The sequence below is a fragment of the Rhagoletis pomonella genome, unplaced genomic scaffold (genome assembly GCF_013731165.1).
Source record: "Rhagoletis pomonella isolate Grant_MI unplaced genomic scaffold, Rhpom_1.0 Rhpom_scaffold_00953, whole genome shotgun sequence".
NCBI lineage: Eukaryota > Metazoa > Arthropoda > Insecta > Diptera > Tephritidae > Rhagoletis > Rhagoletis pomonella.
Genome location: NW_023459507.1, coordinates 1 through 55,594, shown reverse-complemented (window position 1 = coordinate 55,594; position 55,594 = coordinate 1). Strand labels below are relative to the sequence as shown.

The following is a 55,594-nucleotide window of genomic DNA, read 5'->3' as shown; positions in this document are numbered from 1 at the left end:
TTTTACAAAGGTTTTTTTACGCAATACGTTAATTCTTTTGTTTAAAAGCCCGAAGCATGAATGGTTAACCAATACTGTAAACAATATTATACTGCCAATTCGTGTAGCTAAAAACCCTGTACTTGCAAGAAATCTCATTTTAATAATGAACAAAGATTTGGTAGTTTGTAAACTGATTTGGTAGGCGTTTTGGTACCTAAAAATAAACTGCAGTGGCAACACTGTTGATGCCATATCAGAAAAAGCCATGAAGCAAAAGAAAAATACAAAAAGAGCAATCTAAATGTAAGAACTAATAAAAAAAAACTACGGCCATATATATTTGTGAAAATAATACATGCGCAAGCTGAAAACGCTGTCTTTACTTGATCAACTGAAATGTGTACGTTGAACATGCTGGTAACACTACGAAATTCGGCCATCTTGGGAAATTTATCGATGTGTTTCTTTTAAAAGATTTCAGTTGAGCGCAGGTAGTTTTTAGATATTTATTTGTTATTGCTTTAAAATATATATATATATGAACGATGTTTAAAAATCATAAAAGGTGTAGTTTATATGCATGCGTTATTTAACGCCATGAACGCCAAATACTTCAAACCCTTCAAACTATTGCTTTTTATCCAAGCGTGTAAAAATGCTACACCAAATTCATAGCAATAAAATTGTAATAGATTTTTGAGAGCATGGTGGGCGCTTGTAGCTTTTATAATTTTTAAACAAAACTAAGTTTCAATTTGTTGGCTAAAACTTACACCTAAAAAAATAAAACTTTATATATGTATGTATGTATATTCTACGATTGTGTTAAAGTCTGATTATGCATACTTCACATAACTTTGCATAACTATTTGTACCACTGCAACTGAAATATAACTTAGTAAGCTTTTACAGTTTCTGCTAATTTCTGGGCAATGCAGTACATACAAAATACAGTGACTCAAACAAATGACCACGTGTTTTTTTTTTTTTTTTTAATATTCGTAATATTTTTCCAGCATTTCTTTTTATTAGTTTTATATAAAAATATCGTCTAAGCTTTGGCCAAAACCGTGTAAATCACAGTTTCAAACTTTATACAAAATTTAAGGAAAATTCACCAAATTTTCATCTTTTTATTATGAATTCTTGAGAATTTCTGTTTTGAGGCTACTTTTTCGGCTTTTTTAATGTAACTTCCGCATTTTATTTCATAAGGAATTAATTCTTATATGAAAAAAATGCAAAAATCCGTCACAAAAAAATATCTCAAAAATCCACGCGTTTTTTTAGCCGTTTGAAACTTGCACTTCATTAGACTAAAATTATATGGGCTATAAAACTGCATACCCAAAAATTTTCTAAAAATTCAGAACAAAAAAATTGCAATTTTAATGAAAATTTGTTGAATTTTTCCAAATTTTGTATTAAGTTTGAAACTGTGATTTACATGGTTTTGGTTCAAGCTTAGACGATATTTTTATATAAAAATAACATAACTTTAGCTGGAAAATCATTACGAATATTAGAAGAAAATCAACACGTTTTTGAGTCACGTCAGTGCTGGACCCTTCCTTAGGGTTTACATCGGAGAATATTGTCAAGACAATTATGTCAAAATGATGTGTTTGTTGTAATATGAATTCGCCGTGTTTACAACAAACACATCATTTTGACATAATTGTCTTGACAATATTGTCTGGTGTAAACCCTAAGTTACTCTATAGTTCGAATCGATAGTATATTTGTTCGAATTCAAACGATTGGTACTATAAGAGCGGAAGGCGTTCGAATATAAATTCTTTTCGATTCGCAACAATTGATTTTTCTTCAAACATATTTCAAACCGCCCCATACACTACACAACAGGTTGGAACTAATAGCAGTAGAGCAAACACAACCCTGCCATGCATTTTGTTGTCAAGAATGTCAAATCCGAAAGAAGTGTAAACACGTTCGACCAATCAAAAGCAAGCAAAAAAGATGCTAATGTATGTGTATATGAATGTAGCAAAGTTTGACAGCTCAGATTTTTTACGAAATAGAAAAAAATCAATACTGCAGCCCTGCTGCTTGCTACTACTTGCTTAATGTGCCTTGGTTTGAACTAAAAGGAAATTTCGTCATGTTTAGCAAACCGCTTGTGTGGTGTATTTGGCTCTTAAGAACTCTGTACAACTTAACATAGAGATGCCCGTTTTTAAATCGAATATCGATTAATCGAGCCCTTCCGATTCGATTTTTGGTCGATTTTTTAGTTCCGGTTCGATTCATAATGAAATGGAGACTCGAAATTTGATTTTTTCTCAACTGATGCTTATGACATTGCGTTATAAAATCTAGAAAATTTTAATCGAATTTGAATTTGAGGCTAGTAAAAAAAATGAAAGGGCTTTGATATTGCATCTAGCTATAATTAAGAGTATTTGCACTATTTTATTTAACAAAAAATATCCAAAGCGCAAATTGGAGCGAAATGATATCGAAAAAATAAAAGCATTTCAAAGCATACAAGTGAGCGGCAATGTATGAGTTAATAATATTTTATAGAAAAATTTCGGAGATGCAGTTTTCTAGCCCATTCAATTTTAATATAATAAAGTGTAAGCTTCAACTGGGTGCAAAATATCGTTTTTTTTTGGCAATATGTTTTTGTTGTCGGTGCTAGGCATTCTATTCATATGAAAATTTTGTCGGGCATACTTTGTATGGAAGAAAATGCGCTACAAAACAAAAAAAATTAGGGCCGGTTACTCAATGTCTGGCTAACACTAATCTCCGGCTAAACATTGTTATCGACGTATTCGACTCCATTCATAAAACAGGGAGTCGGTGATAAAAAAACAAACAAAAATTCTAAAAAAATTTCCTAAGTAGGGCTAAGAATTTATGAAGTTTCTCTTGAATGTTCACATTGTTGTCTTAATATAGAAAAACCTGCGTCGTCACGCAAGCGAGATTTTCCAGCACGTGAAGACCGCCGGTTACACTGCAAGTAAACATTTCTTGTTTGCAGTGCAGCGACAGTTGTAGAGGCACTGCATTATCAGCTGGGCGCTTGATGATAGAATAACGCCGTTTGCCTTAATTATTTCGCCATTTAGGGCCGGTTGCTCAAAGCCTGGTTGACACTAATCCCCGGTTACCCATCGTTATCAACGTTACCGACACCATGTTATTTGCATGGAGCCGAAAACGTCGATAACGATGTTAATCGGTGATTAGTGTCAATCAGGCTTTGATCAACCGGCCCTTACCGACGCGTAACGCAAAATAGTAATAAATTGGCAACATGCGTCGACATTCTATTTTTAACCGACTTTCAAAAAAGGAGGACGTTATCAGTTCGATAGAATATTTTTTTTTTTTATGTATGTTACTGTTATGTATGGACCACGTCAACCGATCTCGATAATTTTTTTGCAACGGAAAGGTAGTGTCCCAGAGGTAGTCCCATACTAATCTAATGATATATATATATATATATTTATATGAGAATTGAGGTCGGTTTTTTTTGCTTAAAAATTATTTCTATGAAGCTTCATTTTTTCAGCGCATGGGACACGAACTCAGTTTTTTGGCTTATCATTCTCCAGTATTATATTGGTTTATCCTAAATTCTTCTCATTTTATTCTCATCTGACCGCCGACCGTAACATTTAAGATATTTAAAACAAAAATTATAATTTAACTGTTAAGGGCCGGTTGCTCAGTGTCTGGTTATCACTACCACTACACTATCGACGATTTTAACATCATGCATGTAACATGTGATCGATAAAGCAGTCATTGTATGGGATCAACCGAAAACGAACGGCGTGCATATGAAGCTAAAAGTATGTTCACATATCAATATTATCTCAATCAAAGCTCGTTTTTTAATCACCCCGTTTACACAGGCAAATCTGAGATTATTAGCCGTCAAATTTGTTGTGCTTGTGATTCTCACATCTCAAGGAAAAGTTATGTTTTTTCTCTGTGCCACCGTGATCACGTTTTTCTGCTATATTAAGCAATATAAATATATGTTAACTTAACATTTTATTAAAAATACCTTTACAACCTCTTTTCCTTGCTAGCGTCCATTTTTGTTTACTTTTACATTTGGCATTTCTCCTCTTTTTGGCAAAAACAATCGATAAAACTAGGACGGGCACCGAAAAGTTATCGGTTAAATCTTAGTTTATTTTATAATTACAGATTAACAAGGGACGAATTTTATATGGCTAATCTCTTGTTGTAATTACAGATTAGGATGTTAAACTCGAAAATTAGTATAATCTGCTTATATGTGAACCTAGTATAACCCAATTTCCATTTTTTGTTCTGCGTGACATTTTGATTTGACGTTTCGTTTAATGAAATCAAATGCAAACTCATGCAAGCCAATTTCAGTTGACACCTAAAAACATATTCGACCGCATGTGTACCAAAACGAAAGCCGCGAATATTAGGTTAGCCAGTAAGAAACTCAGAGTTTAATTTGACATTTTTTGTTTACTTTTTCTTATTCTCATTTAGTCTGTTCCCGTACAACAGGATTTAACACACACACATATTAGTCTAGAATACCAACCGCTTAGCTATAAAAAACAAGAAATGAGGATCGATTGAACTTTTTACGCTGATTTCAAACATACGAAATTTATTTAGTACAAATAAAAACAAAGCCAAAAAAAGAGGTTAAAGTTCAACTTTTCTATTTCTTATGTGTATTTCGGTTATTTCTTTTCTTTTGTTTTTTTTTAACTCCGTGAAATGAACTGATTTTATGAATTAATACATTTATTTGTAATTTTTTATGGAATCGGCATCGGCATAGGCCGATTCCTTCCCCATAAGCCGATTAATCGGCATCGGAAACTACTTAACCGATTAAACAATTTTTGATGCTAATTTCCACATAATTTAAATAGCTTTTCTGCGACGTATATACTATAACCAGTTTTAAAACTAATTTTATATAAAGGCCATTTAAAAAAATATATTTATATTTTTTTGTGTTTTTTAGTATTTCCGGACTAAAAATATAAAAAGCTTATAAATTATATACGTACATGAAAGACAAATTAATTATCTTTATTTTGATGTCATTAGTTTTTTAAAAGGTAACGTTGTTCAGAAGATATTAATATTTAAAAAAATCAAAAATCAGCAAAAGAAGTTCTATCGAGCCACATTTTTTGTTTTTGCATCGCTAGATTCTTGGACTTTTGTGCACGGAACAAAGTCGGACTATTTTTGATAAAATCCAGCAGTACGAGAACAGACTAACTGTCGGTAAGTCAGTTGCAGGTTTAGATTATCAAAGACACAAACCGAATCGGGTCCAAAAAAGGGTCGCTTTCGCATAAACTCCAAAAAAGTGGTGTTTAAGAAGAGTTTTAAGCTATTTTTTTTGTATGGTAAAGCTGCCTTTACATGAGGCGATTTTCCAGGCGATTCAACATTGATCTGGAAAAATCGCTCGTGTAAATAGTGATTCAAAAATCGCTTGCCTCAAAGTAGAGAGCAAGTCAACTTTTGCATGCGATTATGGCCTGTCAAAAAATCGTCTCATGTAAAGGCAGCTTAAACTCCAAGTTTGAGAGTAGAGTTAAGCGTTAAACACCAAAATGGCCCATAAACTCGACTTTATGGCTCAATGAGAATGCTTTATAAAATTGGATTTTAATTTTTCCGATCAAATTTCCTACTAAAATCTGACCAAAGAAGTAAAGATCAAAATTTAACGATTATTCTTGATAAAAAAAAAAAAATTAAAATAACAGAATTACGAGTTTGCAATGATCTAAAAACTAAAATCTTGGTATTCAACATTTATTTTCGGTCACTGCATCTGATTGATTATTTCTTTACAGAAATTAGGAAAGAGCAAAAAAATGCAGCACGCAGAAAAATGTTATTCAACTCCTTTTCAGGTTTAATAGCAGTGAAGACATTTTCAAAAAAATTTGCTTCAGAACATTCCTTCCTAATCGTACAATCATTGTATTTAAAAGGAGTTAACATTTTTCAACTTTCAGTTAAATGATGTAAACTTTTGATTCAACTAACCGCCTGTGAAAGTTGAACAGTGTAAACACCCTTTAGCCTTAACCAGGGAGGTCAACTCGTGGGGAATTCCCCGATTTGCGGGGAAAGAACCGTTTTTTTTTGTGGGAAGTTTCAGTTTACGTGGGGAATCGGAGGATGAACTATTTTTTTTTGTGAGGAATTAGATGTTAACTAATTTTTTCATAACTTCATAATGAGTAAAAAAAAAGTTGCATAAGAAATGAACTGCAACTAAAAGTACTGATTAGGCAACCTTGCAAATTATGTAAATTACCGTTGATTTTATAGAAATTTCTTTGTCGCATTTCCTTTCATATAACGAATAAACAAAGTTTTTTTTTTATGTACACCGCCTTCGGGAAACATATTCTAAAACGAAAAATTTAAGCCACTCGAAACTTGCACTTTACTATACTAGAAATGAGTGGGCTACAAAACTTTTAAAAATCATTCTAGAAAATCAAATTAAAGAGCTCGAAATTTTTACGAAATTTTTTGAATTTATATGAGTTTTGTTAATGAATGAACTATATTAAAAAAATAACTCAAAATAAATAATTGTGAAAACTGGTCAAAATTTCGGTATACTAAATTTTTTTCGACCACTCTATGTATGTAAATATTATACATATGTACTATGTACATTTTTTATTCTTTATTAGTTAACTAACTTTATCAACGTTTGGTTTGGTTTATAATACATAAATGAATTACATTTAAAAATAAAATAAACAGAAAGACAATAAATATATCAAAATACATATACATTTTTTTGTAAATAAGGAGATATCTGTGGGTGGGGAAATTGACGAAATTTCGGGCAAAATCGGGGAATTTCTTTGTCGAAATCGGGGAATACTCAAAAATGAGTTGGCTACCCTGCCCTTAACCAATAATATTTAATATGTCTTTCCCACGCCACCCCAATTACGTAGTTCGCTCTCTCATTCATAATTCGCACTCCAATTACCCTTCGAATTAAGTAATTCGCCATACTAAATTTTGTGAGCGAATTACCTCATTTGTTGCTAATTCAGATCCAATTACCATGCGAATTACGAGAAAATCGCTGCCGTCTCTAATTTTGATCAAAACTGGCACTTTTTCTGATAACGTAAAGTAAAGTTTATATTTGTGTACATCACCAATTTAATAATATAAATTTGCATAAATTTTGTTGCGAAGAAAAAAAAAACAAAGCACAGAGGTAGAGAAAATCTAATTAAGAAAGTGCCTGTGGGAAAGGGGTAATTCGTGATCGTAATTGGCGGATCAAACAAAGTAATTCACGGTGCCGTAGGAAAGCCGTATTACCTTTTACATCACTGAAAGACTAGCTAGCATATGTCATTTCGTTTGCCAGATATGTATGTATGTATAAGTTTTATCAGTGGCAATATATGTATGTGTGTGGGGATTTTTTATCTTGATAAAAGAATTTGGAGCACAAATATGCTAAAAAAATTTAGAAAATGTGCTATTTCACATCCAAGTACATAATCAAAAATAACACAGGTCCAGCGGCGGATCCAGACTTTTTTTCGGGGATCTTTTCCGGGAAATTCTCCACTTATTCTTATTACTGTAGACGACTAATTCTTGTATATATATAATCAATTTTTTTTTTCGACATCGTTCCTAGCAGATTCGGATTCTACATAAAATTCTAAGAAAAAAAGCCCTTTAGACCATAGCACTAAAATCAATTTCGAGCCTGCGCAATTTTAAAAGAAATTATTTTTAATTAATACTAAGTCTATAATCAGATTATTATTTACTAAAGTGTTAGGAATGTTTTTTTTTGTAATAAAGAATTGTGTTCGGGAGTTTTGTGATATGAAAAATTCATTTCTGATATCTATTTTTTATTTAAAGAACCGCAAGATGGCGCTTCAAAGCAAATCTACTATATATTTGGGGAAGTATGTATGTATGTATGTACCAGGTTGCAGCCTGAACGGATGTATAGAATCGAATAAAATTTTGCCAAAGTATTGCCATGACTCCTGGACCTATAATAGGGCAAAAAAATTGAAACTCGCCAAGGGGGGGGAGGGGATGAGGGATACCTCCCATAGTGAAAATTTTTAATCAGCTCTAACTTCGGAATTATAGTCACATGAGCTCGAAATTTGAAATGCACACATACCTATGTTAGGTGCTTATGGAAAGATATATGTATATAAATGAGTTTGTAAAAAGGGGCGTGGCACATCTTATAGGTGTGGAATCTTTTATCAGCTATAACAGCAGGCAGTATTAGTGATCTCATTGTATTGGATTTTGAAGATTTGTTATAATTGATCAAAGTTAAATTCAAATAAATTATAGATGATATGAAGTTTACCTGGTCATCTTCTAGTCTTTAATATATACTCAGTTAATATACGGATTAATATTTACTAAAGTGTTACGAACGTTATTTTTTTTAAAACAATAAGAAAAAAATAACTATAATTTAAAGGAATGACACACAATGGCTAGAGTCGTCGCATGAGTGTATTCTTTCATATACATATATATATGGGCCGTTCTTACGGTTTATATATTTTTCATCCACTCGCTTATTCCTTACCGAAAATTTTAAATAAAAATTTAACAAGTTTTAACCGCTGATACAGTACAGGTAGCAGCTTAAAATGGGTAACTGGGTAAACTTTATAAAGAAAACAAATTCTCTGCCTAAATTAATAAGCCTGCCCGGATAACATAAAATCCCAAGCTTGATAAACATTTGGTGTTATAAAAGTTTTATAAAGCTCTACTTGTAATTAGGAAAAATGCCAAAAAAAATTATAAAATTGATTCATTGATTGATTGATTGATAAAAATAGAGAGTGAATTATGGCTATGACAATAGAAACTAGAAAAAAGATACCACGTGTTGAAAGCAAAAAGGATCTAAAACCAAAAAAAAAGATAAATACATTGTTAATCATAAAAAAATTTATGATTCGAAAAATAATTTTAAAATATTGTAAATTTTTTTTGGTTTTTTAAAGTTAAGGGTGTAAATAAACCCTTAAACTTACAGTAACGAACAAAAGTATTGGCACAGTAAATTTTACGCAATATAGGCAAAGTATTTTTTAGAAAAATTCCAAGTATGCAGTTTAATAATCCATTCAATTTTAGTTTATCAAAGTACAGGTTTGAAGTTGCTTGAAAATCTGAATATAGAATTGCAAATTAGTATGCAGATTTATTGAATTTTCCTGAGTTTTTCACAAAGTTTACACATTTGATTTTTATGTGTTTTAATGTAGTATGAACTATGTTTTTATAAAAAATTATCGGAAAAAAATTAAAAATTTTGCATATATGTAATGCGAAAATTTACTGTGCCAAAACTTTTGTTCGACACTGTACATATAAAAAAATACATACAGTAACTTCTCCCGTTACAATAGTAAAAAATATGTAATTTGCTTTGTAGTGCAATCTTGCGGTTCTTTAAATAAAAAATAGATATCAGAAATTAATTTTTCGTATCAATAAGCTCCCAAGCACAGGTTTGTATTAAAAAAATATATCCGTAACACTTTATTAAATATTAATCTGCATATTTTATCAATTCGTCGGAATATATTTTTATGTATGTTACCGCGTAACTTTGGACTACGTTATCCGTTTTCTATAATTCTTTTTGAAAGGAAAGGTGGTTCCTCAGAGGTAGTCTCCTACTAATTGAGTGTAGATCCGATAATTGGGCCATGAAGAAAATAACGGTACTTTTAAATTTGTATATGAGAATTGAAGTCGGTTTTGTTTTTTTGTTTAAATTTTACTCCAGTGTCCACAGCTTCTATAAAAGAGTCGTAGGCCATATTTTTTTGTTAGTTCAATAGTGGAACATTTGTATGAACTGCTTCGGCTAATACTTCGGCTTTTGTTCTCTTTTTATATCGAGGCTGAGTGCATTGTTCGATGGGGTGATATCATTGCCAAACATGATAGTACTTTGTTTGCCATCAATAAACACTATCTTGACGGAGTTACAGTATTCCACATTGATGCGAGCCTCAAAAGTTTTGAACAATATTTGCGAGTATGGCTTTCAGTTTTTACCGCTCAGGTAGGTGGCAGGCCTATAGAAAATATTTCTTAATCAATAATTTTTCAAATACTTTTCGCTCGACACCTATATTATAATACATACTTTATCTTATTAACTTAATTGAATTAAATTTTCGAAATTGGTGGCAACTCGACTCAAAAAATATTTTCAGTAGTAAGCCTTCTTAAACCCTTTTAATTTGATACCCATAATGCAATATTTAATTTATCTTATCAATTTTATTTAACTAAATTTTGAAACAGGTGGCAACCCCCCTCAAAAATATTTTTGCCTGTATGCCTTCATAACCTCTTTCTTTTGACACTCATATTGCAATATCTAATTTTTGTAATTAATTTACTTATATTGGGATTTTTAAACAGGTGGCAACTCTCTATTTTTTCTGGTTTTAACAATCCGGATATTATAAAAAACAAACCAAAAAAATAAAAATATTCAAATCGGTCAAGCTGTTTTCAAGTCTTAGCGAGGCTAACGGACAGCAATCCAATTTTATATATAAGATATCTTCTTTTAAAAATGCGCAGGCTCGAAATTGATTTTAGAGCTACGGTCTGGAGGAATTTTTTTCTTAGAATTTTATGAAGAATCCGAATATGCTAGGAACAATGTCGAAAAAAATCGATCCATACAAATTGACCCGCCCTAATATATATATATATATATATATATATCAGGGAGAAGGAAATTCTCCAATTTGGAAAAATTTTTATTTCAATTTTAAAAGGTGTTAGTCGGCATTTGAAATTTTCTATGTAAAAAAATGTAAAATAAATTGTTTTCATTCAAAATGCTATTGATTTTGACCCGTTAAAAAAAGTTATAAAAAAGCGATACAGGTTTTCTCTAAGCATACTCTTGCAGGGCAGAGAGTTTAATCTCTAAATAATGACCGTTAAATTGGTTGTCTTAGAGACGGTTAAAAGTATTAAATATGTTAATGATAGTGCTGAACGAGATATAGCGTTGATACAAGATTATAATCGAGCTTTGACGAAAGACGAAGAACGAAAACAAGTAATTTTTAAACAAAAATCACAACCGACTTGAATTCTCTTATACAAATTTAGGTGTTCCGTTATTTTTCTCATGATCCAATGATCGGACTTAAATTAATTTAGTATGGGATGACATGTGTGTCACTAACTTTCTGGTAGAAAAATAACTCTCGAAATCGGTTGACGTGGTCCAAAGTTATGCGGTAACATACATAAAAAAAAATATTCCGACGAGTTGATAACGTTTTAATTTTTCTCTTATCTTATAATTATGCAACGCAGTGTACTATTAACTTGTGTTTGGAGAAGCTTTGAATTTGTAATTTATTCGTTATTATGACGTGATTAATTTTGTCATATTTGTTATAAACATAAAATTTATTATAAAGCTCCTTAGACCTGGGTGTTTTTATAACCAATAGCTTTTAAGGATTAAGTGCCGTTATATGGAGTTTGCACGTATTTACTTTGGATAGTCAGTTTATTTGCTTGCTATACTGGCTGCCCTAGGCCTGGGCCTCAGGGCAAATCCGCCCCCTCCCGCCAACTATACCACTGCGAGTGAGAAAAATGGTACGCAAAAAATTTAAAACACGACAGGATTTTTTTTTTTCAAACAACGCATTTTATTCAAATATTTCATTCAAAATTCAAATAGTTGTATGTACGTTGGTAATGATTTTGTTATATGTATGTATGTATATAATTATAATAGTAATCATAATAATAATTATAATTTTAATAATATTCTTCACTTTGCTTCTGCTTTTATTTATATTTTTTATTTCTTTTGTTTTACTTATTTCTTTTTGGTTTTCATTAAGTATATAATATGAAGTGACTAATTTTCAACAATTTTTTTGTATGCAATTCTGTTGCTTTCTTCTGATTTTTTTGTTACCTTTTCTTTATATAGTAAATGTTATGCTTTTTTGGTGTATTATTTTTTATTTTTATTTTTTAATGTAACTTGTTTTTTCATTTTAAAACTCTATAACCATAACAACTTTTTCGCTAATACGTATGCCACTCTACCTACATATGTATGTATGTATGTATGTATGTCTATGTGTGTAAATCGTCTCTTGTTTTCTATTATAATTTTCAAGCTTTTTTCCCCGCTGTTTCAATATTTTGCGCAACGCATGATCGATCAGGCATAGTCAAATAGAGATTCGATTTTAAGATTAGAATCTAGTAACATTTTTGTATTTTTTTTTGATATTCCATTTCAGATTTTATTCTAACTACCGTTATGGTTGGTGCCTTACAGTTGCAGGTTTTTTTTTGCGTCAGTGTGAGTAGAGAACGTCTCTAGAGGAAGAGAAGTTGAACGCTTGTGCTGCCCCTATTTAACACAAACCTCCAACGAAATTGGAACTTAAATAACTAAAAACGCAAAAACAACTAACTGCGTGCAATCTTTTGTTGATTTTGCACTCTAAAATCTCAGAATGGTTATACATAAAAAAAAATTTGAGATTTTACAGTAAAATGTAAACTAAATTGTCAAAAAAGTCAAATCAGCAGCTCTAGTGCTGCTACCTGTTCAATACCCTTGACCCAATTGAATTAATTAAATAATGAAATAGTAAGTGTGCTTTTACACAGTTCAAGTATTGAATTCAATTCTGCTCGGACATGGAAGAGAGGGGGTGAGAAGAAAAGGGACGAGTACACATGCGTCTGTACCGTCAAGTCGTTTCAACTTTCTTGCTTTGCTTTTGGCATTTTCGTTGCTTCCCATTTAAAGAACCAAAGACTTGAATTCAACAGAATTGAAACGTGTAAAAGCAAATAAAAAACACAAAAGAGAATGAGCAAGAATTGCTTTCAAGTACTTGAATCATGTAAATCAGGTGTAAGCACTGGTTGATTGTGAAATATTTTTCACAGTTCGTACCACAGTCGGGTCTACGTAACCGGGACGACCCAGTTTCATACCTGACAGTTCTTATCACTCCAGCATCATTCCCCCCCAAAAAAAACTCTTTGGGTAATTTGTATGCTGTTTCAACAACAACAAGGATATTCCAAATTGAAAGAAAAACTCTTACTACTCGAGGGTATTTGAATATTGACGTAAGTTTATGTATGGTCCAGCCAGGCTTAAGGTTAGGTTGAAAAGGCTGGATGTATAAAAAGAGAGCCGCATACTTAGGCACAGAGAGTTCGTTGTGATAGCAATTGAGAGCTCGTATTCGATGCCGTCCGTCTGTCTAGGAGTAGAATCAGTTGGTTAGGTTAATAAAGCGGGGGAATTTATGACTGTCTGCTTCGCTAAGGTCCGCTAGACATATAACGAGGTGGCGGTGAAATTAGTGTCTTCTCGCTCACGATAGGCCAGGGCTGTGACAGTGGTAGTGTTTCACACTCTCAATTTCTTTCTCGTCGCGACAGCTTTGGCACAAGTCTCTGGCCGGCAAGTCCATTCTCTCAGCATGCCTTCCCATCAAGCAGTGACCCGTTATAATACCGGTAACCTGCCTTAATAGAGGCCATTCTAACTGAATGAGTGCGTTCGATCAATTCTTGTCGAAGCTGGGCGAGATTTGTTAAATCGTCCAACATGTAGGTTCTTCCGACCATTTTTTAAGCCGTGTCTTGAAAGGTGCATAGCGGTATGCTTGCATTGTGAGAAGAGTTGACGTCAGACAAGGTGATTACCTTCCTCGCAAGCTCATCTGCTGTGCAGATACCTTGTACGTATCTGTGACCTGCTGTCTTTGAAGCTAACTCGCTGAGGACTTTAGTAGCAGTCACAAAATCATTTCCCCGTTCTTTGTTTTCATTACCTATATAACTGCCCGTTAATTCAACTTCTTCTGTATTTTATAACTTTTTGTTAGTTACTTACTGGGCAATTCTAGAAACTGTCTTTCAACAAATTTTTTTTGTTTGTTTTACGAAATACTAAATAAAAGATTTGCTAACTGTTTGTCTTTTAGCGAAGCCTTTTCTAATAATTAAATGAAATAAAAAAATAATACTTTTTAAAATAATAAAAACTAAATATTAAAAGAAAATCAAATTTAAAAATGAAAAAAGAATAAAAATAATAAAGCTTCTAAAAATTAAATTAAAGTATGCTTATTTTTAAAATAATAAAATTTGGAAAATAACGCAGTTTGTGGTTCTTTAAAAAGAAAATTAAATTAAAGAGAAAAAAATAAATAAATTGTGTCCCTAAGAATTAAATGAAATTAAAAAAAATATATATTTTTTTCATAAATATAATCTTAAAATTAAACGAAAATAAAATACAGTTCCGTAAATTAAAAAAAAAAATATATATATTTTTTAAACATAATACAATTCAAAACTTAAAAGAAAATTTAATCAAAGAAAAAAAAGAAAACGATGTATTTAAAAAAGAAAAAGAAAATGTAAGTTTATGAAAATTAAATGAAAGCAAAAAAATATTTTTCTATGCAAAATTATAAAATCTAGAAATTAAATTCCACCAAATATAGTAAAATAGGTAAATAAGTTTCTAATAATTGAATGAAATGAAAACATATACAAATGTACCTATTTACATATATATATTTTTCTTATTAAACATAAAATCTACAAATTAACGATAATTAAATTAAAAGATGACAAATTTAATCAATAAAAAGTAGAGAAAAAACAATTTCTAAAAACGAAATGAAACAAAAAAAAATCATTTAGAAGGAACTTAAATACTATAAATTAAAATAAGTTCCTAAAAATTTACTAAAAAACTTTTTCGTTAAAAAAATTAAAAGAAAATTTAATTGAAAAAAGGAAAAAATTTAATGCAAAAAGAAGAGAAAAATTAAACGAAATAAAAAAAAAATGTTTTTGTTTTTAAAACAATTTAATTTAAAAATTACGTTGAAAAATAAAAAAGTAAAACAAGTTTCTAAAAATTAAGAAGATTAAAAAATATATATTGTTTTCCTTTGAAAACAATGCTAACAACGAATTAAAAGAAAATTAAATAAAAAAACAAATTCCGCTAGCCAAGGACTCGACCTCGGAATTCGCGATTTGCATGCCAGGATATACATAAAAGTGCTTTTTGTCAAAAGAGCTTTTCACCATGAAAGTTGGCAAGCTTTTTTTGTAAGACTTTCAAGACAGAATAAACAAAATCTTTCAAACTATCTTGTCTACAGTTTTTCCACTGCCTTACAAAAGGCGTTCAACTATCTTCGACAGAATTGTCCCGTTAATTCGTTCACGTTCGTGCTGTTCGTTCACGCTCATCTTATTTCGTTCGTGTTCGTATTGTTTCGTTCACGTTCGTCTTATTTCGTTCAAGTTCGTGTTCTGTCGTTCACGCTCGTCTTATTTCGTTCACGTTAGAGTTTTTCCGTTTCGTCGTCTTCGTTAATTTTTTATATGTAGTTTTTGTTGTTTCAATGATATACGAGTGAATATTTTCGTTCGGTCTCTTAGATTGGTTTTTAATTAGTGTAAATAGCGTATGAGTGAGTGATAAGATATGTTTAATATGTACAGTGGCGATCAAAAGTGAGTGCATTGTGCTTTTTCTTAAATATTTGTCACGTTTTTCAAGTCAAAATGTTTTTGTTATTTTTTTTATAGAAATATGGTTTATGCTTTAATCACAACCACATGAGTCAAACTTTCAAACGACAAATTTTCATCTAAATTTTGAACTTTTTAATCTGAATTTTTAAAAAAAATTTGGCTACGCAGATAAATCGGTTTTATTTTTAAATCTGTTAAAAAAGTGCAAATTTTAAACGGCTATAAAATCGCATTGATTTTTAATGATTTTTTATCGCTGACCGCTTTTTGCACTTTTTACCATAAAAAAAGGAATTTCTTAAAGAATAAAGTGCGCAAGACAGTTTGCAAACAAAATTACGCATAAAACCGCAAATACCGCCAGAAAAAAAAATAATTAAAAATCAACGCGATTTTTAGCTGGTTAAAATTTTCATTTGTTTAACTAGAATTACATAACCGCATCCACAATTTTTCTATAAATTCAGTATAAAAATTTCAAAATTTAGATGAAAATTTTCTGTATAAACTTTATACGTTCTGTATAAAGTTTGAAAGTTTAACTTATGTATATGGTTTGGAATAAAGCGTAAAACATTGCAAATGTCATACCAAAAAAAAAAAAAAAAAAACAGACACTCACTTTTGATTGCCAGTGTATGTGTGTGTGTGTGTTTTTATTAGTTCTTTTATAAACATTTGAAATTAGTTTTTTTCTTTTAGTATTTAGGTATGCATTTTCGCTTATATTTCTTCTACTAAGTTTGCTTTGGTAAATGTATGGAAGATTATTCATTTTTTGAATTCGAATTTGATTTTTTTGTAATTTTTTGTTTTAATAGGTTTTAATAGTAAATTTAGTACCTTAATTCAGTTAACAAAATTAAAATGTGAACAGAATGAAATATTCGCGATTTTTATAATTGTTTATTAGAATTGAAGAGTTTTTAGTTTTGTTTTTGTTTTTTCTTCTTTTGCTTGGACTTCATATTAAGGTAAAATGAGTTGCTATGCCTTCTTTATATTACTTAAATAGTCTATGTTTATAAAGTGTAATACGTATTTGCTGTCTCAAATAGATTTTGTTTCATTTTGTTTTTGTTTTTTTTTTTTTGTTTTTTGATACAATACTTTATGTTACTCGTGTTCATTTGCTTTATTGAAATTTTCGAAAATTAAACAAATTTTTCAGTTAGTTTTTGAGTTAAAACATTTTTTTTTTTTTGTTAGTTTACAGCTTGTTACATTAGATCTAGTGTAGTTTAGTTAGTTTAGCGCCACTTTATAAATTATTGCTTTCTTATAAGCTATCCGCTAAAGAGAGTTTATTTATCCTTACTGCCATCGCATGTTGCTTGCTTTTTTTCGTACTGCGTTTCTTTGCTTGCTTTTGCAACATTTGTAGCGAGTTAGATTAGTGGCTGTTTCCTCATTTATTAAGTCATAAATGCCTATAGATTTTTTAATAGATTAATTACTAACTGCTTGCACTGTTGCAGAGAAATTTAACAGGTTTTTACTAATTTGCTTTATTTATTTATTTATTTTTTTTTTTATTTCACTTTGTACAAATTATCTTCTATGCATCTGTTACAAATTTTCTAACTTTCTAAATTGTTAACAATTAATTCTGCCTGTCTGCAAAATTTTATATTTACTAGTTATTTTTTTGTTTTTATGTTTTTTTGTTTTATTTTGGTAGCGCAAAAGTGTGAACTGCTTTTGAAACGAGTATTGAAAAAACAAAATATTTATGTAGGTTTTATTAATATGTGCGTTCTCGTTTTCGGAGCGAGAGCTTGGAATTTGCGCTTGAATTCAAGCGAATGCGGAATAGGAGCGCTAACAAAACTAAAGTTTTTATCGCAGTGATTGTAAGAAGGTCCGTATGACGAGTTTTTTCTTTTGTAAGCAGTAAAATATTAAATAAGTGCTGTTAACTGTACAATACATGTAACGCCAACTAACTAATTTTTAAGCATATATGCAAAGGGTTAAAAGTTATAGTTTATAGTACTAACAGCTGAATGAGTAACGATCTTTTAGTAGGGCTTTTCATTTTGAAAGCAGTATAAGCTGCCTTCTTCTCCTTCTTCCTTTCGTATATAGATTTTCTTTGGTTTAGTTAGCTTTTGTTAACCGATTTGGCTTAGCAAATTAGTAGCACGTTTATGAAAAATAATTTATGAGCTTACTAGCTTTTCGTTCAATTCAATTTAGGTAGTAAAGTTTTGAAAATTTTCGAGCATAATTTCTATTTGTATGCAACAAAAAAAAGCTTGAACGCATTTAAATAAGTGCTGGCCACCGAAAGCTTTTGTTTTGTACCAGAATTTAAAAGCTCTGGCACGCGTGCCTATGATGTGGCCAGCTGTGATTTAAAACAAATATTTTTGCAAATGTTTATGATGGGTTTGATTCTAAAAAAAAGATCTAAAGCTAAAGTTGCGCTGTCGCTTCATCAGTTGCCAATTTAGAGTCATAAATAATATAGTGTCTGAGCATCAGTTTTTTTACGAATTCAGTAAAGTCACTTACAAAACATGTCTTGTGGTAAAAGCTTTTTAAAGCTTTCATTAAGTTGTTCATGGACGCTGTTAGAGTAAAAGCTCTCTCTGATCGTCACAGATTTAGAAGACTAGACACTGAATTAAGAACTATAATACAAAAGTTGACCAATTGTCAGTGAGGCTTAAAAAGTTTCCCGCTTCTTTAAGTAGCGCTTTTTTGTGTAGCTAAGCACTTGCGCACACAGCTGAAAGCTTACACTGCACTTTGTTTTGAAGTTGAAGCTTTGAATTGCGCAAAGCTATTATAAAAATCACAAGCCTTTTTTTCATGTTGCAGCTTTCGAAGCTGTGAAAGCATTTTTTTCGTGTATGTGTGTGTGTAAATCGGTGATGTGCACTACCTTGCCAGCGGGCAAAGCTCTTTTAAGGTTTTCCATAGATTTTGTATAGGAGCGTGCAGGGTAAAAGCTCTCTCTACCCATCGCTGGTGTAAATTAAGTAAGCAACCTCCAGTGTGGTAGTAGTGGTACGAGTACAATATAATTGCCGAACTGACGATTTTTCCAGCATATCTTCTAAGTGCTGCCATCAACATGCGTGAAAGTTCATTTGCTGTAAATTAATTAGGTTAAACACGCTTATATATACATACATATGCATGTTGTATACATACGCCAGTGTAGGTACTAATTCATACAAGTTTTTTTCAAAATTAAATTAAAAAAAAAAATTCAACACTTCAAAATACTGCCTATAAAAATTTAATAAATATTTTTTTACATTTTGTTACATATTTCAGAGAGAATAGAGGAAAGCGCATGAAAAAGACGAAATTTAACAATTACATTTTATTATATGTATGCATATATGTATTTATTAAGCTATAGCTTGTGAAAGTATTTAAGAGTTACATTTTTTGCTATATAATAAATATTTGTTTGGAAATAACGCTTAGTCTAAAATTTTATGCACTTGTATGTATATATGTACTTGTTTTTGTATTTATGCATGTGTGAAAGCTGATTGGCAACTTCAAATCTTCATTTGCCCGACTGCTTCCTCGCTTTTTTTTTGGAATTTTTAATTTAACTTAATATTTAATTCGTTTTAGCTATAATTATAATTTGTTATAATATTTTTCTAATATCTAAAGTTTTTTTTCTGAAATATTATTAACAATTTTATTATTTCCTTATTTAGTTCATATAATTTTTTTCATTTATTTTACTTAAAAATATTTTAATCAATCACCTATTATTTTCTACATTATTTTGGTCGCAATTATTTTTTAATTAATTTATTGTTTATTACATATTACATTTTCCTATTTTGCTATTTTATTTTTATTTTTCTTAAATTTTTTATTTTGTATTTTATTTTTTAAATTTTTATTTCTTCATTTACTTGTCACCTTTTACACTGGACATGTTAGTGTATCATATTCGAACATTAACGAAACAGCAACAAAAACGAAATATAACAAAAACATTGTAAAACCTAAACCCCTATTCATTTTCCAACGGAAGCAGGCAATCGACATTACGACAAAGATCAACATCATAAAAAGTATCGTTATGGAACAGACCATGCCCACGGAGTTAACCTCGACAGGTGCATCGTAGATGATGCCATAGATTAGCCATGGTATAGGTAAACTGGAAATAGAAGATATGAAAGAAAAAGATTAGCAAAAAATATACAAAAGTTAAATTATAGTTATGTTGAGCTATAATCATAGGATACATTAGTTGCCCTCACCCGCTACGTTGAATGTAAGAAATTTTTTCGAGTTACATTAGGTGTAATTTATTTCAATAAAACATGAGAGATTTTTAAATACTTTTTCAACCCACTTTAAAATATTTTCAAACTACAACCAAACCCCTTTCGTCTGACCGCAATATTTATTTTAATTATCTAATTCTGTTACATAATTAAAGTTGAATTTGATCCTTTAAACAGGTGGCAACCCAGAAATGTTTTAAAAGTCTAAACTAAGGATTTCTTTCGTTTAACATCCGCATTTGTTTTCCGAAAACTTGTGTATAATTGAATTTAATTTAAATTTTCAAATCGGTTCCAATTATTTTCAACTACAGTACAATTTTCGTAAAGTCCTTTCGTCAGACAGCTTTGTTGTAATAACTATTCCAATTATCTAATTCAATTAATTCTCGTTTGAACTTTATTCATCAAACAGGTGGCAACCCTTCTGCATATGGTTAAGAAATAAAGCCGTTTTGAAAACCATTTCGATTTATATCAATATTATAAAATTGAAATAATTTGAATTTAATATATTTTTTAACTAGGTGGCAGCCCTATTAGAATACCTAAGAAATATTTTAAATGTCAAATCTGAAGATTTTTTTTTTAACATTTTTATTTAACACACGTTTTTTCATAAAACTTGTGTATAATTGAATTTGATTCGAATTTTCCAACAGGTGTCAACCCTCTACAATATATTTTTAAACTACAACCTTCTTAAACTCCTTTCGTCTGATAGCCGTATTGTGATCTATTTCAATTAACCGATTCCCTTAATTCAAATTAAATTTGAATCTTCAAACAGGCGGCAACCCTCCTACGTACAGTTAAGAAATATAGCCTTTTTAAAACCATTTCCACTAATATCCATATTGTAATAATGTGTATAACTTATTGAATAATTTAAAGTTAATTTAATTTTGTACCAGCTGAAAACCCTCTAAAACAAATATTTTAAAATTCTAAACTAAAAATTTCTTAACACTTTTACGTTTAACAACCGAATTATGTTTCATATAACTTGTGGATAATTGAACTTAATTCGAATTTGTAAACAGGTGGCAACCCCCTACAAAAATATTTTCAAACTACAACCTTCTTAAATCCCTTTCGGTTTACAGCCATATTGTGATATATATTTCAATTACCTAGCACCCTTAATTCAAGTTGAATTTGATTCTTCAAACAGGCGGCAACCCTCCTACGTACAGTTAAGAAACAAAGCCCTTTCTATTGATACCCATATTGTAATAATTAATTTAACTTCACTGAACTTAATTTTTTAATAGATTCTTCACTGTTAATTATTTTTGAGTTTATGAAGGATTTTCTTTAGTAAAATTTTGCAGCCAGTTTGTATGAAATACGGCTAAATGTGATAAATTTTTTTACTAACTTAGCGTTCCTTTTTACTCAATATCTTCGAAAAATGTTGATTAGCTCAGTATGACCACCACTTAGTAGTCACCAAATTACCGGTACAATTTTAGTGAATATCTCCGAAACTAAAGGAGATATCCAAAAACTGATAGCACCAACCGAAAGATCTTATTTTAAAATATATAACTAAAAGTCATAAAATTGGCGCTTACGATAATCGGTGAACCCGGTGCACCCGGTCCACCGACATCAAAGCCAACTGTTCATTGCAGCAAGGTAATGCTCTGCATTTGGCGGGACTTGTACTTAAATCGAATCGTACCGGATGGGAAATACTAACCGATCCACATTATAGCCCCGGCCATGCACCAACAGATTACCATTTGTTCCAGTCGATGCAGTGCACCCTTACAAGAGTATGCTTCACTTTAGTTGAAGGTATCAAAAATTGGCTTGATACTTTCTTAGTCTTCAAAAGCGAGCAATTTTATTGCATATATATTTAATTTTATCGGAAGCCATGCACTGCTAGAGATGACACCAATTTTGCACAATAAAATTTCCTTTAAAACTTACTTCTATACCCAATATAGACATACATATGTATGTATGTATTAGATAACATTATGCAAACTTCTTTTCCTTTATATGTAAATATGTACATATATAAATTAGGATGGGTAGTTGTTTTACTATATCGTATGGTATTTTCTGATTCCGCATTTAATCCTCAAAATAGTAGAATAAACCATGGGTCCGAAATGAGTTTCGAGCCGGCGCGCTTTTAAATGAAAAAATTACCTTTTCACGATTTTAATTTTTTCATATTTTCTTACAACTTTGGCATATAAAATGTGTGTATTTTAGTTTTTTTTACATTTGTTTTATTTATAATAGATAAATAAATTCACAAATGTTTATACTTACCGATGTTATTTTGTGAACAAGTAAATTTCTATTATAAATCCGTAGGCTATAAACTCATTTCCGATTTATAGTTTCTTCTACATTTGCTCTTAGAATAATCTATAGAAACCGACAATGCCCTGCGATTTGTCGAAAAACCTTCTTCCGAACAATTTGACCCATCCTAATGTACATCCCATCGTGTTTGAAGCGAATGCATATGAATAATTACTCATACGCCAGGGTGTCTTCAGAGATAAGCCGCATTCATAGGTTTTTATGTGTTACTATATTATAGTATATATATATATCTGTGTGTTCAGTCTGCTACTTAACGTAAGACAGACGCCATTGAAATTAAGTTTACCAAAGCTGAGAAAACCTGCGCCTTTGGGCATTGCCTTCAACTACTATCCCAAGCGGACAGTCACAGAAGAGTGAGTAGAAATGGCCTAGGAGATATTAGATGAAAAAGTTGACTACATTTGTGCATAGCTTTCAGCCTTCATATATGTAAAATGTATGTACTATGAGTACTTTCTTTTTGTTTCGCTCTTCTTTATAACTTTTTCGTGAATAGTGGCAGGTGTGAAACTTGTAAACATATAGAAAAAACCGCCTCCTTTTTATAACATCAAGGTCTACATAGCTTTTCAGTTTAGCAACATGTCGTTGGCGCTTCTCTGTATGCGATAACATGAAATACTTACATGCAGCTCCCACACACTCTTCTTTGCGCCGCACTTTCTTTTCACACTTTTAAAATCGTCTACATCTCCATATGTATATGTATGTATATGTATGTACGTTTGTACGTTGTTTGTGGTGTCGTTGTGTTGCCATCAGCACAATTCAAGGCCATTACTTGGCACTTACCGCACGCACTTGCAATAAATAGATGCATGCATGCGTAACGTAACACACACCTGCGTAGTCTTTTCTCTGTATATATGTACATATATATGTATGCAGATGCAAAGGGTTTGAATTTTGTTGTGATGAATTGCATTTTGTTTACGAAAAGATACACTTTATAACACAGATATGATATTTAAGTGTATAAATAAGTAGATGGGTTTTATAGTAACTAGTAGGTAGGTAGGGAGTGCAATGGGGTATAGTCGTTGCGCTGGGTATGCAGTTACAGTTGCATGGCTATACTCAATCCCGACTCTTGCGTCCTCGTTCTCGCACTCTGGGCAACGTGAGCAACCCTTGTGCGAGATGCGGTAACCAATCCGAGTGGAGCCTTGGGTCACGGCAGAAAGAGAGGGAGCTTCTGTGGGGCCACTCCGACTTATTCGGTTTAAGGACTCACTGAAGTCTGCAGCGTCTGTTCACCAGTAGGTGCGGCTGCAAGCGGGTATCTGCTTGGAGCAAGCGGCTCGCTATATAAACGTGTATTTGGTTGCGAAACCACCCCCGTCTCAGCAATGGGTTGTGCGCTGGGCTTGGGATCCGCCACGTAAAAACCACGGCCAGTGAAGAAGCAAGGCAAATCCTCGGATGAGACCCCCCCTTATGATGACGACCACGGCAAACGTTTAAAGGACTACGATTTGAGGGCATGCACCTGGAATGTCCGGACCCTTAATGGGGAAGGTGCCTCTGCCCGGCTGGTTGATGTCCTCGTAAGGACAAAAGCTGACATCACCGCCATCCAAGAAATGCGTTGGACGGGGCAAGGCAAACAATGTCTGGGGCCTTGCGACGTCTACTACAGCTGCCATGTAAAGGAGCGCAAATTCGGAGTTGGATTTGTGGTGGGAGAGAGACTCCGTCGCCGAGTACTGTCGTTCACCCCGGTGGACGAGCGTCTAGCCACAATCCGCATCAAAGCGAGATTCTTCAACATCTCGCTCATCTGCGCCCATGCCCGACGGAAGAGAAGGATGACGCATCCAAAGATCTCTTCTGTGAGCGCTTGGAGCGCACGTACGAGCGCGGCCCCCGTCATGATATCAAAATCGTGCTTGGCGACTTCAATGCCAGAGTGGGCAAGGAAGGGGTCTTTGGAACCACCGTCGGAAAATTCAGCCTCCACGACGAAACGTCCGACAACGGATTGAGGCTGATCGACTTCGCCTGGGCCCGAAACATGGTAGTATGCAGTACTAGGTTCAAGCATAAAAATATCGATCAAGCTACGTGGCTGTCTCCGGATCGAAAAACGAGAAACCAAATCGATCATGTGGTGATAGACGGAAGGCACGCTTCCAGTGTTTTAGACGTACGCACACTCCGAGGCCCAAACATCGACTCGAACCACTATCTTGTTGCAGCCAAGATACGCACTCGCCTCTGTGCAGCAAAAAATGTGCGCCCAAATATGCAAGGAAAGCTTAACGTCGAAAAGCTGCAATCACGACAGACAGCCAGCGCTTTCGCTACTCGACTCTCACACCTGCTCTCAGAGAGCACTCTTCAACAAACCGACATATGCGAGCAGTGGAACCACATTTCCCACTCATTAAGTACCGCCGCCGAAGAAGTAGTCGGATTTCAGCGAGCCCGAAAGAACAACTGGTACGATGAGGAGTGTCAGGAAGCTGCAGAGAAAAAAGATGCCGCCTACAGGGCCACGCTGCGATCGGGCGCAACGCGAGCCATGTGGGACCGTTATAGGGAACTGAAGAAGGAAGCGAGACGTATTTGCCGCAATAAGAAGAGAGAGGCCGAAATACGTGAGTGCGAAGAGCTTGAGATGCTGGCCGACAGGAAGAACGCCCGAAAATTCTACCAGAGGGTTAGGCGACTTACGGAAGGTTTAAAGACCGGGGCGCACTCCTGTAAGAACAATAATGGCGACCTAGTAACTGATGTCCAGAGCGTACTTAAATTATGGAGGGAACACTTTTCCGCCCTACAAAATGGTAGCAGCGCTGAAACTAGTGAGGAAGACGAACCCGAGTCCCCAGTCGATGATGATGGAGTAGCTGTCCCACCGCCTGACTATGACGAGGTACGAATAGCAATAACGCGGCTGAAAAACAACAAAGCCGCTGGAGCTGACAGCCTGCCAGCTGAGCTATTCAAGTACGGCGGCGAGGAGTTGATAAAGTGCATGCATCAACTCTTGTGCAGAATATGGTCAGATGAACGCATGCCCGACGACTGGAATTTAAGTGTGCTCTGCCCAATCCACAAGAAAGGTGACCCCGCCATACGCGCCAACTACCGCGGGATCAGCCTTCTAAGCATAGGTTACAAGGCCAAATCGGCAAGTACATATCGTCCCCCGCATACCAGAAACATGAATGTGTAAAGATGAAAATTTTTGGGATTTTTTTATATGTGTTGATAAATTAAACTCTTAATTTTGCCCGCATAAGCTTTTTCACATACATACATACAATATAGTACATACGTACATATGTATATAAATATGTACATATGAGCGATGTATGTAGCTTAAACTCTTTGCCAAGATATGCCGCTGTGAATCCTCTGACAGCGTTCACTTTTCACTTAAATTTTAGTCGGTTTTTTACTACCCACACATTTGCTAAAAACATGTGCATTTATATCGAATATTTGGTTGAGTTAGCGGTAGAGCTTTTTCTAAATTTCACAAGTAATACTCGCACAAATGCACAAGTACATATGTACGTAGAAATGTAGTATGCACATTAGGGCGAGGCAATTTTTTTTTAACTATGCGCGCATATATACCATAGGATGATTCTACGTGTAATTCTAAGCAAATTTGCCGAAGAGGCCATGGGTCTAAAATCCATTGGTAGTTTGCCAAATTATAAAACATGTCTCGAAGTAAATGTGAAAATTTGCACTGTTGCGCTCTCTGGTGGAAGTTTATAGAAGAAGATCAATGCAGAAATAGTTTCCAAAATACCACAAAAACCCTTATACCTTAATTTTGTACAAAATTTAAGCAGCTCTTTACGACAGTACAGCAAAATGCTAAGAAACATATTATCGCAATTTGGCAAACTCCAAACTGATTTTAAACCCATGGTTTCTTCGGCAAGTTTGCTTAGAATTACACGTAGCAGCCTTCTGTGCTATGAGCACATAGTCGAAAAAAGCTCCCATACAAGCTGACCCGCCCTAAGGTACATATGTATGCATATATATAAATATATGTTAAAACCAGAATTCCTTGCACGCAGCCCACTTCGACGAACCATTTTTGGTACAGTGAAAAATGTGTTTAAATGAAAAATACCACAAAACGAAATTACAAAACAAAAAATCAAAGAAATCTACGGGTAACATGGCATAGACGAAAATGTTGTGAAAAAATAAAAATAGAGCGTAGAAAATATTTGCAGTTTGTAGACTAACTACATATGTGGATATGTGAAAAAGGTATGAAGAAGTGAACATATGTGTGGCAGCTTTAAGCGACTGCAGGAAAGGAAATTTATGTGTAATGAAACTCACCCACTATGAAGCTTACTATGTACAACTGTTAGTATGTATGTATGTATGTATGTATGTATGTACAGTGCATATGCATTTCAAGCTAGGTAATTGAGTATGTATGTCTCTATGTGTATTAGACCGTACCACATTACAATTAAACAAAAAAGGTTCGCCCCGATTCTAAAGTATTTTTGCAAGGCAATTTCGAATTATTTTTTTTTGGCCGAACATTTTGATATTTTATATTTTCAGTTGAGATAGGGCGTTCTTCAACCAAGTGTTGAGATAGAGCGGTTTTGAACCAAATCTTGAGATAGGGCGTTCTTCAACAAAATTCTGAAGTCGGGCGTTCTTGAAATGCTTTCTGAGCAAGGGCGTTTTCGAACCGAGATATGTCGATCTTCCTCTCAGCCGTGTATATGTCCAAAATACATCTAAAGTAAAATATACTTCGTCTACTTAGAAACGTAAAGTATGGTGTCAGCACCGCTTTCGGCAAGAGGAACAATTTTTGAAGGTGCCCGGACCTGTTTTTTGGATCACCTTAACCTACATATTTATGTATATTCGGCAATAACAATACGATTTTTTTTTTAAATAGTTGTACTGGAATGATCAAAATACTTACTTCCTTTGCAAAAGTTTATTGATTTTTGGTGAGCTTTAATTTATTGATATTAGGGTGGAGCGTTTGGGTTATAAGAAATGAGATCCGGTGGTTTAGTACTAGAGCGGAGTACTTAAGGACAATGAACTTTGGCAAAAAAAAAAAATTGTCACCTCGAGAGAAGAAGCATCCATATGTCACACTTAAAGATCGAACTGTAAGTGCTGTATATACATATGACTAAAAGTATAAAAGGCGGAACCTTATGTTCTGGCAAAAAAAAAAGTTCGAATTCAGCTTCGAGTGCAAATTCTTCCTTAACAAAAGTACACCGATTTTTGGCGAGCTGCAATTTAATGATATTAGGGTGGTACGTTTGGGTAATAAGATCTGAGATCAAGTGGGTAAGTATTGAAGTATTAAAAAAAAAAAAAAAAAAAAAATTGTCCCCTCGAGAAAAAAAAATCGCCATAACATACTTTTAGATATGTTGGTAAATGCCGAAGATTTGGCGAAAAATGTACAAATGCCATGCCTACGTTCGGCAAATGAAATTTTTTTCCAAATTGCCTTCCCAAAATAGTTCCGATCCGAAGGCGTACGGCGATATTTTTTTCCTGGTACGGTCTTATGTGCATACACTATTGTTTTAGTTTTTATTTTTTTTATTTTGTGGTTGAGTTTCCGCTTGATTTGTTCTATGCACGAAAATTTTCAACTGCATTGTCAGTGTGATTTATTTAGTGTTTTGCATTTTACACAACATACCTACAGGCGTAGCTGCGGCAATGTACACAGATGCATACATCCATACATACATACCTGAAGTGATATGTTTTGTTTTTTTTTTCTCTCGGCCTTGGCTCTACTACTCCTAACTGATTTCTAGTTCACTAAACTCTCGTGGAAAGTCCATTTCCTTTTCGTGTGAATTTTTCGTTTTTTGCTTGTGGAATTTCAATTTAAACATGACATGCGAAAAATGTGTGCTTTCTGCACATTTAAGAGATTTCACATTTCAGTAAGTTAGCTTTGCGACTTAGGGCGCTTGCGTACATACATTCGGTGATTTAGCGCTGTCAGTCACACACGATTTTTTGTTGAAAAGTTTTGTTGTGTTTTATTTATAAAATAAAATCTCCGGTCATATTTAATCACCCTGTATCTGTACTTAGTATAAAGGAGAGTCGTGAATTTTTGAACACGCTAATCTTGAAAACTAATGAATGAATTTGGACGAGATTTTCTCTAATACATTCTGACTTTTGGTATAGGGTTTCCACCTGTCTAAAAAATTATAATATCTGCACCGTTCATTGGAATACAAAAAAAGGATTGGCCTCTACCTAAATAAGCATTAATATCTTATTTTTTTGAGTAGGATTGCCATCTGTTAAGAAGCGAAGTTCTGCACCGTCACTGTCCAATGAAAATACTTAGCCTCTAGATGTTCAATAATGTTTTATTTTTTGAATAGGGTTGCCATCTGTTTAAAAATTAAAGATCTTGAACGTTCGTTGGATAACAAAATGATATACCAAATGGCATTCGCATGTACAAAAACTTGTATTTTTTTGAGTAGGGCTGCCACCTATTTAAAAATTACTAAATATTTTATCCTTACATAGTAGAAGCAAAGTCGAGATTTTTTGACCTCGCTAATCTCGAAAATTACTGAACGGATTTGGACGAGATTTTGTTTAGTATAATCTGTATCGATAGGGGTATTATCTTTAATACAGTAATGTGTTATTTTTTGAGTAGGATTGCCACATTTTTAAAAATTATATTCGTTGAACTAAAAAACTAGGTATGCACCAAGTGAAAGAATATGGTCTCCAGACGTCAATAAAATTTTATTTCTTTAGTGGGGTTGCCACTTTTATAAAAATTACTACCTTACATATAATATGTGAAGGCATTTTTTTTTTAATGACATCAGATTTACACAGTTCATTCAATTATGAAAAAACGAAGTGTGCAATGAAGGAGCTTGGCCTTCAGATGTGCAATAAAGTTTTATTTTTTCGAAAATTATAAGATGTGGGCTGTTCGTTGGACTAAAAAGTGAGTTGTCGAATGAAATGATTTGGCCTCCAGATGTGCAATAAGGTTTTATTTTTTCGAAGAGGGTTGCCGGCCGTCTAAAAATTATAAGATCTACACCGTTCGTTGCATTTATAGCATAAGATGTCAATGAAAAGGCTTGGCCGTTAGGTCTGCAACACGGCTTTATTTTTTCATAGGGTTGCCAACTGCTTTTTTCAAATACGTATATATATGTACACTTACGTATATATATGTACAAATACGTATATGTATCATACATACGAGTACTACATACATATGTCAGTACATTCAAATATTGTAGGGACGTCACCAGCAAACCGATTTTCTTATCTTCCTAACTCGCTGAAAAGAAAAGTCACAGATGTTTTGTTTTCTACACTGCGTGTACACTGCGTGTAACAATTTCTTTACATACCCTTACTATGTATTTAGCGGAACATTTTGCAAAAGTATGCAACAACTTTTTTCTTATTTCTACTTTATGCCCGCTCAAGTTGTTGCACTCACATTTACCACTTCCTTCCAATGCTTCGCGGAGCACAAAAGTTTAAATTGCACTTTCCTTTATTGTTTTTAAAGCAAACAATGTGCCAATTTACATATGGCAACTTGGGTACTTCCTCTGTAGATATGTATGCATGGACATGTTTCCTATGTTACATTGTCTTTATTTGCGAGTGTTTTTTTTTTAACCCTGTGTTTTATGTTGGCTGTAATGCAATGCACTGTTGTCTTTCCAAAGTTGGCGAGCATATAGTTACATTGTACGGTAAGTAGAAACTGTTAACTACATTTGAATTAATATTCATACTTATAAGGGGAAAAATAAAGAAAATAATATTTGCTCTTCCAAAAATTAATATTCCTGGTACATATGCCAAGGAGTTGTTTGCATATTTATGGTCCTAAATAAATATCTAGAGTAGAGAGAAGGCGAAAAAGATCTTCGAAATGAACAGTGCGGCGGGGTACCTCTAGGAAATATTTGGTATCAGTATGAGATATATAGCAATATCCACAGTTATGATAAGAAAGAATATTCCTAGACCTGGCACTAGCAGCCAGCAAGAAAGCAGTCACTGCCATCCGTGGCTGTCTTCAAAGTGCAGTCTTATCGCCCCTAGTACTGTCGACAGAACGCTGGTGTGCTGAAAAGGAGTTGTCAACAAACCCAACATTTACCAAAACAAGGAACAGAAATTTAGTTCATAGAAGAGGCTAAGTGTTTAGAGGTAATTCTGGACAAAACGCTCAATCGGAACTCACATCTCTTGAATATTGCCAACAAGGCTACAACGGCATTTTTTGTCTGTCCGAGACTTCATGGACAATTTTTGGGGAATATAACCCAAGCTAACGTATTGGTCGTAAAACCCGTTTTTTGCGTATACGAAACTGATCTGGTGGCCAAAAGCTTAGCCAGTTAGAGCTTGCGCCACCTGAAGCAAGCTTCTTTGACTGCTCTGCGTGGCCATCACAGGGGCTTTGTGCACTTGACGAACGGATGCTCTAGTCATTAATGGCATTCCCTACGCTCTACGGCTGCCTAATACAATCAGCATGAAAAATGGAGTTCTTCCACGCCATTTGGAGGTTCTCAAGCCATTCTTAGATGATGCCGCTTCTTGCTTACATACATCATGCTACCGAAATTATTCTTCCTCAAGCCCTACAAGCTCAAAATGTTTGAAAAAGAATGCTGTGAAGAGATAGTATCTGTGATTGACAAAGGATCGAAAGTATGGTATATCCAGGGAATGAAAATTATAATGACAATAGAGATGGCTTAAAAATAGGACAAAGAGATTTTCTTTGAACGGTATTTTTTTTAATATATTTGACATAGTATTAGTTGCTGTGATATTTTTAACCCGATTTTTCACCAGATATAATTTTTTCTGACCATTTTTCAAAATCAATTTGACTTAGATTTTTGTGATCTTCTGATCACACTGGTTAATAGTTAAGTAACGAAATACCCACCAATCCTGGCAGTTAGGGACAAAACTGTACATCATGATAATGGCAGAGAGTTTGAATGATAATACCCCAGGTGGTACCCACACGTATGGAAAGTCTCCAGCGTCACAGATCAGGAGCGCATCTTGGAGGAAGCTGGGGTGGTAGTGTCAATCCTATATTCTTCAGAGTCGGAAGAGGATCAATCTATTGCTGGAGATGTGGTTCGAGAAGCAGCTCGCTGCGTTGACGGAGTTGGTCCTCTTTCACAAACCCCTAAAGAGGAGTAGAAGGAGGACGAATCGCGGGCGAAACGTAAACAAGGGAATCCTCTTGCGTGGCTGACTGAACTCCTCCTGTCACTGTATCTAGTAAGAGGACCAGGTCTACGGAGGCTATTCCAGAAGCCAGTGGGACTTTAGTGGTGGATGCACCGACATCCAAATCTGTTGGCGAACGCTGCAAGAGAAGGGAAACTTCGGCGACACCCACCAATGCCTGCCCCAATGCTTCTTGGAGTCATAGTGTGGCGGGTTATGGTGTGGCATTGTCCAATTCCGATCTTGGAAAGTATACCGCGCACAGGTAGAACAAGATTCACTATTTACAGTGAAGAGTATACCCCTATCAGGAAAATGCTATGCTGGATTCCAGATCCCAATCTGAAAACGGCGGATGTTCTTTCCTGCTTCCGTGCCCAAAATCCGCCGTTGACACCAAGCACTGGCATGCCATCTATCACAAAAAGGGTAGCACCGTGGAAGGTAGAGAAGATGCTACTCTAGTTGTGAAGATGGACCAGGGATCTTTGCATACCGTCGAATGAGGGTAAAGAAATCGCTTGAGTATCTTTTTCGGGACAATTTATTTCATAGCTGATCCTAAATGAGGGAGCAAAGCGATCCGGGATACCATTTAGTGACGGTTACTCAAATAAATGTTCAGCAATCTAAGGCCGCTGCTGCATACAAAACCCACATAACAGCCATTCAGGTGCCCTGGGTGTTCAAACAAACTTCCCGTGGACTGAGTGGGTTACGTGGTGCTAACATCCTATACGACGAAAACTCGGCCACACCGAGAGATTATCTTCTCATTTAACTGTGACCAAACGTGCACAATTCTGTTGTTAGGACTTGGGTAGAAACACTTCATTATTGCCTCCGCGTCCATTCCATATGACTCCCTGTTGCCGCCACCTCCGGGCGTATAATCTTGTTGAATACTGCGATAACCGAAACGTCAGGTTTCTTACGATGCTATTGCCTAGAATAAAATCGGGGGCAGCAGCAAATACAATGATTGGCGAAATCACCTTTTCATGTGGGTTGAGTACGTGGCACAAACACTTGAATGTCATGGGCATACATGCCAACTCCATTTGCCCATCCTGCCTTGAAGAGGTTGAGACGGTGGATACTTTTGGTGCTTCTGCCCTGACTTTGCAAGAATTAGGTATGAGGAATTTGGCTGCAATGTGTTAAGAGACGAAAACCTGAGCTCTTTGATACCAAACAATTTGCTTTGGTTTATTAGTAAATCGTGCAGATTTAAAATAGATTAAAAGGCACAGTACAAAGGACGACATGTAGTCTGAGTGCTGTTTTCTGCACGCGTTGTTGTGGTCCTGGTTCCTACAAACAGAAGTGGCCCCTTACACTCTCTTTACCCGGCAATAACTCTTCAAGAGTCCTCTGCCTCCCTTGCCCTTCAGACAACTTCTGGTGTGGGAAAACCACATTAATTCGGGTGCCTTCACTTCGTCCTTGAATAAGCTCACTGTACCATGGTTTCATATATGGATGGTGCCCCACTGACCTTAACAGTGTTGTGTGTATGCCCCGATATGAGAATGGGTTCAAAATTAGGTTAGTTAAATTACTCAATAGTCTAATGGACACCAGTTAGCTTTAATCAAGAATCGCAGAACCACACTGGGATCGTTTGGCTACCATCATAGAGATTGCTAAATCCTCATAAAAAAAAACATGCTCATCCAGCGTTTTTTTGAGTGACGTACTTTCTGCCATCCTGGTAAGCTTACAAAACTTTTAAAATACTTTTACCAAAAAAACCCTACGCTCTTAGTTACTTAACCATCATATTGATACGAAAACCAAATGCTCCGCTCCGCAAAACCCTCAATACCTGTTCTTAGTAACCACATAATTCCCAAGCGAGAGCACCTTACCTTCTATGGCAACGAATTCCCCTTAAAGTTAGCTTAACATCTACATGCATATGGAAGACGAACTTGTTAGCTGTAGCTAGTGTAGATTTACTAAAAGCTGTCCTTCTTCCTTCACCTTCAATATTGATTCGTACTATCAGTGCACTCATAGTACTTTAATGCATTCAACTTTTACTTGGAAATCGTTAACCGCCAGCAATCCTAGTAAATGACACTTAATGCTGCCTCTATCTGTGCTCGTCGATGCACGCTGATACGCATACATATGCAATATATGTACATACAGACATGTGTAATCTACGTTTTTCACATCCTTATTTTTTTGGTTTTTGCTTGATAGCGCGGTTTTCATGCAACCACCGTTGGCAGCAGCTACATAAACCTTCAATCAATCGTGGTATTGCTACGTTTAGGAGCTCCTGTTACGTGCAGTGCACTTTACTACCTAGTACCTGATGAAATATGCGCGCGATAGCGCAATGCAAGGTGTGCTTATTTTGATGTTGATGCTTTTTTAGACACAAGAGTTTACTTCAATCGCTGCGTGTAGCTTGTGTGGTCGTAACTATGATTAGAGTAGGAAAATTTGTTTTCAACCAATTTCGGGTTATTTAAACAGAATTTTAAAATTTGTGACGAAGAACTCAACACCGGCAGGTGGGGCAAGGTAGGAAATACTTGAGACCTTACGATGTCTACTATAGCTATCATGTAAAGGGCCGCTAATTTGGTATTGGATTTGAGGTGCTAGAGAAACTAAGCCGCAGAGTAATGTTCTTGAACCCGGTGGTTGAACTTTTCCTTATGATTATGATGACCCGCGCATCTGCCGATGAAGAAGGATAAGGCATTTGAAGATCTCTGTCAACTTCAAGTACATATTAAAATCGTACTGCTCGTCAGGGTAATAGGCAATCCTTGAATAGGACCCGAGGACGGCTTTACATCACTGTTAATGGACAATGACAAATGACCAAAGAGTGAGAAGTTCAGCCAGCTTTTCCAATGAAGAGGTACGAGAAGCATTTAAGTGACTAGAACCAGCTAAGGCTCCAGGGCCTGATTGTACTCCTATTGTGGCATTGGAAAAGGCGATTAGTCAATTCAGTGACATCATCGCTGCATTGTACAACACATGCATACAAGAAGGCTGCTTTAAAGCTTAGCTCACAATTTTCAATCTGGAAGCAACTGACACATGTGATACCTGCGCTGGAAGCGTTACCAAAAACAAGTTCGCCAGAGAACGGATTTTTTTGCGAGATGTCTTTAAAGCAGACGCAACACCTGATCATATTGTTGCAGATATGCTTCAATCCCCAGAAAACTGGAATGCAGTTTCCAATGAGCAGCAATGAACCCACTCAGAAGAGCCGAGCAAGGCAGAAGAAGAATCATGGTAAGTTAAACCAGTATCCTGACCCGCATGTTCGATAGGGTGGTAGTAAGAAATGACAAACAAACTGAAAACACTAGAGCAGTAACGTACGTCTGAGCTTCGTGATCAAACTGCCTGCCGACGAAATATTTGACGGTAGTACCGTGAGGAAATACGGTAGAGGACGGTAGGAGATTAAGTGCGGGTTAATGTCCTACACCGACGGTGTACACAGCTTTTCGTTGCTTCATCCTCGTAAAAAATGGACAGAGGCAACATCAGATGGGACGTGTCTTTGCGTATTCGAGACAAACAATTCTGCGGAAGATTTACGGATTCTTACGCGTTAGCGACGGCGAATGCCGCTTACGATGAGACGGTTAGTAGTTTGAGTTTTGCAGCGTGTCTATCACTGGTGTAAGCTAGTGCTGAAAATGTGTGAGTATCCTCAGCTTTGGATGCAGTTTGACTCGAGAGGAGGGCGGGCTGCAAAGGATCCTAAGTATCCTACAAGTCTCTTGTTAACTGGTGAACTGAGCTCGTCTCTTGAACAATTGTCCTGCTTAGTACTGAGGTGGCAGCTTTTGGATACCGTCCGTCTTGCAAAGCAATATTGAGACCGAATCCAGTAGAATTCTTGGTCTTAGGGCACTTTAAAGGTCCGTTACCATAACGATGGAGGTGAAAATATGCTTGAGTTAACTCTTGCATGGCCTTCGCCATTGTTGGGATCGTGGGAAGAAAAGCTACATTCGACCCAAGATAGCGGTCCCAGCTGGGGAGCCATGAAATAAAACGATTAGCAAAGAAATGTATAAAGACGATTTCGAAGGAGCATTCACACAATTTTGTGGTCCATACGTTAGCCAAAAAACTGTTGAATTAGCAGGTAGAGGCTTTGACTTCTAAGGACTGGCGAACATAATATCTAGCGAAAGAAAACTATTCGCAAGTAAAGTCAATAATCCAAAGCGCGCTTTAAGCAAACAAAAAATTAGACTAATATTGACAGCCTACAGAAGAAAATGATGACTCTGGGGAAGGCCATTGTTGAACTAATTGAGTTGTTTTAAGAGTCGAGGAGGATCGATGGAGTTACGGTATGCCATACAATTCCATACATATGGCTTCAAATTATAAAGTAGAGTTTTAGGAGGTGTTTCCTAGGAATAACATTTGAATAAAATGTTTCCGTCTACCTGACAATTATAGCTTAACTCGGTCACTATACATTCGCAAATGGCAGAGAAGTTTGCTTTGCACCTGGTATGGGTACCATGCACCTAGTATAGATACAGTGATCCATCAAGATATTAGAAGGTAAACACAGCCTGGAATGGGATATATACGCTACTACCATTCTGCTAGTTGATACAAAGGGAAGATTTTCTTGAAGAACCAGGTACCAGCTGGAAAAGTATTGATGCCTGAAATACAATGAAGTTTATACGGCCTGGATGACATAACGATGGACATATGGAGATCAAGAGAAATTCTCATTAATTCAGAAGCGAAATTTCAATGACCATTAGGTTATTAACAAGAGCTATTTTCATAGGAGGACATGCAGAACGACTCCGGATCCGCCCTAACGACATCCTCAGGAACTGGTACAACGAAAAAAAAGCCTGAATAAATCTGGAATTTACTCTGCCATTGCCCTACACTCTGCAGGAAAGCGATAGACATTTAGTCGAGGTCTGGAAAGAAACAAGGCTCAACACATTGGCAGTGCAGCAAATAGATGGTTAGGTTACGTTGAAGCCAGATGTGTCGAGTAATCCTAAATGCAGGCTCTGCAGACCGATCTCTCTCGATTGATAAATTGCGAGAAAATAGCGGCAAACCAGCACTGAGAGTGGAATTGATGGCAGACAAAGAGGTTGGCTTCCCCAGCAGTTCATCTAATGATTGTAATGGGCGATTTTCAGGCGTTTTCGAAGTTAGGCTTGCGTGGGAGGTAAGCGCTATGCTAAACAAATTTTGTACATTTATCGTATTTTACTTGATTTATGTCCATAAAAATTACATAAGTATAAAGAATGGATGCCCTACGCCAACTCCTTCTAATTTTTTCCAAAAAATGTATGTGGATCACACCAACTGGGCGGCGGTCCCGCGGAGTTGAGTTTGAACATGCCCCTCAGGTATAGTGAAACCACTAAATAAATCAAAATGTTAGTTTGCGAGCAGCAAAAACCTTTTTTCTCTACTTTCTATCATACGTGGGTGTAAGCTATCGCTCTCGTTAAACAATTTGTCAGTTAAGTAAAACCGGCATTATTGGTCGCGCATTCAAATTTCACTACACCACCGCACTAAACACTGCTTGTGTGTCCTACGAAACTTTACTACGCATACAGTCGGTGCAAGTACAAAAACCTATAGTTTTACCTTTCCGCTAGTAAGGGCGCTAGTAGTTGTTGTTGTCCAGCGGCAATTTATACGTTTTTTTATCACAGGGCTTAGCAAGGCATACGGCCCGACGCAGCACGATGTCTCAATTGCTTATTGCGTATCGACTGATGGGGTGTGTGAATGTGTGTTGCAAGAGCGTTGTGGGCAGTGTTGCCGTTTTGTGCTTTTGGAGCTAGATTTAGCTCTTGGGTTGTAGCTCCCAGCTCTTTTTTTAGCTCTTCAAATTTATCTAGCGCTCTCTTAGCCCCAGAAAGTTTTAGTTGTATTTGGTATATATATGCCGAAACTTAAGCGTTGATAAAATGGAAAATTTCGAAATGCAGTGTGTCCACCATAAACTCTTGGATCTAGGTTAAAGAGTTCAAATATAATTTAAAAGAAAATCCTTTTTCTGATAGCGCGGATTTTGTTTTACCTTACTAATTTTACCTTTAAGGAGAGCTAGCTGGAAGGAAAACTTTCTAGAAAAATTTTGCGAAAAAATTATTCAATTCAAATATCTGAAGGTACAGACTTTAACAGTTTGTAAGATGTTTTTAGTTCCCTGTTATAAGTGCCATAGCAACGAATTCGAAATATATGCACCTTATTTTGGTTTTAAAAGATTTTTTCAGCCCTTAAACTTACAAAATTCGTTGTGTTTATTAAAATTGCCGAAAATGTAAAAACAACCTTACGTCAATAAATGCTCAACCTTAACAAAAATATTTAGCTCTTCATTTTAGCTACTATTAGTATTATTTGGCTCTTTTTTCGACCGTTTTAGCTCCAAGCGAAATGTTTCTCTGGCAACACTGGTTGTGGGAGAAAACAGATCCGCTGTGAAGGTAGTTTTTGCGGGTAAGACTTGACTGCTTGACTGTGAGGAGACTTCACGCATTGGCTGCACACACGAACTTGACTTGTTATTTGCATGCATGTCGGTCTATCGGGGTGTGTGTGTGTGTGTGTGAATTCCCTGCAGGAAATGTATCTAACTATAAGCTAACTTTAAGTTGATTAGGAAGGAGCTAAAAGTCACTTATTATCTGTATATTTTCTTTGACGAAAGCTAACTATATTTCTATGGCGATGGCCGCGAAACAGTCAAGGGTGGTTTAACTCTGCATTTGATGTAACTAACTTGTAACTAATTACTTTTGCACATAAAATATCAATAGGAAAACCAAAATATTTTTTTATTTTAATATATTTTTTTTATTACATTTCATATTTGTTTACATAATCAGCTGTAGGTGGTCCCATACTTGAACTCCGTTCGAGATAACTTCAAAATGATAATATGTATGAAATTTCGATCTTCTTTTATTTGTCCTCAATTTGAAAAAAAGTATTTGCGAAGTCCAGGATATTTTAATAGAAACGCGTTTAAAGAAAACAATCCCCTTTATTACTGCTGCATTACTTGTCAACTAGTTTCAAGTTAGCTTTTGTAGCTAACCACAAGTTATATATTTAATAGAAATCCCGCAAAAAAGCGCGCTATTTTTTTATCAATTGATAATTTTTTTCTGCAGGGTTATGTCCACGTTTATGTGTGGAAGTTAAGTTAGTGCGAGTGAGCGTGCACGCAGATAGGTCGGCTTTACAGCAGATTTGTGGTACTTTGTTAAAAATTGATGTACCTCAACTTGTCACTGTCTCACTGATTGTACTTGTCTCGGCCATATGCTTGCATGTGCATAAGTACGAGTATTTCATTGCCACCGCATAGATATGTATGTAGGTAGTAACTACATGGTATGCATTTGAACTCGCTCAAGTGTGCGGTTTAAAATTTATGCCTGTACGCGTGAGTTTGTTGATTGCTTCTGTAAGCGACTTTTTGGTTATACGAGTAGAAAATAAGTGCACCTCCATTTGAGCCATGCTCACATACGTTTACGTTACATGTGCTACACTTTTTGGGGCATACAAACAAAACTAAGGAATTTTTGTTTGCATTTATTTCAATCAATAGAGTTTCAGAAATTAGCAAATTTAAAAATAATTCAAGTATTTGAACAACTTAAGAACTTTAGTTTTAAAATGTTTATTTAGGCTAAAAAGTATTACGAAATTACATATTTTTTATTGTCGGTCGAAAAAAATAACAATTGATTTTTTTTTTAATAACTTTAAGAAGTTTTGAAATATGATGTTCATATTGAAAGGAAATGAACGTTGGCATCAAGTACAACATATCTGTGAAGTTTTAAGAGTGTGCCACAAAAAAACAAAAAAAAAATAAAAATCAGCAGCTGTTTTGTAATTTTTGATATTTAACGATTTTTTCGTGAGATTTACTCATATACTTACATACATTGTGTACATATGTATGTATGTATGGATTCAATAGTGTATTATCGCTTGTGCATTTCGTATGGCTTGTGAACATTTTCATTATTCAATGTCATTCCAAATGTTGAATGGCGTATTAATGAGTGTTTGTGAGACTTAACTGCCGCAGCTTAACGCACACAAACACAAACACGAGTGCCAGTAACATCCTTGCAAAAAATGCGACTAATCCGGGATGACTCCGGGAGCAATCGCAAAGGAGCATGCGACTAATATCACTTTTGATCTCTTTATATGGAATAAACTGATCGCTTTTGTTCGAGCATGTCCTATGAAGAGACAAATTGTTCACCTTTATATCCGAACGGGTATAAAAAGCGACTAGTCACTTTTAAAAAAATACAAATAAAAATTTGCGCCAGCTGAAATTCGAACCGGGGTGCTCAGTTTTGTCAGGCGAACACTCTCTCTGTGGGCCAACGCCGCACATGAAATTTCATTGACTAAGTGCGTACGTATCATTAAATCGTTAATAGTACCCGTTAGAGGTGAGTCGGTGACTAATTGATCTCCAATTATACCCGTAAGGAATGAGTCGAGACTAATTGATCTCCAATAGTACCCATATGCGACTAGTTGTGACTAATTAATTGTACCCGATTGAGAGTAATCTCGGAATACTCTCTTTAGAGATTAGTCGCACAATGTGTTGCAAGCATAGTATACATTCATATGCACAAAACAGGCAGACATACATACGTACATACTATGTATATATGTATGTTACTGAGTATACTATTTGTATACGCAAGGGTTTGAGTTTTTTCAATTGTTCGACATTTTTCCACATTTTGCTGGTTGCCTTTTTAGCCCACGGCACTCGAAAGCTAAATTGGCGTAGGTGTGTGGTACAAGCACTCATGTACGATATGTATTCATATACAATATGTACATATGTATGTATGTAACCCAAGTTAAGGTTAAGTGCTGAATGGTTACATGGTTTAACAAGGCTTAAATTTTTGCGACTTATGTCTGTCAAAGTCTCTTTTCGGTTTTTAAATGATAAGCCATACGGGAAATATGGTGAACACATACTTGCATACATACTTATGTTGTAGTGTCCTTGTTGATTCAATTTTAAATGTTATATTTAGAAAAATTGACTAAAAAAAAAGTTTAAATAAAATTGAAATTAGTGTAAATATTTTTAACACAAAAACGATCATAGATGTATGCATATACATTTAAAGGAGAAGCCGCTTAAAGTTTCTAGTCGATAGTTTCTATGTTGAACATGATCGTGAAGGTTCATAGCTAAGTTAAAAGAGTGTAAAAAGTTAAGTTAAATTAACTTAATAGGAGTTTAAAAAGTTAAGTTAAATTAACTTAATAGAACATTAAACAATTTTTTTCAGAGGGTTGCCAACTGTTTGAAAAATTAAATTCCCTTAATTTGATTAGGTGGAAGAAATGTTAAAATATGGGTGTTGAAAGAGGTTTAAGAATGCTCGCTTTCCAAGTAATTTCAAAGAAGGCTGCCACCTGTTTGGCTAAGTAAACTCGATTAAATCATATATGTATACTAGGGTGATTTTTTTGCGACCATTGTTTTTTTCGCTCCTACCTCGAAATTTTGTGGAAAACACCTAAAAAACTCCCTGAAAATTTGAACCCTAATATTAATATTAAGTACTCGCCCAAGGCGTGCAAAGATTTCCCATATAAAATACACGTAAGCTTTGATTTTTTTTTCAAACCTCTACAGCTCAGAGGAATTTTATCGTACAAATATAGTCCATGACGGATTTTCTTCAGATTTGAGTACTCTACAAAACTCCCACCAGCGAGTTAGTACGTGTCACCAAACTCAATATTTTGATTCAATTGCCGTTTTTTTGACCCTATCTCGTAAATTACAAGAGCTACAGAAAAAAATGCGAATGACAAACTTGTAGGCCATTCAATTTTATAAAAAAAAAATTCTAGAACACCAAATCACTAACATTGAACACGCAGAAATTTCACACACTCCTGTTCACCTGGGAGTTGCCGAAAAAGATTCTTTTGCATCCGGTTTAAGCAGCTCATAACTTCCGGATCATGCATCTTCTAGGTAGCTACTGAACACCCCTTCGGAAGCTAGCTAATCTGTAAGAAGGAGAACGCCCAGCATTGCGCTGCGCGGTACCCGCCACGTGAAAGCTAACTGCAATTAAAATATGAAGCCAGAGACAAGACCTATTTCTTCTGATGATGACCACGACAAATGTACCAAGGACTAGTAAGATTTGTGGGCTTGCGCCCGGAACACCCGGACCTTTAGTGAGGAACGTGCCTCTGTCTGGCTGGTTGACGTCCTTGCTGCTCCCATCACAATATTAAAAACATGCTTGGCGATTTCAACGACAGGCTCGGCAAGGAAGAGATCTTTGGTAACACTGTCGGAAAACACGGCATCCACGACTCAGTGAAATTTCGCGATTTGACTCAATGACTCATGCTCATTTTAATGTGTCAGTTTGGCGCAAAGAGAGTGTTGAAGACTAATACGAAGTTATTTCAATTCGCGAATTCTGCGGTACGAAACGAAAGAGGATCTGCAACTGGCTGAGATAGCAGGTGGCGTTCTACAAGAACCCGTACTCGGTCCTTTGCTATGGGATATTATCTAAAATAGAGTTCTTAGCACCGAATTAGCCGAGGATTCATTTATAATAGGCTTTGCAGAAGATGCTGCGGAAGTAGTGTTTGCGAAACAGCCTGATGCCATATGCGAAAAGTTGGTCGTAAGTCGGACTGAAGCTAGTCGAGCAAAAAACATAAACAATACGAGTCGTAAGAAATTAGAGGAGATAGCGCTGAAAATTGGCTACCACATCATCACGACGAAACCCACAATTAAATACCTCGGAGTGGTGCTAGACAATCGTCTTCTTTTCAGCGCCCACTTGAGCTATGGGAGAGAGGAAGCAACTTCAACGATCACAAGACTATCGCGAATAATGCTTAAAAGGAGTCTACTCTTATCAAGAGTGGCTAAAAGCCAAAGACTGTATGTGGCCCCAATGAGGTCAAACGCGGCACAGTGTCCAGCAAACTTCCGCGGAGTCAACTCAACATACTGTTTGTCGGACGAAGCAGCTTTCGTAATCGCCAGTATGATACCCGTCCATACTTATACTGGCGAGAAAATCGACGCACCTTGCATCCACGCCGCATGCTCTAACTCAAATAGGAAAAAAAGAAAGGAAAAAGGAGTGGAAAATTAAGCGGAATAGTATGACTAAGCGTCGTTGGAGCTATCTCTGCTTACCAAATCTGGTATCCTAGCCTAGTATAGCGCATGGCGAAGAAGATTTTTTTTGAGCCAGTTCTTGAGCGAGAATAGCTGTTTTAAGGCATACTTATCTGTTTATATACAAAGAAGAGCAGGACCCGTACTGCGACTACTGCAGCAGTGGCGTGGAACAAATTAAAACTAGCCGTTGGAAGAGTGTTAACGCCAAAGTCAGTAGTCGACTATTTGATGAAAGGAGCTAGTGAATGCGCATCAACCACCGATACACTAACTTCAATTCTGAAGAAGCTGTGGAGCCTAGAGAGACACCGACGTATCACCCGTGATTAAACCAACTCGAAGCGTAGCCGCGGATTGGAACCAAACCATGATGTTCACCAGATTGGAACCTTTGCCGTTCCAACCGCCAAGGCGCCATGGCCGTGCGGCTTAGAAACTTGTGCTTTCAGACCGCCTCTTAAATATAAAACTAACGCGTAAGCGCGGACTGGAACCTAGGCCGTTCCAGTCGCCAGAGCCGTGCGTTCCAACTGCAGAGGCAGTATACAAAACGTGGAAAAGCCTACTAGTGGTAGCCTAGGACTGAGTACAACCAACTGGAGCGAACCTGCGAGCGTAGTGCTCAAACCGCCTCCCGACGAAGTACTCTTCACCGGTACCGGGGAGGTCAGTACTTGGGGGGACGGTTCTTGGGTAACTTGCGTCGCTGTTTTCTCTTCTTCATTTTCATTATTTACAGCGTTACTGAGCCACATTTTTTTTAAGAAGTCAGTCCGAGTGTACGGCACACTGCTGAGAATCAGCTCGATAACTCCGTTCAGTGCTGAGCTACCCAGCGCAAGCTTCCGCACCAAATTTCCTGTTAAGAAGGCTGTCACAGCATTTCTTGGAACAGTTTTTTGCTTAAATAAAGTGATGCCTTACACGCATATTTGCTCAAATAAATATTTTCATGAGATTAGCAGTTGAAATACCTCACACAATCGACCAATAAAGGCATTCAAAAATTAATTAATTTCTGACAAAGAATTAGATCAGCAAAAATAGCAATATTTAAGTTCACAAAGCATAACTTATTAAAATCAGTACATTATGTATGTATTTAGGTACATAAGAAATGTTACTTACCCTACAGTGACGTCGAAAATATTGCTACCCACTGAACTGGAAACCGCCATATCACCAAATCCTTTGCGCGCCACAATCACCGATGTTATCAAATCGGGTATTGATGTGCCGGCGGCGAGGAAGGTCAAACCCATTACCTAGAAAATGGAAGTGTAAGAGAAGGAAAAAAGAATTATATACATATACTACACATATGTATGTATACTTATTTATGTGCACACGAAAAAAGAACAAAGTTAATAATGAGCTCAGGAAAGAGATGCCAGAAAGTACCATTATTAAAAGATAAAAAATGTTCATGTGCACACAAATAATAAGAATGTTGACCCACATTGCAAGTCACAGTGGCGATATGTAAAATATATGTATTTAAGTATAGGCCTGTGCAGCGGTAATTGCCGAGAAGGCGCAAATACCCTGCAGCGAAACCGTGGACTAGTGAATCAAATTTCTAGTTCCGTACTAGGTCTTTATTGCCAAAAAGGAACTAGTCCGATAGGAACTAGATCCCCAGCAGTCCAAAATCGGCGAAAAGTGGTACTTTTAAGAAACTAATTTTTTCGGTTTTTTTCACTACAAATCTATATCTAAAGTGACGAATTTAGAAATGGTTCGGAACTATAGAAAAAGGGATGCAGAACGAACTAGATCCTATTTGTCGAATTTAGAACTATTTCGGAACTATCGAATAAGGGATGCAGCGGGGGGCTTGTTTACTTTACATAGATATGTGTTCGGCGGCTTTTTCGTTCAAATACGCTTCTATGCTGTACTTCGCAGATGCTATTTCATAGTTTGGTAATACAAAACAAAGCTTTGTGTTAACATATTAACATCTTGGGGCCGTCTGGTATCTAACCAATAACAGCGAGCACCTCTGCAAAGTCAGCTACAGCAAGGTTTGTAAACGTACATTTCTTACAATCATTCAAGCAAATTTAATTTCAAATTGAAAAAACGTTTCTTTGAAAATAATGTAAAATCGCACACGGAAGAACCGAAAAGATTGAAAAACCATGATACTTTTTTCTTTCGTCTGTCGGTTTTGGAACTGGTTCGGAACTATAGAATTTAGGGCTAGTTCGGAACTATCGAAAAAGGGATGCAGCGGGGGGCAATTGACACTTCCTAGGACATCGCCATGTTAAATTCGCCAGTTGCTTGCATGCAAAAGAGATTTATCGCGAACCAGTACTGGGTCTAAATGTACTAGAAGCGCCCCAGTTCAGAACTAGAGATTTTCCCCACAGGGTATGTATGTGCTTACGAACACACTTACAACATACATTTTGTTTTTTTTTTTGGTACTCACCTCGGGTGGTATGCGTGCCGTATCGCCGGCAACATTCGCCCACCACACCATCAGATACGAGAAGGCAGCGATCCACAGTATTGAGCCGATGAACGTGACTGGGTAGAATTTTTTGCCACGCGGTGTTCGCGTATCGGGCAATGTCAGCCACATGGGTATAAGCAGTGGCGCCACCAATATATAGGTGAGCCGTTTGCGGGCAGTATCGGGCCAAGCCATGCTCAATGGTTCTGGTTCATCTTCAATTTCATTGGCCTAAATTTCCGCAGAAGTCCATTTTGTGTGTATGAGTGAGTGTGTGTTTTTTGTTGTTGTTATTTTGGAAGTGGGTTTGTGTGTGTGTGTGTGTGTGTGGTAAGGAAGTTATTTGTGTTTTTTGTTATTGAAATTTTTGAAATCAGTAATATCATTGCATTGCAAAGGCAGTTTGGCGTGGGTGGGAGTGTTCATGGAAGTGGGTAAGTAGTTGGAAGTTAAGGGAGAAAGGCGTAAATATGAAAGAAAAAATAGATTAGTAAATTATATTTGTACATTTTTGCAGAGTTTGTCTTTAGATGTTAATTTGTATTAGCATATAGTTATGTATGTAAATTAGTAAGTAGTTAATTTAAATTTGGTTTTTAATAAATTTACAAAAGGGACTTAATTTGGATAATTTTGTTCAAAATTTGGTATAAATGTATAATGATAAATATTTTTCGGTTTTTGATATATGAAAATTAAATGAATTATACAAAATGCAGCTATGATTTATTGTGAATAATGAAATTTGAATACAACTTTTTTTTTGTAAAATGTTAAGAATATTTGATACATTTGATGTATTGAAAAAAATAAATATACTTAAAAAACTTTTGCTATAAGTACGTTGCCACGAGCTTCAAATTGGGCAACAAATTCAATTTCACGACCAATTTCGATCAAATTTTTTTACAAAATAAATAATTTTTTATAAATCATTCAAAGTTATATAACTTCCTAGTTGCTACGAAAAAATCTTACTTTGTTTTCAATCTCAGCCAAATTGAGACTCGAACACAATTTTAGCTGACAAATTTTTCTTTGACAAAATTGAGAAACATATCACCATGGTGCCAAAATTAGGAAATTTTGGGCTCGCGGAGACGTACTTTAGGCAGGGGAGTGAATAAATTGAGTGAAATATTATAGAAATAAGTGAGCTCAGTGAAATATTTGCATACGAATTAAATTTACTTCGATAACATGAACCCATATTTTTCAGGCCCTGAGACCAGACTATACTATTCCAAAGGTTTTTGTTGGCTAGATACAATTTTCTCCATCACCCCTGTTAAGGAGATATTTAAATGGATTTTCACTATGTTCGTCGTAACATTTTTAATGTGCAATAAACATCTTAACTCTCAGTATGGGTAAAATTTGTGCTAACCCAGCAGAAAATTTGGAACTGCTTCATATGAAACCCAGCAGAAAATCATTGAATGCTTTTCTGTACTACATAGTTCAGGGCTACCTCACCAACTCGGGAATAATTCGGGATTATTTTGGGGTTATCTGGGATCGTTTTGTTCCAGTTCGTAACTAGTTAAGGATTATTTTAGGATTATTTCGTCACCAGTTCGGGTTCGTTTCGGGTTTAGTTTGCGAGTATTTAAGGACCCTTTCGGAACGAGTTCTAAACTAGTTCAGGACTATTTTAAGAAGATTTTGGGATAAGTTCATATCATTTTGGCACTATTTAAGGAGTATTTCAGGGCCGTTTGAGCCTAGTTTGGGATAATTTTGGGAGTAATACGATACCATTTCGGGCCGTTTCAAGGCTCGTTTGAGATCATTTGGGGACAAGTTCACGACTATTTCAAGACAATTTCGGGACGGTTTGGCGACCTGTTCATTGCCATTTCGGATCTATTTCAGACCCATTTAGCTCGGTACCATTCTCGCACTAGTTCAGGACAATTTTGGAACTCGTTCAGGACTCTTTCGTGACCATTTAGGGATAGTTCACGGCTATTTCAGGACCATTTCGGGACTAGGTAGGGCCAGATTCAGGCCTATTCAGGGTGTAGTTCAGCAACGTTTCGGAATCTCTCCAAGACTTGTTCGACTTCACGCATTTTTTAAAACCAGGACTGTTTCAGAACAATTTTGGGACTACTTCCAGATAATTACAGGGAAGTTCGGAGTTATCGTCAATTTATGTTAAAAGTTTGATGATGCATATTGCTACCTAAAAGTGAAAAGATCCCAAGTACATTTTTTTTTGAAATTATTCAGGAGATACGAAAAATCGATATAGATTCGCATTATCTGCCCTTCTGCATCAAAATTTAAATTTTGAAAAACCAAGCACCTTTTCCCCTTTAGATAGCGATATGTATTTCGCTACATAAGCTCTTAAATATTTGTAGTATAATTTTAGGCTCGCATCGGTGACTATAGAACAAAAATTATGTAAATGAAAAGCTTGTTGCCAGTTTAAAATTCAGCGAATCAAACTCTTTCAGAAAAGTACAGGTTGGTCTCAGGCTCTTCCGTTTTTTAGGCACCGTATTCAAAAATAAAAAGAGAGCCTCTGATTCAGGTCCCGAACAAAATGGATGATGGCTCATCTGTTAGGGCGATAGTCGCATAGAACAGTCCACCTCCACCAGCAAATGAGGACGTTGATGGACTGCAAATATGGGATGAAAATCAACAAAGGTAGAAGATCGTTGTCGAAATGACTTTCTCGCCATCTGTCTATAGAAGGCAAAGGGCGAGCCGAAGAACAACCCGAAAACTGAGGGGGTGTACGGGAAGGATGGTGGACAAAGCGATCTGCTCAGTTTTATCGAGACAACTTTGAAACTCATTTTCAGACAGAGTTTACACCGCTTTTTTTCACTGAACTCCTTTAAAATGCGATATGTAAAAAGGAAATCTTGATAATGAATTTTAAAAAGTGAATACAAAAAGACTAAATAATTGTTATTATAAAACAGAATGACGTAAATTTAGTTGAAATTTACAAATAAAAAATGTTTTTGCTTAGTCTGCATTTCTACATAAATAGTTTCGAAATATATTGGATTTTGTGGCGGGGTTTGGCTATGAACTAGTTTTTCTATGCATTTTTCTACATAGAGTGCTACTCTAAGAGACTAGGTTTTTCATGTTGTAAATATCTTTAACAGATCTACGTAAAAGTTGCATAAGTTATTGTTTTCTTTTTTTGAATAAGCTTCGTTTTCAAAAACTAATTTGATTTCTTAACTTTCATAATTACTATTATTAGCAAGGCTACTTTCTGACGCAGTCAACATCTTACTGCACTAAATTTAATTTTTTTTATTAAAATTTTTTTTAAAACATAAAAAGTATTTTAAATATAATTTCACTTAACAAAATGTTAAACCAAAGTTTTTCATTTAACTGTTTGAAAATTTAACACTTGCATAAATAACCTTCAAAACAATTAGTTTTAAGAAATCAGAAAATACGTGTTTAAATATCTGGTTCTTATATTATCTTAATTTTTAATTTTTTTATGCGGAAACTTCCAAAATTTTTTTATTATGTGTACCATTGCATAAATAAATTTTGTTGTAAATTTTTTTCTAACTTTTGCATACGAAAATATTAGTTTAAAGTTTTTAAATATTTTTTGTGCAAAATGTCAGTCAAAAGTTTATTTTAACTTATCCTTGGTAACTAAGTTAAATATTTGTATATAAAAGTTTAAGTTCATTTAACTGTTTGAAAATTTAACACTTGCACAAATAACCTTGAATAAAAATTGTTTTCAAAAAAATAGGGAAATAGTAAAAGATGGATTTAAATAATTTTCTTTTTATATTACTTTCTTATAAAATTTTTTGTACAAAAAATTGGCTTTCGAATTTTTATTTTTATGCGTTTGCATACAAACATTTTTTTGATATTTTTTTAGACTTTTGCATACAAAAACATTCAAACGAATTTTTTTTAAGGTTTTATTTAAAACTATTAAAATATTTTTTACGCACAATTTCAGCCCATAATTTTTTTAAAACCAAAGTTTAATTTAATCAACCCTAATTTTAAAATATGAAGAAATAGAAAAATTGTATAAAGAAAGGTTTAAATAAATGTTTTTATATGTATTAAGCTGTTTTTTTTTTTATGTGAGAAATTTGTTTTAATTTTTTTTAAGTTTATTTTAAATAAACCTTAAATAGTTTAATATTTGTATAACAGTTAAAAAAAAAAAAAATTAATTTAAGGGTTAGAACGTGCACCAAAAATTTGAAATAAAAATATTACTTTTCAGATAAAAATTGTAATAAAAATTATAATTTTATTTTTAGGTAAAATTTAATTTTTTTTTTATCTATTACGCAAAATTTCAGTTCATTATTTTTATACTATGTATATTTTATTAAAATTTTTTCAAACAAAAATTTATTTTTGAGTATCAAAATTAAAAAAAAGAATGTTTTTGTAATACAAATTGTAAAAAATTTAACTATTGCTTTTTATGTTTTTATTATATACAAAAATTTAACATTTTGATAATTTTGACATTGAAATTATTGTATGCAAAACAAAATAACTCTGTTTTAAGTTAATTAAATTATTGCTAACGCAAAAACTATATTCAAAGCATTAAAAAAGGTTTATTAACATTTTTGTATCCAAAATTTTAATCTATAATTTTTTATATAAAACTTTATGACGCTTAATAAATTACAAATAAATTTTTTTAAACTAAAAAAACTTTGTAAATAAATTTTAATTCTGGAATAAAAAATTTTATAAAAAATATGTTTTTGGTAATTTATTTAGAATTTTTTTTTGTGAACTCAATTTGTTTACATATTCAAAAAAAGGCAAAACAATAAATTATGCAAAAGTTTTTTTTCTTTAATTTTAGCATAATGAAGCTTTGATCTACTATTTTATTGAATTTTTTGTAACCATCATTACGAAAAATTTCTTTTCAGTTATTTTCTGTATATTAAGTGCTCCTATCTTTTAAATTTTTCAATTTCATTTACTTTTAATAAATGTACTTAGATGACTGCCTAAATTGCTACATTTTACTAAGACTTAACTAACATTTTTAAGTTTTCAAATTAATTTTAAGATATTTCGCAATTTATATTTTGCTTAGAGTTTAAGGCAGTTAGAAAATTTGTCATGGAAATTGATTTGATAGTTAATAGTGATCGAATGCATGCAAGTGCAAATGAACCCTGTGTGATCATGCTTGATATGAGTGATTCGTATATATGTACATTTACAGGTGATTTATAGCAATAAGCGAGCAAACTACCATAATTTTTATGCATTTACAGCTAGAAATAAAGGGATAAACTCTAATATTTCAGAAATTTTTTAACAGTTAGAAAAGTTATTGCATAAATCGAAACATGTCTCTTGCATTTAAGGCTATAATTTTTTCTTACGTTTCACTGTTTCTATTTAAGATTTACAAACAGCTTTGCTTACATTTTTACTTCTGATATCTAACGCTAAATCTTTTCCAAGAAAATGACCTAAAGTGTCATAAGAAATTAAAAATAAGTCTTGCGAAATTATTCATAAATTTTCAGAACTCATTACCATGGCTGGTTGTAACTAGGCACGCATTATCTTCATCTACTCGCTTCGCTACACTTCTTCCAACTTAAACATACGATTTTCCAAGTTCCCAAACTTTCTTCAATTCGAAAGTTTTAAATTCTCGTCAGTAAAAAAAAAAAAAATATGAACTAATAAAAGAAAAGCGTCGAAGTAGAAGATAAACTAATGTCGCCAATCTCAGTGGAGATTAAAAGGAAAATCAGTAAGAAAAATAACAACAAAAACTGAATCTCCACTAATGAAGGACATCATCGTAAGCGCATTTGGTGGCTACATCCACAGCTGCGCTGACATATTATTATCCTTCACACTTGAATGCAGCAGAAATGCTGAGAGGAAATCATGCAATTTTTCACAATTGAGTGCATTCAGCATGAGCGCCTACAGCACGCAGAGTTTGATTTGCTATTTTATATTGCGCTTTCGGGCAATGACAGCAAAGTGCGGTAGACCACAAGTTACGCGTTAGCTAAGTAAGTTCTACAGATATGCAGTAAGTTTACTATCAGCCGGAAAGCGCTCACGACCATGAGAGAGTGTGGACACACAGCAGTCGTTGATGCATAATGACAATGTAAAAGTTAACATTTTATTTGCATTAGTTACTGCTGTCTATTTGTAGACTTGATTGAATGATGTATTCCGATTTTTTTCCAAACACTACTCATCGATATATACATTTGCACATAGCGATACGTAGCCCTGATTTTCTTTTATATGCAATGGTGACTGTTATTTTCACGGCGGAAACAACTTCTCTCCTTCCCCCGAAGCAGCCTCTATTCATTCCTTTTTAAGACTCCAGAGAGGCTGATATGACCTAGAATGCAGGGAATATTTTCTCCAAAAAAAAGTGGCTTATGTATGCACAATTTTTAATTAAATTTTTGCCTGACAAATATTTTCCAGAAAAAAAGTTCCCAGAAAGAATATTTTACAATAAACTTCCTACTAAAAACTTTGAAATAACTGTTCGCATGAATTTTTTGTGCTAAAAAATATTTATATTAGACACAAATAATTTTTCGTCTAATTTTCAGTAAAAGAGTATTTTCTTTAAAAATTGCTAAAATTTTTTTTCAAATATATTATCCCACCCATCTGCGTAGCGAGATAACATCAATAAATAAAATTGAACAAAGTTATTTGAAAGTTAAAAAAAAAGTTTTATTAAGTGTATTATTTTTTTTTTTAAATAATTTCGCGGAACTTTTCCTGTCTCTTCAAAATTGTGCATATTTTTCTATAAACAATTGTATGCTAAATATATATTTTAAAAATTATTTCCTTTTTCTGAAAATTTTCGCCTTTCAAAAATAAAAAATTTTTCCAAAATATTTTATCACCAAATATGTATTTTTGTACATAGAAATTTTTTCGGCAAAATATAATTTTCTACAAAAAAAAATTTAACAGATAAAATTTACCACAAAATGAAATCAATTTACTCGAGACAGTCAAACTAATCGAATTATAAATTTTCTCAATATATTTACGCGAATCTTTTACTTAAAATTTTTATTATTTTTATTTATCCATACCATATTCATTTGTGGCGAAAAAAATTTTAGTGATAAAATTTATTTAAATTTAAAATTTATTAAGGACTGCCCCAAGATAATTGCATTATAAATTTTCTCAACAGGATTTCGTGCATCTTTTACATAATATATTTCCCTTTTACCATTTCTTTTATCTAGAAATATTATTTTCTCCTAAAATTGATTTCTTTAGAAAATTCTCAAGCTTGTGTACAACAAAATATTATCCTCAATCCATTTGCGTAAACAAAAAACAAATAAAAATTCTTATATATTTAAGCAATTTTTTAAAAAAGCTTTCCAAGGAAATTGAAGTAAATTTTTTCTCAAAAGAAAGGAACTAAACGTTTGTACGTATACCTAATAAAAAATTTTCAGAATTTTTTTTATTGGAAAAAAGAAATTTTTTTAGATAATTACAGAAATCCTTCGCTTATTGTTTTCGTTTTTTTCATTGGATCATCTTTAAGAAAAAAGATTTTTTCCATTCCGTTTTCCGTATATATGTATTTTCGCTGAAATTGTAGTTTCTTTCAAAATTTCTAAATTTTTTCTTCAATCAAATAGCAAAAAAACCAAATTTATCAAACGTTTCCCAAAATAATTGAATTCAAACTTTTTTCAAGATATGTATTTAAAAAATTTTGTTTTTCCAAAAATTTTCAGATTTTTTTCAGTGTAACATTTTATGAATAAACCAAATTTCCTCAAAATTACAGGAAACTTTCGCTTAATATATTTGTTTCTTTTTACAAATTTTTCTTAAACAAATATTCAGCATGTTTTTCAATGAAGCATCTTTATGATCTTCCATTCCTTTTTCTCTAATTATACTTTCTCTAAAAATGTTGTTTTTTCTTAAATTATTATTTTTAATTTATCAAATAGTCTCCCAAAATAACTAAATTCAATTTTTATTTTAAGTTTATAAAAAACTTTATTTTTTTTAATTTTCAGATTTTTTCAATGGAACATTTTATGAAAAAACTAATTTTCTCAAGATAACTAGAGGAAACTTTCGCTTAATATATTTGCTTCCTTTTAAAACTTCTTCCTAAAAAATATTCAGAGCATTTTTTCATTAATTTCACTTAAAATATAGTTTCTTTAGCAATGCCGCAAGCTTTTCTTCAATAAGATATACAAATAATTAAAAAAAGGACTAAAAATATAAACAAATTTATCAAAAAGTTTTCCAAATACTTAACTGAGGTAAAATTTTTTTTCAGAATTCATCATTGGAAAAAGAAATTTCTTAAAATAACTACAGGAAACCTTCGCTTAATTTTTATTATTTGCCTTTTTCCATTAAACATCTTTATAAAAAAAATAAAATAATAAAAAAACGGAAAAGGAGAACTAAAAACATTTAACCAAATTTAGCAAACAGTTTCCCAAAATGATTAAATTAAAATTTTTTCAAAATATGAACATAAAAATTTCGACAATTTTTTGTTGCATTATTTTATTTTATTTTTAATTTATGTAACAAAATTTTTTTCTGAACAATTTCGAGGTTTTCCTCATTGGAGTATTTTATGAAAAAAACTAATTTTCTCCAAATTTCTAGAAATCACTACAATATATTTGTTTCCTTCTAAAACTTTTTCCTTAAAAAATATTCGGCATTTTTTTCATTGCAGCATCTTTATGAAAAATGAAATTATTTCCAGTTCTTTTTCTTCTAAATATATTTTCACTTAAAATATATTTTCTTTAGCAGTGTCTAAAATTTTTCTTCAATAAAATATCAGTATAATAGAAAAAGAACTATGGAATGTACACAAATTTATCAAAAAGTTTTGCACAATAAATGAGGTAAAATAATTTTTCAAAATAATTTCGGGAATCTTTTGCTTTATAATTTTTGTCTTTTAAACATTTGTACACTAAAAAGGTTTTTCCAAAAACTTTCAGATTTGTTTCGATGGAGCGTTTTTATGAAAAAATAAATTTTCCCAGGAATTGTGCGAATTTTTCCTGTAAATTATTTAGCCTAAATACATATATTCAAATAAGTGTATTCTAAAAAGTTTGCGTCCCTAAGCCTTTAATAATTTTTGAAATGATGTAGTGTTTAAAAAATTTTGTTCTGAAATTTTTTATCTTGTGGTTTTTCTCTCCTTTAATTTGTATCCATTAGACATTTTTATTTTCCTTTCGTACCCTTTCTTAAGTAACTTTCATTGACGGCCAATTAGTATCTAATTTTTAACTCTGATTTGGGAAATTGGCTTAAAAACCACAATCCTGGGATTAAAAATTTAAATGCTTAGCCTGAATTTGTTTTCCATTTTTTCCGTGACGATTAGTTAAACATTGCACGCTGTGGCTACTCCTGCACTCCATTTAGGGCGTACGTGGCGTATACGTAACATGAAACTTGCTCATATATGCTTTCCTACAATTCTATTCTATTCTATTTAATACTAGCTTATACCCGTGGGTTTCACCCCACATTTCTATTAAAAATATCCAATGTAAATAAAACAAATTAAAGTTTTTTTAAGTGAATTTACGTATTATTTAAAACGATCGGATATACGACATTTTTTGTCATATTATTTGGAGTATAAATAAAAAGGTTTTTCGGTGTGCCAACTCTGGAGCAAGCTACGTATAATTGGCCATGGGTAAAACATGAGTTGGTGAGATTGACTCCTGCAACAGCTAGTATGATTCTATAAATGTTTAAATGCAATTTAATACATTTTCCTTTAACTTAAGATCCCACTCTTGTCATTCAATAGATCATTTGGAAAGTTGTATCACCACACTTTTTTGTATAAATCACACTTTAACTCTTTTTAGAATCATAATTTTTTCACATATATAATCACTCTTACCACTTTTTAGACTTTTTAAAGTGAACTTAATTAATTGCTTATTGCACTTCTAAAAGCTTTTTGCGAATATAAAGATTACAATGAAATGCATCAGCTGTTTTCTGTTTACATATTTACAGTGATGGCCGATTAAATGACGATTTTATAACTTGTTGTCTACACTGTCAATTTTTTCCCGCGTGTTAAGCTTGCGCTTCAAATTATATGTGTTGTTTGCTATATTGTTAATTTTGATGATTTCATATTTAATCTCGTATAACGCCTAAATTTCAGTGGTCTCCCTCACCAAATTTCAGTGGGGTAACCTAAATGCTTTCAGAGATATAAACTATGAAATATTTCATTCGTACGGGAGGTGCAACGCCCCCTTTTTCGTTATCCCCAGTTTTTTTGGAGGTGGTAGGGAT

General features: G+C 34.1%; 1 protein-coding gene across 1 annotated transcript; it reads right to left on the bottom strand.

Annotated features, from left to right (window-relative positions):
* Nucleotides 1-19,453: 19,453 nt before the first annotated feature.
* On the bottom strand, nucleotides 19,454-45,560 carry LOC118751745 (sodium/potassium/calcium exchanger Nckx30C-like). Its single transcript, XM_036486562.1, has 3 exons — nucleotides 45,212-45,560; nucleotides 43,900-44,036; nucleotides 19,454-19,780 (listed from the first exon to the last, which is right to left on the bottom strand). Exons 1-3 carry the CDS (start codon nucleotides 45,428-45,430, stop codon nucleotides 19,540-19,542), a joined length of 597 nt encoding a protein of 198 aa, XP_036342455.1. The 5' UTR covers nucleotides 45,431-45,560; the 3' UTR covers nucleotides 19,454-19,539.
* Between the last annotated feature and the right edge of the window lie 10,034 nt (nucleotides 45,561-55,594).

Excerpts from the sequence above, each read along its gene's own strand:
- LOC118751745 (XM_036486562.1), bottom strand. The coding sequence starts at position 45,430 with ATGGCTTGGCCCGATACTGCCCGCAAACGGCTCACCTATATATTGGTG. Across the intron at positions 44,037-45,211 it reads CGGCACGCATACCACCCGAG|GTAATGGGTTTGACCTTCCT; the intron begins GTGAGTACCAAA and ends TCCATTTTCTAG. Across the intron at positions 19,781-43,899 it reads ATTTTCGACGTCACTGTAGG|TTTACCTATACCATGGCTAA; the intron begins GTAAGTAACATT and ends TTCTATTTCCAG.